General features: G+C 48.5%; 1 protein-coding gene across 5 annotated transcripts; it reads right to left on the reverse strand.

Annotated features, from left to right (window-relative positions):
• Positions 1-15,027: 15,027 nt before the first annotated feature.
• On the reverse strand, positions 15,028-55,548 carry SLC25A37 (solute carrier family 25 member 37). Of its 5 annotated transcripts, XM_047856077.1 has the most exons (6): positions 55,155-55,260; positions 48,121-48,241; positions 29,325-29,450; positions 20,384-20,612; positions 18,289-18,345; positions 15,028-16,209 (listed from the first exon to the last, which is right to left on the reverse strand). In XM_047856077.1, the coding sequence occupies exons 4-6, from the start codon at positions 20,604-20,606 to the stop codon at positions 15,689-15,691; spliced, it is 801 nt and encodes a 266-aa protein (XP_047712033.1). In that variant the 5' UTR covers positions 20,607-20,612; positions 29,325-29,450; positions 48,121-48,241; positions 55,155-55,260; the 3' UTR covers positions 15,028-15,688. The 5 variants fall into 5 exon arrangements, with proteins under 5 accessions (XP_047712033.1, XP_047712032.1, XP_047712031.1 ...); XM_047856076.1 differs by lacking the exon at positions 29,325-29,450; XM_047856075.1 differs by lacking the exons at positions 29,325-29,450; positions 48,121-48,241 and having other exon boundaries at positions 55,155-55,548.
• Positions 55,549-71,377: the final 15,829 nt, after the last annotated feature.

Raw genomic sequence — 71,377 nt, forward strand, 5'->3', positions numbered from 1 at the left:
GGAAGCAATTTTTAAATATTTTATAATTTATAATATTTATTTTTTGTGATGCTTTATAAATTAAATATGTACATTTTGTGACATTATTTTAACTTATTTTTCTTTTGTAAAATTGATTGTTTGTGATGGTCTTTAGCCACATATAAGTGACCGATTGTGACAGCATTGCAAAGTTCAGAATTTCTCTAAACTAAGAATTATTCAATAGAAAAAATCAATATAAAATAATCATGCCTTGTGGCAAATATCATTTGGACGACTTTTTTAAGTTTAGAAATGTGTCAATTACAGGGGCACCTGAGTGGCTCAGTCAGTTAAGCGTCCGACTTCGCCTCAGGTCATGAGCTCCTAGTTTGTGAGTTTGAGCCTCATGTTGGGCTCAGTGCTAACAGCTCAGAGCCTGGAGCCCGCTTCGGATTCTGTGTCTCCCTCTCTCTCTGCCCCTTTCCCACTCACACTGTGTCTCTGTTTCTCTGTCTGTCTGTCTCTCTCTCTCAAAAATAAAGAAACATTTAAAAAATTGAAAAAGAAATGCACCAATTACAAAACAGAGACTGTCAGAGTAGATCAAAAACAAGACTCAATTGTATGTTGTCTACAAGCAACCCACTTTACATATACACATATAGATTAAAAGCAAACAGATGGAGAAAGATATACTGTGCAAAATTAATCAAAAGAATAAAGAAATGGCTATGTTAATTTCAGGCAGACAGGACTTCAGAGCAAGGAAAGTTATCAGTCATAAAGAGGGGCATTACAAAATGATTAAGGGATCAGTTTTCCAAGAAGAGAAAACAATCCTTAATGTATGTGTACCTAACAACAGAGCATCAAAGTACATAAGGCAAAAACTGAAAACGAGAGGAGAGATACCGCGGCTTCAATACCCCTCTACCAGAAATAGATCTAGCAAGCAGAAAATCAGTACGGACATAGTTGAACTCAACAACACCATCAACTGGATATAATGTACATCTATAGACTAGTTCAGTCAACAACAGAATGCAAATTCTTCTCAAGCTCACATAGAACATTTACCTAAAGTAGAACACATCCTGGGCCATAAAGCACATTTTCACAGAACTGTAAGAACAGAAATCACACAATGTCTGCTCTCAGACCATAGTGGAATTACCTTAGAAATCAATGACAGAAAGGTAGCTGGAAAATACTTGGAGGTTAGACAACACATTTCTAAATAGCACATGGGCCAAAGAAGAAATCCAAGAGAAATTTTAAAATATTTTGAACTAAATGAAAATTAATTAAAACAATTTATCAAAATTTGTGAGATGGAGTTACAAGAGATCTTATTATACAACATCTGATAAAAGTCTCCATTCAGATAGAGCTGAAAGAAAGTTAGAAGAAACTTCTCTTCCTCATGGCTCTGGGAGGCCCTGCCTGCCAGATCTTAGCTATAGCAGGAGTTGGCACCCTTCACAAGCTGGCTGATTCTCACAAAGGGCATCATGAGCAGGATGATGCTGGGGCTTTTCCAAGGGGCTCTGCAGACCAGAGAGCAGGAGCACAACAGATAGAAACAGGACACACCACACCATGGACCTCTCTGATGCAGGACAGAAACTCCACAAAGGCAATGTGCTTCCAAAAGACTTCTACAATGACCACCACACCCCAATCAGGCACTACTCACTACCTATGATGCAAAAGTTCTCATCACAACCACTGAGCCTCTGATAACACTAAATCATTACTGAGTGCTTAATAAGTATTCCAAACTTGAAACTCCTAATTTCCCATTGCATCACATTTTCCTCCCTTTTCCCCAGCTTTATCGAGGTATGTTCAGCAAATAAAAATTGTATATATTTAAGGTGAAAAAAAGTGATGGGATGCAGCAAAAGCAGTGTCTAGGGGGAAATTTATAGCACTGGATGCATCTATTAGAAATGAAGAAACTTCTGGGGCACCTGGGTGGTTCAGTCAGTTAAGCGTCCGACTTCAGCTCAGGTCACGATCTCGTGGTCCGTGAGTTCAAGCCCCGCGTCGGGCTCTGGGTTGATGGCTCGGAGCCTGGAGTCTGCTTCCGATTCTGTGTCTCCCTCTCTCTCTGACCCTCCCCCGTCATGGTCTGTCTCTCTCTGTCTCAAAAATAAATAAACGTTAAAAAATAAAATAAAATAAAGCCATCAATTCCACTCTTTGTCATCACTTTAAAAAAAAAAAAAAGAAATGAAGAAACTTCTAAAACCAATCATCTAAGTTTCTACCTTAGGAAACTAAAAAAATAAGAGCAAATTAAATCCAAAGTAAGCAGAAGAAAAGAAATAATAAAAATTAAAGCATAATTCAATGAAATAAACTAATCAATAAATAAGAATAGATGAAACTAAAAGCTAGTTCTTTGGAAATTAAGTCTCTAACCAGGTCAACTAAGAAAAAGAGAGAGGACATAGATGACTAATATCGTAAAAAAAAGAGGAAACATCACTACAGATCCCATGGACATTAAAAGAATAATAAAGCATTACTATGAAAAACTGCATCTCCATAAATTTGATAACCTAGATAAAATGGGCCATTTCCTTGAAAGACACAATCTACCAAAACCCACACAAGAAGAAATAGACTATTGGAATAGACCAAATCTACAAAGAAATTAAATCAATAATTAATAACTTTCCAAAACAGAAAATGCCAGATCCAGGTGGGTTTGCTAGTGAATTTAACCAAACATTTAAGGAATAAATTAAACCAGTTCTCTACCATCTCTCCTAGAAGATAGAAGCAGAGGGAATTCTTCCTAATTCATTCTGTGAGGCCAGTAGTACCCTAATACTAAAACCAGACAAAGATATCACAAGAAAAGGAAACTACAGATTAATGTCTCTCATGAACATAGATGCAAAAATCCTCAACAAAAGTTTAGAAAATAAAATCCAACAATGTATAAAAATAATTATAAACCATGACCAAGCTGGTTCAACATGTGAAAATCAATTAATGTAATATGTCACATTACCAGGCTAAAAAAGAAAAATCCCACTGATCATATCAATAGATGCAGAAAAAGCATTTGACAAAATCCAACATTCATTTGTAATAAAAACTCTCAGTTAACAAGGAATAGAGGGGAACTTCCTCCACTTAATGAAGAATATCTACAAAAAACCTCCAGCTAATCTCATAATTAATGGTGAGAAACCTGAAGCTTTCCCAATAAGATCAGGATCAAGGCAAAGATGTCTCCTACCACCACTCCTTTATAATATTGTGCTGGAAGTCCTAGCTAATGCAATAAGAGAAGAAAAAGAAATAAAAGCTACACTGATTGGGAAGGAAGGAATAAAAGTGTCTATGTTCACAGATGATGTTACTGCTTGTGCAAAAAATCTGAAAGAATTGATTTTTTAAAACTCCTGGAACTAATAAGTGAGAGAAAGGTTGCAGGGATACATGGTTAATATACAAAAGTCCATCACCTCCCTATATACCAGCAATGAAAAAAAAGGAATCTGAAATTCAAAACACAATATCATTTACATTAGCAACCCCCAAAATGAAATACTTAGGCCTAAATCTAACAAAATATGTACAAGACCTATCTGAGTTAAACTACAAAACTCTGATGAAGGAAATCAGAGAATTGAATAAGTGGAAGGATATTCTATGTTCATGGATAGGAGGATTCAATACTGTTAAGATGTCAGCTTTTCCCAATGTGATCTATAGATTCAATGCAGTTTCAATCGAAATCCCAAGAAGTTATTTTGTGATATCAACATACTAATTCTGAAGTTCATAGAGACAGGCAAAACCCCAGAATAGCCAATTCAGTATTGAAGGAGAAGAAAGAACAAAGCCAAATGATTGACATGACAAGATTTACTGTAAAGCTACAGTAATCAAGACAGTGTAGTATTGACAAAAGAATACACAAGTAGGTCAATGAAATGGAATAGGGAGCCCAGAAACAAAACCACTTAAATATAGTCACCTGATCTTTGGCAAAAGCACAAAGGCAGTACAATGGGGAAAAAAAAGACAGTCTGTTCAACAATGGTACTAGAACAACTGGACATCCATATGCCCCAAAAGTTATCTAGACACAGACTATACACCCCACCCTTCACAAAAATTAACTCAAAATGGACCATAGGCCTAAATATAAAATGCAAAACTTGGAAAACTCCTCCAAGGTTACATAGGAGAAAACCTAGATGACACTGGGTTTGATGATGACTTTTCAGATGTGACACCAAAGGCACAATCCATGAAAGAAATAGTCAATAAACTGGACTTTATTAAAATTAAAAACTTCTGGAGCACCTGTGTGGCGCAGTCGGTTAAGCATCTGACTTCAACCAGGTCACGATCTCGTGGTCCGGGAGTTGGAGCCCCGCGTCGGGCTCTGGGCTGATGGCTCAGAGCCTGGAGCCTGTTTCCGACTCTGTGTCTCCCTCTCTCTCTGCCCCTCCCCCGTTCATGCTCTGTCTCTCTCTGTCCCAAAAATAAATAAATGTTGAAAAAAAAAGAAAATTAAAAATTTTGCTCTGAGAAGGATGCTTTCAAGAGAATGAAAAGACTAGTCATTGACTGGGAGAAAATATTTCAAAAGACATACCTGACAAATGACTGTTATTCAAAATATAGAAAGAGCCCACACAATTCAACAATGAGAAAATAAACAGCCCAGTTAAGAAATAGCCCTCAGACCTTAACAGCTCACCAAAAAAAAAAAAAAAAAGATATACAGATAGCAAACAAGTGTATGAAGAGACGCTCCAGATCATGCCATCAGAGAAGTGCAAATTAAGACGAGGTACAAATACACACCCATTAAAATGGCCAAGATCCAGAACACTGACAACCCGTGAAGTTATTTCTACACAGAAAACTGCACACAACGTTTATAACGGCTTTATTTGGAAGCAGCCAAGATGTCTTTCAGTTGGTGAATGGATACATAAACTGTGGTACGTCCAGACAATGGAGTATTATTCAGCATTACAAAGAATGAGACATCAAGCCATGCAAATAAATGGAGGAAACTTACATGTATATGAACTAAGTGAAAGAAGCCTCTCTGAAAAGACTACACACTTGACTCCAAGTTATAGGACATTGTAAAAAACGGCAAACTATGGGAACAGTAAATAGATCAGTAGTTGCCAGGGGTTAGGGGAAGGGAGGGGTAAACAGGCAGATCACACCAGATTTTAGACCAACAAAACTACCCCACATGATACTATAACAATGGACACACGTCATTATGTCTGTCCAAACCCATGCGCAACCGCCAAACACAAACCCTGATGTAAATAAACTAAAGTCTTTGGGAGATATTGATGTGTCAGTGTAGGTTCATCAATTGTAACAAATGCACCACTCTGGTGGGATGTTAATAATGAGGGAGGCTGTGCATGGGCAGGGGCAGGTGGTAGATGAAACTCTGTCCTTTCCTCACAATTTTACTGTGAACCTAAAACTATTCTAAAAAATTAAGTATATAGATACATAAAATTTTAAGCTTAAACGTATAGTCTCTGCAATAAAAAAGAAGCCACAGAAAACCCACATGGTGCCTTCCTAGTCATACACTAGGTGAAAACAAGGGTATTACTACTATTACATTCCCCAAGCTGCAGGCGCTTGATACATTATGACCTATTTTGTTTCAAGCATTGTGCTGAGAGTTCAACACACAGCAACTGGTCCTCAGAATTTAGGTAGACATATAGGCAATTAAATTATTTAATTCCAGTTGTCCAGAGATGTAGCCATTGAGAGCATATGAAAGGGGCGCCTGGGTGGCGCAGTCAGTTAAGCGTCCGACTTCAGCCAGGTCACGATCTCGCGGTCCGAGTTCGAGCCCCGCGTCGGGCTCTGGGCTGATGGCTCAGAGCCTGGAGCCTGTTTCCGATTCTGTGTCTCCCTCTCTCTGCCCCTCCCCCGTTCATGCTCTGTCTCTCTCTGTCCCAAAAATAAATAAACGTTGAAAAAAAATTAAAAAAAAAAAAAAGAAAGCATATGAAAGAGAAGGATGCGAAGTACACTTACATCCATCCTTTTCCGACACCAAGTTCCTGGATTTCTGTATTTTATTTGTACAGGAAATGAGAAGCAAATGGTGGTAAAGAAAAATGATAATGAATGATTCTTTGTGGCAGGTGGGCTAAAAGGTCGGTGAAGATCCTCTTTCCAATCTCATATAAAAAGCATGTAATCATACTTTAATTACAGACTTAGAGACTGCTTAGAGCCTATATGATATGAATATAAGCTGTTGCAGCTTAAGGAACTATTACAGGACATCTGGCCCAACCCTTTCATTTTGCAGATGAGGAAACTGTAGACCGGAGAGATTAAATGATTTGCCCAAAGCCCCTCAAGATTGCCCAACCAGTCAGCGACCTGCAGGACTGGTGTCCAGGCCTTTACACATGCTGACCCATCTACTGTGTGCGCAATGGTTAAAATGCACCAGACCAAATAAATTACTTCATTATAGCAACAAATAAAATTAACCGCGTATTAGCATTCACTGCAAGATAATTGTATGCTTTTCACATATGTTTTTTCTAACTTGCTGATCTTAAAAACAAAAGAGTTCTAGAGGCCAAGGTGGAAACTCAAGACAGCTTCATAAACACAAAGGTTTTGATCTAAGTCATACCAGCAAAAAGTAATCTCTTCAAAATAGGAAGCTGGATCAGATGAAGCATGACGGTGAGACTCTAAGAACATTTGCATATGAGTGCTCTTGGCAACCCTCCCTCATTGGAACACCACCATGAGGCTTAGAACCTCAGCCTCCATTCTGTGTGAAGGAAGTTTTTCTACCATGCAAATAATGGGCTCAGGGTCTGGTATAGTCTTTCCATCTAGAACATTCTTTTTTCCTGGCTGCTCCTCTCAGTATGATTGCTGTTTCAGTACCATGAACCATGAACCCCTTAATGTATAATTTAACCAGATTAAGAGATGAGGTCATACACATACAACCGCCTGGAGATTGTGAATTGACCATAAAGTTTCACTATTATGGACGTAAACTAAACCATGAATAGGATCATTGGAAATGCTAGAACATAAGCAAGTACCAAAGGAAGCTGTTGGCACTTGGGTCTTACCAGCTTTTAGGCTGGTGATGTTTTTTCAGTCTTGGGCCCAAGGCAATTGAACAAAAAGGACATTGCCTTCAATCCTTGGGTATTTTTGTTGCCTGGGACTCTCATGATTGGAAGCACGTACCATAAAGCGGTACTCCTTAAAACCTCGTGAAGCCCAGTGCTACACAAAATTAGGGCATTATGGGTTTTTCAGTAAAGTTTGCACATTATTTTATTACAAATATTACACAGTTACAATTAGGGAAAGGGAGAGAATTTGCCGAAATATTTCACTCACGTGGTTACATTAAGCTCAGAATATGAATCTTGGGATAATATTTGTCGCCTGCCAACCTAAGCTAAAGGCATCCACCAAGAAAATATTCTCACTATTCAGCAGAAAGCCAGAATCCACTTCCACAAATCCATAGACAGATGAGAGCATATGTTCACAGTATTACTCTTCATTTCTTCTTCTTAAGCTACCTCTTCCCTTAAAGGCAGCCACCACAAGGGCCAGTATGACAATAATGAGGAACCCAGATATCCACGGTGCCTCCCTCTGTGGCTCTGGGCCTCATGAAGCTTCAGCTACGTTCTGCTTCATTCAGGAAGAGCTTTCAGCTGTGAGTCCTTCACAACAACAGAAATTCATGAGGACTCGAAAGCAATGACAGGCTTCAATGGCCATGGGTCAAGGACAAAAAACACTGCCAGTATCATCTGGATTTATATTTTTTCTTCGCATAGAGGAGTTTCAGTAAACAGTGAACACAGGCTGGGCTGTCCCTCCTACCATGGCACGTGTGTTCTCTTAGCCCATGGTTCCCCCCAGGTTCCCCACCAACAATGGAAAACACAAGGTCATGACTGCCATGGGTAAATAAGAACATAAGCAAAGAGCTTCCTTACGAAGCTTTGTCAACAGAAACCTGGAATTCTCAAGTGTCACCTCATATCCACATGTTCACCAAAGAAAGCACACATGTTCCCCCAAATAATACTACTTTTAGGAGGCAAGGCTAGAAAAGTAAGCTTGGAATTATTCTCAAATTGTATACACATACTGGGGGTCCGAATTTTAAGTGTCTGGCTGGAGACCCTTCATGAATTTTCCTTCCTTCCCACTAAACTACTAGGATAGCCCGAATGTTCTGCAAATCATTTAACTTCTTGATAGATAGATATCCAGTTTGTTTCCAGCTTTTGACTTTCATGAATAATCCTGGGAAGTGCAGAAGAGAAGTCCTTCTCTGCTTATCATCTTGGGAGGCTACTGGAATTTTTTTTTTTTTTTTTTACATTTACTCATTTTTGAGAGATGGAGACAAAGCATGAGTTGGGGAGGGGCAGAGAGAGAGGGAGACACAGAATACGATGCAGCCTCCAGGCTCTGAGCTGTCAGTACAAACTGACTCGAGGCTCGAACTCATGATATGAGATCATGACTGGAGCTGAAGTCGGATGCTCAGCTGACTGAGCCACCCAGGTGCCTCATGGCTACTGGAATATTATGTCAGATACATTAGGAACGGCAGTGGGAGGGAAAGCAGCTGAACTGCAAAGCTGGGGTTTAGAAGGGAACCAGAAAAGGCAAAAGTAAGGAGGGGAAAACAAACCAAGGACAAAGAGGACAAGAGCAAGGAGAAAAATCTGGGAATTTTTAAAAATGGCTTCAGCTATTTTTACATTACAAAGAAGCAGGTAGAACCGATGACCCCTCCCCCTTCGTGGAAGCCTCACCTCTTGGCAACCTTCATCATGTTCTGACCACTCCAGTGTCTCCCAGTTCCTATTTCTCTCATGATTACATTTATTTTTTTTAATGTTTTATTTTTGAGAAAAAGAGTGCAAGCCGGGGAGGGGCAGAGACGGGGGAGGGACAGAGGATCTAAAGTGGGCTCTGTGCTGACAGCAGTGAGCATGATGTGGGGCTCAAACTCCCAAACCGTGAGATCATGACCTGAACCAAAGTCGGACGCTCAACCAATGGAGCCACCCAGGTGCCCCTATTTCTCTCATCATTAAATATGAGCATTCCACAAGGTTCTTGTCGGCTCTCATCTGTGTGCATGGCTTCTTCAGCCATCATACCCCTTCAGGTAATGGTCAAATCCTTAGCCCGGGTTCCAGTTTTTCTCCTGAGCACTGTAATTAATTCTGGGTAGGTATCTCCACCTCCGATGTCCCACAGGCCTTCCAAACGCAACAGGACTTCAGAAGCTTGCTAAATACAATTAACAATGATGGTTGCTCTTATGCAGAATGGGGGAAATGTTAGTTTGGGGGGCTATGGAGACAAGAGTGAATGAACAGCAGTCTCAGTTCTCATGGGGCACCCATTCCGGACAGACGGTAACAAAAGTGCAAAGTGCAAAGTGAGGTAGGCCCCAGCGCTCTAGGCCAGGTGCTGATGAGAAAGAGAAAGATCACATTTGATACAAGAGTCAGGATGGACCGCAATGGGGTAGTAAGTGCCATCTTCAGGGCACCTTAAAGATAGGACTTGGACGGGCAGAGAAGGGAAGTGGGGAAGAAGCAGGAGAGGGAGGAGGACATTCCAATGAGAAGAAAGTTCTGGAAACACTGACCTGTTCAGGATCTCAAACATCCATCCTGCTATCCTAGCCCGTTTCTCTTTATTCCTTTACACAGGAAGCTAAATCGGACACTGGCATATGTTGGGGAGCCTATTCTTAAGTTCAACAGAACCAGAGATGGTAGTAAAGGTGGGTGGCCGGGAGGAAGGCAGGGAAACAGAAGCCAAGAGAGGGAAGCTAAAGAAGCAGCTGTTAGCCAAGAGCTCGGAGCCATGGGCTCGCGCATGCCTAAGGAGAACCAGGGCTAGGAGAGCCGGATGGATGTCGAGACAAGGCACCAGCTCGGCCACCACCTGATATTTCTCCCAGCCAGTTCTCCCTCTCGACACCACCCCTGCTCTCAGACAGCAAGTCCTCGTTCTCATCTTGCCCTACAGTCATGCACCTCCCAAGCCCCGCTGATTCCACACTTACCCTCTCATCAGCTGCGCACACTCTGTCCCAGTCGCCCTTGCCTCTTCCCTTCACTATCCCTCTTCTGGGCAATTTCACGGTGGCACCAAAGCGACCGTCTCCTGGCCTCCCCAGTATTCCTTCTCCACTCCATCCTCTCTACTTCCTCCAGATGACTCTTCCTAGAGCCGAGCTCACGGTGTCCTCTGCTCCAAGACCCTTCGTGGCTCCCCGTTACCTACTGACGAAAGGTCAAAGCTGACGGCAGCCAAAGCACCTATTTGCAATTTACCACTAGGGCACCCTGCACAATGCTCAGATGGCTGCAAACTCAGCTGTTTTCCCTACTTGTCCTCATGATTCTTTTTTTTTTTTTTTAATTTTTTTTTTTAAACGTTTATTTTTTTTGGGGGGGGGGGGGACAAAGAGAGACAGAGCATGAACGGGGGAGGGGCAGAGAGAGAGGGAGACACAGAATCGGAAACAGGCTCTGAGCCATCAGCCCAGAGCCCGACGCGGGGCTCGAACTCACGGACCGTGAGATCGTGACCTGGCTGAAGTCGGACGCTTAACCGACTGCGCCACCCAGGCGCCCCTGTCCTCATGATTCTTAAGCCACTCACCGCATTCTGCAATCGACTGAAGACAACTCATTTCCCTGCGAGCAGTACTAGCACTCCCTGCTCCCAGAGTTTGTGTCTCTCTCTTGTACAACTCTGGGCTTGCGACATTCTTCTCTGTTTGTTCATTAAGGTCCCTCTTGTGGGTAGTACTGGCGTCTCTCCCGGAAGGGGCGGCTGACCAACTGGAGGCCACGGGAACTCAGACGGAAAGGAGACATAGGCCCAGCAGGAAAGGGAACCTCCTTCCCTTCATGGCTTTTCTTGGGCTGGAGTGTGAGGAGCGTGGAGGTGCTGGAGAGGACTCCTGAGTGGTGAAGACGGCCTCTGCCACAGGAGGAACTGAGGGGGCCAGCACTAGAAGGCACGCAGGCTGAGCATGACAAGTTTATCTCCTTCCCTTCTCTCGGCACACATTTACTAAAACACCTGCCACGTGCCAAGAGCTGCGTGCCAGCTGTGGTGGGCTGGGAAGAAAAAGCCCTGATTCATAGCATTTGCCTATTTCTGTGGCTAAACATTCCTACCATTGCCGATTTCAAGCTAGCAATGTGCCAGTACCGAAGGCAAAGCTGGGAAGAAATGCACTGTACGTCACTGGTGGGGACACAGCCGTGAGTAAGAGGCTCAAGTAAGCCGCGGTCGTGGAGTCTGGTCTAACGGCATCTCGTTTCTGTTTTACTTCCACGTCTTCCCTTCTATTCTATGAGCTCAGGCTGGAGAGGGCGGAAGCCACATCTCACGCTTGGCTATTTTCCCCACAGCACCAGGCACGGTGCCCTGCTCGAGGGACACACTGCAGACTGGCGGCAGATGGATGTCATGGGGGCAGGGATAGGATTGTCTGCCGAATGGATCTGCACGAGCTGCAAACGCATACCGGCCATACCTGCCCCCCATCCCAGCGAGTACAATCACCCACCAGCCACGGGTGAACTTCGAGTTGGCCTTCGGTAAGATTACACAGCTGCAAGTTTATCTCACGCCTTCTGCGCCCTGTGGCCCCTCTTCCCAGCTCCCGCACCCTTGGCCATGGCTGGTTCTCAGGCCTGCCCTCAGTTGGGACTCTCCTCCCTCACCAAGGCTTTCGGTGGTGAGGCTGCGAGTAGGTTCCTTGACCTTGACACCGTGTGAACAGTCAAGACGCGTCCCTGGCTTTGCAAAGGGGTCTGAGACCTCTCTCCACCCTCTCCTACCTCCAGAAAGGGTTTAGTTCTCCGGCTTAACCTATGATGTGTAGGAACTACGTGTGGATTCTGGTCACTTTTGGGTCTTCCAGGAAGACGGGAGGTGGGGAGGTGCATGTATCAGGTACCTGGGCTGAGAGAGAGAGACAAAGAGAGACACACACATACCAGGTACAAGGGCAGAGAGAGAAACAGGCACATGCCAGGTACCAAGGCGGTGCATACCATGTTCTTGCAGCCTGTCACCCTCACACTCCCACACCAGGAAAGAAAACTGCCACCCTCTCCAGCATGGAGAGCAAAGCCGGAGGCAGCTCTTCGCCCTGGCCCCGACATCATAATGTGACCGTCCCTGGGCCAGCCAACATGGTAATCTGTTTCCATTTCTCTTCTATTGCGATGTTTATTTATTTTTGAGAAAGAGACCCAAGATCCAAAGCAGGCTCCAGGGTCTGAGCTGTCAGCACAAGAGCCTGACGTGGGGCTCGAACCCACAAGCAGCGAGATCATGACCTGAGCTGAAGTTGGACGTTTAACCGACTGAGCCACCCAGCGCCCCCGATCTGCCTCCATTTCTAAGCGAGCGGAAATGGCACTTTCTCTCACAGCCACGGGTCCGGTTTTTAATAAGCGGGGCTGGACGAGGCACCAGCCCCATGGATTAGGCTCCTTCTCTCCGTCCATTCTCCTCTTTTTTCAATATTCCCACCACAGAGCCCACAACTCTTCAAAGATCAAGACTTTTATTTTCTCTAGCTCCAGTGTCACCACCGTAGCAGAAAGCCCGAAATATCCCCACGCATGAACGTACATTTGTCCCTGCTCCGAGGAGCTGGCAACACGTGCCAGCAGAAATTCTATTTCCTTCAGACATTTAGGAAACGACACCTGCTCACTCTCACACATGGTGCATCTCACAGGTCAGAAGCAGCAGTACCTTCGCCCGCAACAGACACGACCATCCTTAAGTGAAGCTAAATAAAACCTTCCTAGCATAACAATGGGTTGGAGATGCAGCGTTAGGGGGACGTTGGAGGACAGGGCTTGGAGTAAGGCATCATCGTTAAAAAAAAAAAAAAAAAAAAAAAAAACAGAAACAGAAGACACACAGAAGGATGTAGGCCAGTCAGTCGCTAGATTCAATCCAAAGGTAAGAAGACGTAGTCCTGGATTGAAGCTTTATAGCATCTGAAAAGAATCAACTTTTTAATTCTAAGATAATGCTCTGGTCTACAAATGATTGCATCGCAAGTCACGGTCTGGGCTTTAGCGTTCACACCCGTGTGCATGCACAGTTATCGAGCACTGTACTCAAGTGGCATTGCCTGAGTACAATGTCCAAGCACATGCCATGATCACGCGAAGGTGGTCGTCACTGGGGTGCAGCGAGAACATTTTCCTATTTACTTCTCAATGTCAAAGTCACAGTCTGCACGGGGCAACAATACAAACTCTGGAGCCCAGGGCAAGGAGGAAAGTCAGTTCCCGCAAAACGCAGCCCACTTATATTTGTTTAGTGCTTCACAACCTTCAAAACTCAGAAACATGGCTTATCCGGCCTCACAAAGACAGAGTGGGGAAGGCACCATTTCCTAGCCAATCCACGTGTACGGTGAGAGGACAGCCACAGGCCGACTTTCCAGCTCAGCCCCCAGAGCGCTCAAACTCCCTTCCTGCCTCTCCTTGCATCCCAAGGAGATCTCCTAGTGAGGGGAACAGTTTCTTTTCTGAATAACATCGAAAACAAAATCCTGCAAGAGATTAAAGAATATTTTGCAGCCTATCTTACGTGGACAAAAAGTGGTTGGATAATTTAGAATTCTCTCTAGTTTTCTTCCTTTTGCAGAACTTAACAGTAATGCACAGCATGTTCACAGAGGATGTGAACACTTCCCACAGCACCGTGGTCTCCGTGGGCTTTTTGCACCCACAGTGGGGCACAGGCTTGCTGCAGCTGGTTTCCAACTGGTGTGTGTGGGGGGGGGGGGGGCGGCTAACTCCAAAGTGGACAGGTCAGCAGTGGAGCCCTCCCAGGCCGGGAACACGGTCCTGTTCATGGGGCACAAGTGGGAGCTCCCTGACAGGGCACTCCCCTATCCCTGACCTCAAAATTACCCCTGGAGGCAGTGTGCAGCGTCTCCAGAGGAAAACTGTCCCTGACTTCTTGGCAGGAATAAGAGCCTCCAAAGGGGCCTGGGTCTGAGCCTCAGGGAGCGAGATGCACTACATCGACCGTGGACCGTGCGGAAGGTGAGGGGCAACAGCGTGAAGGCTGAAAATACACGTGCCTCCTGCTCCTTTTTAAAGGGCTCTACAAGGCAATTGCCTCTTCCCTTGGAGAGGGCTGGCAAAGGGCAGTGGGTGCAGGAAACAAAGTTGCACTTTCTTAGTGATAATCTGGCTCAGATGCACCATTTCAGAAAACAAGGCAGTGAGGCCTCGAGTTCTCAGCTGATGCAGACTAAGTGAGGCTGAAGATAGTTCTAGAGAGGCATCTTGACATGTGCATTAGAGTCCGGGCCTCACTTCAGCAGCTGGGTTCAGCCCGAGCGCCTGGCCTCTGTCACTGTGAGGTGAGAGGCTCTGTGACAGGTGAACTAAGGGTGGCAGAGGGATGAACAAATACCATAGACATACTTGCAATGTTTTTAAAAATCCCTAAAATGGCACCAGGAAGCAGATTTAGCCAACACACACACAGACAAGAGTATCTGAAGTGCCAGTTAAAGGCTGAAGCAGAAAGAAGTCCCAGGAATATGGGGTAGGATTTATCCCAGCTGCCCGCCCAACAAGTAAAACGTTGGCATTTCAAGAGCTACCGAGTGCTGGACCAGAGAGAGGCGTTCCCGTCACTCACCACAAGGAAGGGAATGGTCTCAGTAGGCGTAAGACTAGTCATCCTAACCCTACTGGGGACCACGGTCCTCCAGTGTGACCGTGCCACATTATATATGTGCCACCATTATATACGCATGCGTGCGTGCGTGCATACAGCAAGACAAAGTGCCCCAGGGCCAGATCTTTGGTCCAGGAATTTTTAGCACAAAGGTGACTGACTGAACAAAAGGAGAAAAAAACAAAAAGTAGCTGGAAGTAATAGCTCATGATTTCATTTTCCACGTACCTTTTTCCCCCATGAAAAGAGAAATTCAAAATATAAACTTTATTATTTTACATTCAAGTGAAACTTCCATCTGGGGGGCTCCGCACAATTTTAGGCCGCATTCAGCAATTTACCACTTCGGTGCCTTTTTAACTTAACCCGATGGAAGCCTTCAGCCCTCTATTTTTTTAAAAAACAGCTTCATAGTCCCAGCTGTAACACCTATCTGTACACACGCACAGGCACACACACAAATCCAAAAACGTCTACGTAGAAAAATAAAGGATAAACATTATCCATCTATTTTATACTGTGTGCTGGAACTTTTATATACAGAACTCTCTCTTTTTTTTCTTTAATGTTTTCAGTCACTGCACATTTTCTCCCCTCTCGTGCGAACTGCGAGCCTAGGGCAGGAGACTGCTACAGTGAGGCAGAAAAGCTACATTCTTGCCAGAGGAAGGGAGACAAAAAGCCATTTCTTGCTTCCCTTCCAGTCTTTCCCCACCTACCACCTCGGATGTCCCTGCGGACGGCCTTCCGGTAAGCGGCTGTCCCCTCCCTCTAAGGCAACAGGGGAGCGGAGGGCCCATCCTGCAAACACCCCGCCAAAATCACCTCGGTGCGAGGACAAGGGAACGGAGGCAGGCAGGGAAAGCCTTTTAAAAATAAAAGATTCTGGAACCACTGCCCACAGCCCATTCCTTTAGTATGGAGTTCGATTCTCCAGCTTGTGCTTGGTGAGGAAGTACTTGAAGAACTCATAGACGGACCAGGAAATGGCAGTGGAGGGCATCTGGTAGATGACGCGGGCCTGCATGCCCTTGAAGTAGCCGGGCAGGCCATTGAGCTGGTACACCATCCGGAAGGCGTTGGCCATGCCCGACAGCCGGCCGCTGATGTTGGCCAGGTTGAGGGCCATGTTCTCCTGCGTGTTGAGGAGGGTCTTGCACACGTCCAGGGGGGTGGTGGCGGCTGCGGCGAGGGCCCCGGCCAGCCCGCCTGAGATGATGTGGGACTGCGGGTTGTAGCCCCGATGAGGGTTGACTTGCTCCTGCAGGAACTCGTAGGTGATGAAGTGGATGGACTGGAAGGGAATGTTCATGGTCAGCTGAGTGGTGTAGCTCCGGTAGAAGGCCCCCAAGCCCTCGGTCCTCCACACCGTCCAGACGCAGCTGAGGGCCGACCGGTGTGGCGAGTTGTACATCTGCATGCGCTGCTTCACAACTGTGGTCGGGGCCGCGGGCAGGCAATGGGTTGGGATCGGCCCCACCCCAGGTCGCAGTGAAATGGGAAGCCAGGCCATAAAGAGAAACAAGCAAGTTTAGACACACTGGTAACAGGTCACGGAGAGCTAGCACACACGCAGCCCCCAGCCTGAGGACCCAGAGCCAGCTCCGGGCACTCCCCGTTTCCAAAGGTGGCCCCAGGCCCCAGCGCCTGGTTTCTCCCCCCTGAATCCTGTTCAGGGTGGTCCCCAAACGAGGCAGCCACTTCAGACTAGATTCACTGATCTGATCCCCCCAGAGCCCGCGGGCCTCCAGCATCACACCCACCACAAAACCGAATCCTGCCCCCCGGTCTCTCCGCCCTCCTCCCTCCCGGCTGCTCCCGCGTCCTGTCCTTTATTCTCTGTATGTGGTCCGGACTCAGCGTTTCTAGCTTCTGTGTGTCACAGCGCTCTTGGAAGACACACTGGAATTATGTCAGCCCAAATTCAATGACAAAGTCCAATGAAGACCCGGGCAGCTGCTGGTTCAAAGGATGAAGCCAATGAGGGCCAGCTGTGGTCCCTCAGGCCTAAGGGTCTGAATAGCCCCCCACGCACCACCAAATGAACACATACAGTGTGCTGGCTTTACTTTGAAAGAAATGAAGTCCTTAAACCATTATGTCAAAGAGGAGAGAGGGTGCTGAACCTCACTTGTTCCTCCTTTAAAAGTAGAAACAAAATTCTTGCCGGGATGACATGGTCTAGTTAACCGGTCACTCACCAGGTCCCTGTCCACACTGCTTTAAACACATAAAAACAGAAGCCCACCTCCCAGTCTGACCCATCAAGTCCCTGAAGGTCAGAACAAGGAGTCCCTGTCTGCCCGGGCATGGGAGGCAGCAGAGAGCAAATAAGAAATTTCAACCTTAAGAGACAAAAACAGACAAACTCGGAACACAAGACGTGAAAGGCTGACATTTTACCTCTGATTTTTCCCTTCTGGCGAGGGACCATTTTCAGATGGGGGGAAAGGTGGAGAGACTCATACATGTCACACAGAGAACAGCCCAGCTGAGAAGTGGCCCAATACCAGGTCCCAAATCTCCTCGCTGTGTGGACCCGAGTCGGCTAAGGGCTCAAGTCCCCACAGCTGACAACTGTTTCATAGTTTTATAATGCTCCCAAAATTCAAAATAAAAAAAAAAAAAGATAATGTGGGAGGAGTTGGCTAAGACGAGATGGCCAAAGGTTAATTCACAAGTAGAGTGATGTGCACGTGGTCGTTCCTAACACTCTTCTCTCTACACTTGTGTTACGTTTCAAAGTGTCCCTAATAATTCCAAATCTCTTTTAAAAAAGTAAATTGAACCAAAGCCCGCATGATGGCCTTTGACGGGTTCCCCTTAAATTTGCCTAGGGTTAATAAAGGTTAACAAGGGCCAGAGGGCGTGTGTGTGTGTGTGCGTGTGTGCGCCCGCATGCACCTGTGCGCACGTGCACACATACCCGTACACACAGGTTTTAGAGGAGTGCAAAAGGATCGCCCAGGGAGCTCGTTAAGACAGATTCTCTGGGGCGCCTGGGTGGCTCAGTCGGTTGAGGGCTTGACTTCAGCTCAGGTCATGATCTCACGGTTTGTGGGTTTGGGCCCCATGTCGGGCTCCGTGCTGACAGCTCAGAGCAGCAGCCTGGAGCCTGCTTCAGATTCTGTGTCTCCCCCTCTCTCTCCTCCTCCCCACCTCATGCTCTGTCGCTCTCTCTCAAACAAAAATTTTTAACTTAAGAAATTGAAAAAACAGACTCTGTCTATACCCCGAGAGGTTCGGATTTAGCAGGTCTGAGATGGGACTAGAATTGGCATTCCTAACATGGTCCACGGATCACAGTCCCAGTAGCTCTGTGTAAGAGGAACACCATAAGCTCAAATGCTTGCCTCTTTTCAAGGCCTTTGCTAACATGGTAAAGAATTCTCCTACTTATTCTGACTGGAGGCTGGAAGTCCCCTTGCCCGACCTTCTGTCCCCGCCACCACCTTTTTTTCCTGCCCCTTTGCACATCCCCTTCTGCCATTCCCTGGGACCATGAAGCATTACCTTCTGCTGGATTCATTACCGCATCGTGGAGCAGGGTGGCCATACTCCCAGCTATCCCTGCAAAACAAACTCCAGAAAATTACCCTCAGGGACCGGGTGTTCTGAGGAAGTTCCTGGAACCTAAAATCAGATGGAACCCTGCACCGCTTTCTAAGAAGCAAAATCTACAACCAGCTCCACCCAGGTGAGCACAGACTCTTAAAGACATAAAGTGACGATCGAACTGTTGGGGGAAATGGGGAGAAGGTAACACAGGCACAGGTACCCACATTTTCATCTTGCAGATCTGTAGTCAATGCTCGGAAAGGCTAGACCCGCCGATGTTGGATGGTACCCGGAAACCACACTTCGTGGCTTTCTCCAGCAGAAAACTGTCCAGCTTTTAATGCTCCCCTGTCCCTCACCTTTGTCTACAGACTAACTCCCTCTGCCCTTGAGCCAGAGCAATCAAACGGAATGGTATTATGTACACAGCTAAGAGGGGAGAAGAAGTCAGAAAAGACATTTTAAAAAAAAATCCTTAATCAAATCCGGGTACTTTCAAGAAAACAGGCAGGGGAAGCAGGCATCAGGAAGATCTGCATGCGGCAGATTTCCAGGGTTAGTTGGCAAAGCTAGGACTTGTCTCAGGGACGACAGACCCCATCCGAGGCTCCCATCTGGCCTGGCTTCAAGAACCAGGCACTTCCCAAGTCTGATTGGGGCCTGGAACTTTGCTTTTGGCTCTGGGTTTCCTCCCCAGGCAAGTGCCACTGCCCAGCCAATTAAGACGAGCACCCAAAGGTGGGAGGAATGAGAAATAGCGGGATAACGCTTCAGAAATGCATACACAGCCCCCTTCCCCCTCCGCCCACACTTACGATCACCACCAGAAAGGTCAAAATGCAACCACGGCATACGTCGCAGCGAAGCCGTAACAGCACTGGGCAGAACTGTGTTGCATCAAACCACCGCCACGGGGCTCAGTGACCAAGGGACTAAACATTACACAAGGCAGTTGCAGCAGAAGTCGAACCCCAAGGCCACGGACTCAGGGACGGCATCAGAGCGTGGCCCGCAGCGCCTGTCTTAATAAATGCAACCAGGGGCCCATTTTTAAAAAGCGAAACGAATGTCTGCAAACCAGCCGGGGGGTGGGGGGTTGTTATTACCAGGGTTTGCTGATGGGGCACTCTCAGTACAACAAAACGAGAAGGGGAAAGGTTGGCCGCTGGTCACTCTACCTGTCCACTGTCGAAACACGAATTTTGTTAAAGTACACCTTAGGCTGCTCTCCGCAGTCCCCTTCCCCACCCAAACGAAACCCGACAAAAGCCAAACCCACAGGAGAGGTGAAAAGAGCCGCTGAGCTGGGCCCGGGAAAACACGGCTGTGTAGGAGCCCCGTGCCAACTCGAGCCCCCGCCCGCCTCTTGCCCTCAAAACAACAAAAGAAAACTCCTCCTCCACAGAGATGCCACTGAGACCAACGGAAGAGAATGGGGGTGAAATTCCCAAATCCCCAGAAGCTTAAGGTGGGAAAGGTCGCCTGTGCTGCCGCAAATCCTTTGTCAGCCATAAAACTTCTTGACCTTTTAAAGCTTAGTTAGATCTTGACGTTGTAGAGACCTGTTGAACCAGTTTTTTAAATAGTCTCAAAGAAGCTGTCCAGATAACTTTTTTTTTTTTTTTTTTTTGGAATCCAGTATTGAAAAGTTTTGTTTCTAGTCAGGGTTTTTTTTTTTTCCTAGATCTGATCATTAAGTGCTTTTGCGTGTTTAAAAAAAAAACAAAAACACCAAAACAAAACAAACAAAAAAAAACAAAACAAAATGGAAAAACCCACACAACAATGAAAACTGAAACACCTCTGTCACCGACTGTCCCCAGGCTTTAGAAAGCGAAGGAGGGGAACAGAAAAAGCGTGTGCGTGTGTGTGTGTGTGTGTGTGCATGTGTCTGGGTGTGTGCGCACACACGACTCTAGAGTTCTTTATTCATAAGCAAGCATGGCGGAGATGAGGCGTCAGGCTGCTGGGTCACAGGGAGGAGAGCCCTGGGGAAGGGTCTGTTGAAGGAGAGAGCTCTCTAACTTCCAGACAAACGCTTTCAAAATACCGTTGGCTAGGTGGCTGTTTCCTTGGTGGTGGAAAACGGCATTTAAAGTCCTTTTCATGTTTTCGTAGCAGGCAAAATACAAGGCGTGGGCCGGCCCCGCACCCATCACCATCACGTTGAGGCCTCGCAGGGGCCTCCAGAAGCCTTCAGTCCGAATGATTTTCTTGAGGGCTCCGTAGACGCTGGTGTACTGTGCTTTGGGATCTGGATTCAAACTCTGCATTCGTGTCTAGGGGAGGGCGAGAAAACAAAACGGTGGAAGTTAACAAGGACGGTGAAGAGGAAAAAGAAGACCCGGGGCGGGGAGAAGGAGAGGAAATGGCCCATTTTCGGAGTTCCATAGGATTTCTCGGCGAAGAACACATTTATTCCCTCCTTCCGCCTTCACGTACACACGTGGATTTCGTTATGCCCAGCAAAGGGGGGAAATGGTTGCGGGGGTGGGCAGGATTGGGAAGAGGCAGATGGCAAGCTGTGTGACCCCTGAGGAATCCCTTAACCTCTCTGGACCTCGGGACCCCCAATTAAAAAAAAAAACAAAAACAAAAAACAGGATTCTGGCTAACGTCAAATGAAATCATGTATATGAAACCCTTAACTCAGAGACCTAGTCAAATGGAAGTATTATTATCCTGTGGTTCCCACTCTGGTCCTAAAGCCTGTGTCCTCACTTATCTGGGACCTCCATGGTCTGAATGCTCCTGCTGTTCAGCCCCAAAGAGGAATCTCCCAGGGGCCCTCTGGGCTTCATCCCACATCTCCTCTAAATGCACTTCACATTTTGTCTTCTGAAGTTAGCACGTAAATATAAATGGTCTTGTTCATAATTTCTTCCTGTATATAGCCTTGCCTCCGTGAGGCAGAAGCTCGGCTTTCCCCCATCTTTGTTATCCCTTCAGATTTCCTGGGCACTTGCGTAGGTGTGACAATTAATCTACACGTCCATGTAGCAAGACCACAGTACCCACGCTGGCTCCAACTATAGCAAACAGTACTCTAGATGTCGCTATGGAGGCATTTCTTAGGTGTGATTAACATTGAAACCATTAAATCAGACTGAGCAAAACAGATTACCCTCTGTAATATGGTGGGCCTCATCTAATCAGTTGAAAGCCCGAAGAAGAAAAAACAACCTGTTGTCCCCCAAGGAAGAAAGAATTCTGCCTCCAGAAAGTCTCTGGACTGGAGCTCTTCCCTGAATCTCCAGCTGGCCTGCCTTGCAGATTTCGATTCCCCAAGCCTCCATAATCACAACGAGCCAATTCTTTCCACATACACACACACTCTCCCCACCATCGCTCTTATGGCTTGGTCTCTCTGGAGAACCCAGTATCTCCCAGGTGAAAGACCCACCCTGCCTCAGTCCTGCAAAAGCAACAAACAGCACGCCTTCCTCCACTCCCCTCAACACACACACAGCCTAGAGGAAAGGGTCTCCAGTCATTAGCATGGATATCCTTCTACCACACCAAGCAAAATCGTACCCAAACCTAACACGTAAAACTGAAGAATTTCTCTAACTGAGAATGGGGTGAAGGGCCCTGGGCCCATGTCTCAACTCCGAGGCAGAGACAGCCCTACCTCCCCACCCAGCAACTCACGGGCTCAGAGGAACAGCGTGAAAACCAATGATCTAAATTAACGCTCATATGTAGTATTTAAGAAACAAACGAAGGAACAAAGAAAAGAAAACCAGAGAAACAAAAAAGCAGACCCTTAACTATAAAGAACAAGCTGGTGTGTTCGCCAGAGGGCAGGTGGGCGGAGGGATGGGCGAAGTAAGTGATGGGGATTAAGTGGTGCACTCATCGTGCTGGGCATTGAGTAATGTGTGGAAGGGGTGACTCACTATACGGTACACCTGAAACTAACATAACACTGTGTGTTAATTACGCTTGGATTTTAAAACATAAATCAATAAAATTTTTATTTTAAAACTTAAAAATAGAAAAAATTTTCAAATTCATAGTAATTTTCAGATTTCACCAGCTTGGTAAAAACCACAAAGAAAATGGGCACATCGTGGGCAACTTTTCATTTTGCCAAGAAAGGACATCAAACAGTAATGATGTGAGTGGCAATCACCACTGCCCTCTATTAGGATCATTCTCTACGAGAAAAGCCATTTTTAATGCTTAAAGAAAGCAGAAACAAAAACAAAGACTACCTCTGGTCATAAAACCGTTCTTTAAATTCAATTTAGCGTTATCAAAAATGCACCACTTTAGCCCAGGGAACATACCCCCTGGCCCAGCCAGAGCCGCTGCTGGACACTGGGGCCCACACTCCAGGGGAGTGCCGGGTGGGAATGGACGGGGTCAGTGTCCCTGTGCCTTTCTGTTTGTTTCCTATTCTGACATGTTCCCAAAAGTATCTGAAGAGGCTTAATGATGGAGGATACATTATAAGCAAACAAGAGCAGGGGAAGAGACACACACTTGTCAACCAAGAGGGCACCTGACTCGCAGGGGTGAATACTCCACCTGGCTCGGAATATGCAAAGCGTTTACTCCGGAGGGGGCAGCACTGCTTCTCCAAGGACAACACGGGTTATCTTTTAAATTCTAAAAGACACTTGAAATCGCTCACATTCTAGAGCCTCTCCAAGCTTTAGTTTCCTCTTCTGACAGAATGGTTAAGAAAATTAGAGATCTAGGACCATCATTACTGTAATAGCAAAGGAGGCACCAAGAGGCTACGTAATACGATTCTAGTATATAACCTGCAGACATCTAAGTTCCATGGAGGGGGGTGCTGCAACACCTATTCTGGTGTCTAACTCACACTGGGGGCCCAACAAATACTTGTTGAACAAATGGATGAACAAACAAATGTGTGCAAGTGAGGGTACCAACTGGGGCAACGGGATATGTCGCTTATTTCACGTCCCCCTAAAACATGAGTAGCTTTCCTGGAGTTACCTTTTCCTCCTATCGTCCATTCCCTATTCCCTGTTTTTTTTTTCCTTTTTTAATTTTAGATGGGGGGGAGCAGCACAAGTTGGGGAGAGGGGCAGAGGGAGGACAGAGAGAAAGAGAAAGAGAGAATGAATCCCAAGCAAGCGCCACACTCAGCGTGGAGCCCAACACATGGCTCGATCCCATGAACCCTGAAATCTTGAACGGAGTCAAAATCGAGAGTCAGACACTCAACCGACTGAGCCACCCAGGTGCTCCCATCCTTTCCCTATTGATAACAAGCCCTCATTTTGCTGCATTTCTCAAGCCCAGGTGTGATCTGTTGAGCCACAGGCAGACCAGAAGCAGCCAGTCCCAAGGGGCCTGTCAATAAAGGGTGGCTCCTGTCACTCCCATACCCAGAGGAGAGGTCCTTGGGGATCCAGAAGTCCATTCTCCCCCTTCCCCCACCACCACTCCTAATTTCTGGCCTTGGGCAGCAAGGCTAGCCTATGGTGAAGCTCCTTGGGTCCTAGTGGGTAGCCCCTTATAAGCGGGGGTGGCAGTGTGAGAAACACACAGGACCCAGAGGGAGGAGCTGAGAGGCTGGATTCTGGGCTTGACACGGGCTCCAATGGGGCCAAGTGGCCTTGGCTATGGCATCTCATCTTCTGGTCCTCAGGGTCCTCAACTGGAAAATGCAGGACAGGGTCGGAATAGTGACTGATTACCAGAATCACCAGGAAATGTTTTAAAATGTCTTTCCGGGCACCACTCCAATACACTGATTCAAAACTTTTTTTTTTTTTAACTCCCCAGATGATTCTGATCATCACTCAGTTTGGAGAACCACTAAATAAAGGGCCCGCTCAACCCCAGCACTTTCTAGAAACATTCTGTGTCCAGCCTCAGCGGAAAGGCAGGCACTTGGGTTAAGTGAGGAGGGGGTGGCTGGGGAGGCAGTGTGTACAGAGGGGAGCAGAGGCAGGAAGCTTCAGGGCCAGCCAATGTGACGTTGTTGGTCTGAACTCCAGCTCTGGGACCTCAAGCGGGTTCCTTAATGTTGGGGCATGGAATAATCCCCCGGGGAGCTGTTGGCAGCCGGGGTGAGGTAACTGTGGGAAAGACCCAGCCCAGGTTGGCAGGCAACCGTGACCGTCCCTTCTCCCATCCACCCTTTCCATACACGATGATGTCGGGAAGGTTCCTCCCTTACAAAGCCACTCACAGAGGCCAGCCCTCGTAGACTTACAAGGGAAATTCGAGGTTGATTTCTCCCCTCTCCCTTTTTAAGGGGGCGAGGCAGCTGAGGAAGCAGTACTGAACCAAAATGCACCACCCCCTGTGGAAAAGAAAAGGGCAACTGGGTATGTCTGCTCAAGCAGTAGACTTCTCTGTCCCTGGGGCCCAGGGATCTCCTCAAAAAGGCCACGTTTAATGACACATACTTGGGACAGAGACAAGTGGCCCCTGAGCATGGAGGAGGATCCGGTCAAGGCCTCTCTGGGCCCACCGTGGCCAAGTTCCGGGCCAGAGCCACTTCAGTCCTATGGCACCTTCATTTCTTCAACGTGCCCACAGGGAGAGCCCACCCTCAACGGGCACCAGGATGCAGAGAGGAAAAACTGACGGGGAAGTCAATAACAAAGAATGCAAGGGGCGCCTGGGGGTGGCTCAGTCGGTTAAGCGTCTGACTTCGGCTCAGGTCACGATCTCACGGTTCGCAGGTTTGAGCCCCGCGTCGAGCTCTGTGCTGACAGCTCGGAGCCTGGAGCCTGCTTCGGATTCTGTGTCTCCCTCTCTCTCTCCCCTTCTCCCGCTCGTGTGCACCCCACCCCTCTTGAAAATAAAGAAACTTAAAAAAAAATAACTAGGAACGTGGGAGATGAGGGGAGAATGACCCATACTGACCGTCCGGGTGCCACGAGGGAGCTCAGGGAAGAGGGAGGAGTGGCCAGCGTGCACCAGTATGGTCTCCGGAGCCCCCTCACAAGGGAGGCTGACGGAAGCCAAGGTGGCCAGGCAGTGGCCAGAGTGGGGGCGACCACCAGTGTAGCCTCTCTTTCTTCTTCAGTGACTCTACTTGTAAAATGTACAAGTGAGAGCCAGGCACTGTTTTAGCTTCCTGGGGACCAGAGGAGAAGTTGGGGGTGAGTGGAGACAACCCAAGCGCCCCTCGATGGATGGATGGATAAACAAGTGGTCCACACAGACAACGGAACAGTACTCAGCCTTAAAAGGGAAGGACATTCCTGACACTGGCTCCATTAATGCTGAGGGAAATAAGCCTGTCTCTCTCTCTCTCTCTCTCTCTCTCTCTCACACACACACACACACACACACAATACTGTATGATTCCACATAACAGGAGGTACATGGACTTGTCAAAACCATAGAAACAGAAAGTAGAATGGTGGTTGCCAGGGGCGGGGGAGGGGGAGGGGAAGGGGGTTGTTCAACGGGCACAGCGTTTCACTTTTGCAAGATGTACACACTTGTGCGAACGTACTTTAATGCCAGTGAACTGTATAGCTCAGAAATGGTCAGGATGGTACTTTCACTGTCTGTCACATGTGTTTCACCACAATGTTTTCTTAAGTCAGGGTGTGAGGGTGGAGAGAAGGAAAATGAATGCTGTAGGATCCACAGAGAAAGGGCAGAGATTAAAAAAACGCAACCAAAACAAAGCAAGAAGACGGAGACGGAGAATTTCACCAACTGCCTTTCCTGCCCCGGGTTTCAGTTCCTGCTCAGGCCTGGCTGCGAGGCTCTCCCTTTCTTTATAATAAATCCCCATCCTGCGCATTTTAATTCTCCACACCCTTGGAAGTTCAGAATGCATATGAGCAGATTAAAGGCTCTGGGAAGTCCTTCAGGAAAGTGGCCAGTGGATTCTGTTCCACAAGGCACTTCTTAAACGTTTGTCTTGGGCAACAGAAACCTTATCTCGCAGAATAACCAGTTCCATCTTGGGGAACACACATTGAGAAAACAGCTGTAGCTGGCGGGGGCCCTGGAAGCAGGAAGCACAGAGATCTGATCCGGGGGTCGGCAGGACCCCCGGGGGCCCAGGCCCAGAGTGGCCGGCAGGAGTAGGCTGGAAGACGGGCCTGAGAGGGGAGCAGCAAGGAAAAAGAGCCCGATGAGCCTCTGGGCCTGTTACTCCAGCACCCCAGCCAGAAATCAGGAGACCTGGGTCTCTGGCCTGGTTCTGCCACTCACTGTGTGACCTGAGCAAGTCTCCCGGAGTTCTAGAAGGGCAATTCTAGATCAGACTCCATACCAATGACACAAAGTCTGTATTTGCATTAAACCAGCTCCATACGCTTCCGGAAAGGCCAGAATGGAGCGAGGGGTCAAGCCCCTTGCCCCAACTACCCCCCTAATAAGACAAATCAGGACGAGCCCGCCTTGTTGGCCTGTTCTCTTCTTGAGAGGAGGCAGGTGGAGAGAGAGCGGAAAATGTGTGCTCTGCCCCAGGTGAGCTCACAGGATCATATGACAGAAGCTGCAGGGGCCCTGGGCAGAGGGCACATGGAGCTCAGCACCTGCCTTTTCAGACAGGAAACTGGCACCCAGCAAGAAAAGCAAAGGGGGCAAGCTGGGCCTGGCAGGGAGACCTCTGCCCTCCCTGGGTCTCCTGCAGAGGATGGCCCAACCCGAGGACCTGTAGCATCACTCGGCCACTGTCCTCCCACCTGCCCCAGATTCCAAGTCCTCCTTCCCACCTGCCCCGGATTCCGAGTCCTCCTTTCTCGGTATTTCTCAACAATAAGGAACAAGTGGGGGGCCCCTGGGGGGCTCAGGCGGTAGAGCATGTGACTCTTGATCTCAGGGTCCTGGGTTCAAGACCCACACTGGGCACAGAGCTTACTTTAACAAGAAGGAAGGAAGGAAGGAAGGAAGGAAGGAAGGAAGGAAAGAAAGAAAGAAAGAAAGAAAGAAAGAAAGAAAGAAAGAAAGAGGAAGAAAGAAAGAAAGAAAGAAAGAAAGAAAGAAAGAATATTAAAAAACGCCCGCATCGAAAAACATGCACTTTCAGGATCAGTAGAAGATAATGTGAAATCTACCCATTCATCCATTCAAAAGCATCTGCCAAGCTCCTACTCTGAGGCAGGTGCAGAGACACCGCAGCAATGGGCATGTGAAGGGCTCCCAAGTTCATGGTGTGAACATCACAGCACAACGGGTGGGCACAATGCCCAGACCAGGGCTGCGCCCCAAAAGGCTACGCAGGGGTCTCTGTTCCAGACTTTTCCCAGAGAAAGGAAATTCAGTTCAGGCACCCACTGAATGCCAGGAAAATGCCAAATAGTAATAGCGTCTGCCACCCGGTGTCTGTTGCAGAATCAGCAATCAAACCCGTAAATTTAACTTTATCCCATGCGCCAACTGTTCCCAAGTTGCATGGACAGTCACTAAGTAGAAGCACAGGGAAATGCCTAGTCCAGACTGCAGGTCCCAACTGCAGCCCCCTCCCTATCTTCCGAGCCGCACAGCCAGCCTGCCACAGGTGCACGGCCTCACCCTCCGGCCCAAGGCCCAAATCTCTCCCACTGTCACCCCCTGCCCATCTATGGCACTGTGTACCCCCTGCACTGGGGCCCACTGATGCCACTCCAGCTTCCCGTCCACAACCACACAGGGCAGAGAGTGTCAGGCCAGGAGCCTCTTCCCATACAGGCACACAGATCCCCGCGGGCAGCCGGGAGAGAGAGGCCTTTCTGGCACAGTGCTTTGTCGGGAAAGAACTGCCTTCCGGAATGAAGCCACGGACCTCATCAAGGGCCTAGAGAGTCCTATCCTCACCTGCCAGAATCCTTAGGAGGCACGCACAACAGAGAAGAAACCCAAACCACATCAAGGAGAATCATGCACACACAGTAAAACCTTCAGCACTCGAGTTCAAGACTGCCGATGTTCCGACTCAGAATCTGGGTCCCAACTCGGAATGTCGTCCTTCCATGTTTGACACAGAAGGTGGATGATTGTGCCCTGGCCCTTTGAAAAACACTGTCGAAATCGTAACAAAAATGAGACATGACGATGGCCCTCAGTACCATTCCCACGCACACACTAACCAGGAACAGAGCACTGCGGGAAATGCTTCACAGAGAACCACGCTGTTTGTGACAAGCAGAGGCACATCGACGTTTATTCTCCAGTTCAAGATTCCAAATCATGTCTTTTTAAATCTCCCAAACTGGCAAAGGTGTCCACATGAAGAGAATATACCTTGTCTCTCTCTTTTGTTAATCAAAAGGAAAGCTTGATCCTCTTAAAAAGTTTTTTAACGTTTTTCATTTTTGAGAGAGAGAAAGAGACAGGGCATGAGCAGGGGAGGGGCAGACAGAGAGAGGGAGACACAGCATCTGAACCAGGTTCCAGGTTCTGAGCCGTCAGCACACAGCCCCACGCGGGGCTCGAACCCACGGACCACGGGATCATGACCTGAGCCGAAGCCGGATGCCCAACCGACTGAGCCACCCAGGCGTCCGTCCCCTTGATCTTCTTCAAGTTTAGGAACCAGCAGGAGAAAAATGACTCCTTCAAAGAAGTCCTTGCCTCCCTCTCCCTTCCCCCCAGATAAAAGGGGGGAAGGAGAAAGAAGCATGTGGTGGTGTGGTGATGGGGAGTTCCAGGCACATACATTCTGAAAGCCCCTGGTGAGAACCAGCATTTTAGAGCAAGAAAAAGGGCTAGTTCATTGTGCCATCGGTCAGAAGAGCGGTACCAAGACGAGGCGGAGAGATGAGTGTGGGTAGGAACACGCGTCTGCATCCATTTCCCTGCCCCCCCATGGGAAGGTCCAGACTCCCCTCAGCTCCAGGCCACCCAGATGCTCAGGGGAGGTGGGGAGGGAGCAGGCAGGCTCTCTCTCTCTCTCTCTCTCTCTCTCTCTCTCTCTCACACACACACACACACACACACACACACACACACACACGAGACAACAAACCAGCGAGGCGGCTGCTCTGCCTTTTGGCTTACGCCCCACAGGAGGCCCGTTTTCAGAACAGCCACACGCCAACGTTCCTGGTTACCTGCTGCCTCTAAAGTGTGGAGCCTGGCCTGCGGAGCGTTTGAGACATCTCTCATTCATACTCGCCAGACGAAATCCTGAAACCTTCAGGGCCCATGAGGGGTGTGCTTCGGGGTCACTGCTGTTTCTAGGGATAAAATGACTCAGTATTCAGTAGAAAATACAAATTCTACCAAGACCACCAAAACCAAGTTCCTTGGCTTTCCAGGGAAGGAGCCACAGCACTTCTCCTGAGAACAGGCCACAGTGTGAGGAGTCAGACCCCAGAGCACATCCAACTCAGAAAGGGTAGCCCAAGAGGGGCCATGGGACCTGTACCTAGAGAGAAGAACGGTACCTCAACTGCTAAAAAAAAAAATGGAGCTGTCTTTACGATCCCTTCTATCACGATTTGACTTTTTGACTTCGTGCATGTGCTACTTTGAAAAATAAAAGGCAAACAGGGCAGGGAGAGGAAGTGAACAATTCTGCCAAGGGGGACGCGACTGTGCGAGTGGCTCTGGGAAACGGGAAGGTATGGCCCAAGGCTATGTTCAAGGGTAAATGCAGAGGTAAGGTGCAGGTGGAGAGGTCGCTCTGGACTCAGGAGGGTGGCTGGGTGCTAGACAATCAATAAACGTTTGCTGAGAGAAAGGCAGGTTGGGGCTGGACGATGGGAACGGCTTGCTCAGGAGCTTGGAATTTACTTTACAGTCAAGTGTTTTCCACGGTTAAGTATTGCGCGTGACGGCAGCTATGGAGAGGCACGCAGTAAGCAGTACAGATGGGGTCTCTCGCAGCCAGAGCAGGGATCAGGCCCAGGCAACAGAAGCCCTCCCTACCAGGTCTCATCACAGGCTGGCCTCTCTCCGCTCTCTCCAAAGCCACGGCCACAGGCAAGGCCACCACAAGGCCACCTCACACCCACTGGCAGCGGCGCACCACATTCCCACATCCCTTCGTCCTAGGAGCTAACCCTGGTCACTCCTGCCCTTCTCTAGAAAACTCTCCAGCAGATGGAGGCAGGGATGAGAGAATCCATGCCTGGCTCAGACCCAATATACCCAGGAAATACTCAAAACATCCAGTTTGCGGCCAGCCCAAAGGATTAAATTATTTCTGCCCTACACATGGGAAAATTCCCAAGATTCCAGGTAACAAGGCTCGGAGTTCATGGACGGGATTGGTGACCCTAGCAAGACGAGCAGGGGCCCAGGGTCCGGCGTTCTAGTCCTACGCCTGATATTAAGGACTATGGTGGCCTTCAACAAGTCAGCTGGCTTCTCTGAGCCCCCAAGCCTCTATTCACAAGATAATTATAGTAATGAAAATCATACCAGCAACTATCTCCATTTTACAAACAAGGAAACTGAGGCACAGAGGGGATAAGCAACTTGCTCCAAGGTCACAGAGTACACACAGGAATGGAAGCCAGGCAGATTGGCTCCAAAGCCATGCTCTGAACCAGGAGGCCACACGACCTCTCCCTGGGGGGTGGACAGTAGGGATCACAGGTGATCTCTAACTACCTTCCTGTCTCTGATGTGCTCTGTTTCTCCTGTCATGCTAAGTCATAAATGTATACTAGTCCTTATGTGTCCGACCTCTTTGAAGAGGGAATAGTACCCTGACTATGTCAAAGTCACCTAAATCTTCACTGCTTAAGACCGCGATGCTCCTGAGGGATCTGTGTCCAGCCTGCCAGCTTACAGACAGTCACAAGCCCAATCACATGGAGCTCACATAGCTTCCCTGTTTCCCATCGCTGGCCATCAGCCTGGCCGCTGATTCCAAGGGGAACAGGGTAATAGGGGCTTGTTTGATACGAACCTGTTGTCACTCAAAAAGAGCTTGAACCATTTGCCCGCCCAGGTTGTGGCCAGGAGGGGCATCTGGATGGATGAAAGCCTGGCGCTCTCTCAGTATTCAAAGGCTAAGACTGAATACTCCAAAGTTCAGGCCGCTTTCAGGGAAGAATTTAATTCACTGCTATTCCCTGGCCTCCCCGGGGCCTCCCTGACTCAGCAGCCTTGTGTATGTCATTGGCTTATAAACACCCCACCTACAAGTAAGAACAAGATGTCAGAGGCAGAACTGAAGGAACGCCTCATTCTCAAAAGTGTTTTATTTTCCTCGTATAGAGGTAAACTCGCTGAAGCACCCTAACGCCACATCAAAGAACAAATTGAATGCAAGAATCCACATGGAAGTACCCTAGAAGAACACAAAGCCACCCCATGGCACCAGGACGACCTGGGTACAGACGAACAGGATGCAGCCACTGATTCTCCACAGGACCATTCTGGTCCCTGCTCGCTCCTTCAGCCCTGGCCGCTCTGCCATTGTGGCCTTGCGTGGTGGGGCTCCCTGTGGGCTTTTGTTTGATTTCAGAGTTCTGCCACCCACCTATCCCCCAGCCTCCACTTAGTTTTCCCTAATTAGGAAACAGTTATGGGATTTGCCCAAGCTCCCAGAGCTGGTCACCACTGTGCCAGGACTGGCCAACACTCCCAGACCCAGCCCTGCAACCACACTTTGCTGAAGATTCCAACTGTGGAAATCTCAAAAATACCTTGTTCACCCACCCGCCGGCCTGATGCTCGGATAGTCTCTTGGGGTGCGGAGTTCATCCATTCAATCAACAATGACATTTTGGGCTTCTACTCTAGGCCTGACTGACTCTGTGATTAGTGCCCGAAGACACAAAGATGTCCCCTGTCCCCGACCACCTCACAATCGAAGTCCTATTCTATTTTTCAGCTGTATGCTCTTCGAGGAAGTTACTCAACTTCTCTGAACTTCGGTTCCCTCATCTGTGAAAACCCCGACGTCACGTGCTTCCTGCAATGGATACATGAGAAAACTTTTCAGCGCACAGATCACCTAGCACAGTGCAGGAGGTGCTCCACAAATGTTTATCATCTTAGTCATTATTTTTATAAGGGCTCCAGCGCATTCCTTAACCACCACCTATGTTAATACAAATGGCTTTGAAATCTTAATAAGAACCACCACCAAAAACTGACCTAATCTTGCCAAGAAGGTGTGAGGCTTTTCCTTCCTCCTGCTTGCTGACAAATGGCTGTTTGGCACGAAGGATTTCATTGCAGGTCTGAACTGAACATCAGATGACAGAGTAGGATAGGCTATAAACCACTCACACAACAGACCCCAGGGTCCCAGAAGGAAGCTGCCAGCCACAGGGCACAGGCGTTGAGGACACCAGGCCACAGTGCCTACGACCACACAAGGTACGGACAGGAGTGAAACCTAACCCCCAGCCCCTCTGATCAGAAAGAGGCTGGGTGGGGGTGCCTGGGTGGCTCAGTCAGTTAAGCATCTGACTCCTCATTTCCGCTCAGGTCATGATCTCACGGGCTTATGAGTTCGAGCCCCACATCAGGCTCTGTACTGGCAACATGCAGCCTGCTTGGAATTCTCTCCCTCCCTCCCTCTCTCTCTCTCTCTCTCTCTCTCTTTCAAAATAAATAAAATGAATAAGCTGAAGGAAAGAAAGAAAGAAAGAAAGAAAGAAAGAAAGAAAAGAAAGAAAGAAAGAAAGAAAGAAAGAAAGAAAGAAAGAGGCTGGAAAAAGCAAGGGGCCTACCCATTCCCACTGGCGTCCAGGCCCACAAGGCCAGCACCGCAGACTCGAGGGCCCCGCCTGGGTCTAAACCCCATTCTGCTGCTTCCTCCTCGTACCTTTGCACCTTTGGCAAATTATTTCATTTCTCTGAGCCTGTTTCCTTATCTGTGAATGGGAGATCATAATAGCACCTATGTCTAACGTCTCTGTGAGGATTAAAGGAAGTAACGAATGTATGAAAAGCCCTTTGCCTGGGGTCTGGCATACAGCTGCTACTGCTCTCATTCATGTCTGGGTTTTTGGATGGTTTTTTTATTTGGGTTTTGTTTTGTTTTGTTTTGTTTTGTTTTTGGAGAAACAGCGAATTCCTAGGAAGATCTAACTTCTATTCTAATTCCTTCTTAAAATTCTCATTCCCTTGGAGCAGGGTGCCCTCAAGATCAGCCCTGTTCGGGAGCAACCCCCCACCCCCCACAGTGACTGCACACTGAGACTAGATTACCTGAGTCATCATCTGGACAGCCCGAGCAGCTTACAGTTCTGCTGCCCTCTTAACTGAAGAGAAACTGAGGCCCGGAAAAGCCAGGGGACTTGCCCACAGCACGCACAAGGGATTCTGTCCCTCCCACCCCACTTCCACATTCACCTTTCTTGGCTCTCGGTTTCTAGACTGGACCCGGCTGCTTACATTAATCCTGATTATGTAACAAAGGGAACCTGGGCAGCCTGAAAGCGAGAGGGGAAATCACCAGTGTCAGTTTACAGAGGCGCCAAGGGTCCAAGATGGCAGTGCCTTGGGAGGCTCGCTCACCTGGCCTGGTTACTCAGAAGCAAGGGCGGTTCTGGAGACCTTTAACCAGTGTGAAAGTCTGGGCTGGGCTGAGCAGGAGCCTTAAGTCCCAAGGTTCCCTGACACTGCTGGCTGCAGCCCATTTCCTGGAGGTCACCACTGTGGAAAGGGCCCTCCTGTGCTCAAGGACTTGCTCTTCTCTGAACTGCAGGGAAACAGCCAGATGGGGCCAAGAGGAACCAGAGAACCCTCTGTGGGCTCTGCCCCCTCTCCTGTGGTCCACCGCCACCCTGCAGGACTTGGGCCCCCACCGTGGGTGTGGGCAGGTGCTCAGGTCCCCCGGATTCCGGAGGATACATCCACGTGGTGCTACAGGGCCCAGATGTCTCCACCGAGGATGTCTCACTTTCCTAAACAGGGGCAATCCTCCCAAACCGTGCATTTAAATGTGAGCATGAAGGGACAGAGACCTGTTCCAAGAGTCAGAAGACCTAGGCTCCTGCCCAGCCCTGCCCTCAAATCCCTGAGGAACTGGGAGCAATCTAGCTAATGGGGTATCAGAACAGGTTTCCACCAGAAGATAAACACCAGAAAGGGTGAGAAATTTCCTCTGTTTCGTTCACGGATCTATTACAATTGCAAATTATCTGTCAAACAGATAAACGGGAGTTAATAGTGATGTCTCTAAGGATGTCCTTTTTGGCTCACATGGTCTAAATCTACGAAACTGGAAAAGAATCCTTTGAAAAACAAACGTGTGCGGGTGTGTTTTACTTGCAGGGAGATAAATCTATATATCTACCTTACTGGCCATCAGGCCTACTTGCAGCATTAAAACATTTACCTGTATTTGAAAGAAAGAAAGGAAGGAAGGAAGGAAGAAAGAAAAGAAAGAAAGGAAAAGAATGAAAGAAAGAAAGAAAGAAAGAAAGAAAGAAAGAAAGAAAAAAGAAAGAGAAAAAGGAAAGAAAGAAAAAGAAAGAAAGAAAGAAGGAAAGAAAAAGAAAGAAAGAAAGAAGGAAAGAAAAAAGAGAAAAAGGAAAGAAAGAAAGAAAGAAAGAAAGAAAGAAAGAAAGAAAGAAAGAAAAAGAAAGAAAAATGCAAGAGAAAGGAAGAGAAAGAAAGAAAGAAGAAAGAGAAAAAGGAAAGAAAGAAAGAAAAAGAAGGAAAAAGAAAGAAAAAGAAAGAAAAAGGAAAGAGAAAGAAAGAAAGAAGGAAAAAAGAAAGAAAAAGGAAAGAAAGAAATAAAGAAAAAGAAAGAAAAAGGAAAGAGAAAGAAAGAAAGAATGAAAGAAAAAAGAGAAAAAGGAAAGAAAGAAAAAGAAAGAAAGAAAGAAAGAAAGAAAGAAGAGAAAAAGGAAAGAGAAAGAAAAAGAAAAAGGAAAGAGAAAGAAAGAAAGAAAGAAAGAAAGAAAGAAAGAAAGAAAGAAGAAAGGGAGGGAGGAAAGGGAAGGAAAAGAAACCAAAAAATGAAATGAAACGCAAGAGAAATTGCAAGCCTTATGTACTGTGGGTAGGAATGTAAAATGGTGCAGCCCCTATGGAAACAGTACAGTGGTTTCCAAAAAAAAAAAAAAAAATTAAAAATAGAATTACCATATGATCCAGCAATCCCACTTCTGGTTTATAACAAAAAAAAATTTTAAAGCAGGGTCCCAAAGACATATTTGCACACCCGTGTGCATAGCAACATTATTCGTAACAGCCAACAGGTAGAAGCCACCCAAACGTCCATCTGTGGGTGAACGGCTGAACAAAATGTGGTATCTTGTACAACACTATCATTCAGCCTTACAAAGGAAGGAACTTCTCACACATGCTACAACATGGATGAACCTTAAGGACACTATGAGACAAGTCAGTCACAAAAAGACAAATACTGTATGATTTCACTTACACGAGGCACCTAGAATAGCCAAATCCAGAGACAGAAAGTGGGATGGGGGCTGCGAAGGGCTGCAGTGGGGTGGGGAATGGGGAGTGGCTGTTTCAAGGGGACAGTTTTACTCTGAGAAGATGAAAACGGTTCTGGAGATTGGTTGCACAACAGTGTGAACGGATTCGACATTACTGAACGACACACTTAAGGGCATTAGGATGGTATTAGACACCTGAAACTAGCATAACACTGTATGGTAACGTCACTGGAATTAAAATTTAAAACTTCATGAAAATGAAAAGAAAGAAAAAACTGTTAAGATGTAAATTTCAGGGGTGCCTGGGTGGCTCGGTCAGTTGAGCGTCCGACTTCGGCTCAGGTCATGATCTCACGGTCCATGAGTTCGAGCCCCGTGTCGGGCTCTGTGCTGACCGCTCAGAGCCTGGAGCCTGTTTCCGATTCTGTATCTCCTTCTCTCTCTGACCCTCCCCCATTCATGCTCTGTCTCTCTCTGTCTCAAAAATAAATAAACGTTAAAAAAAAAAGATGTAAATTTCACGTTATATGTATTTAACACAACCTTTTTAAAATCCTCGATCTAATCAATAGCTCATTCCACATGCTGTTCACAGTCTGAGATCCTGTCACAATCACGTAATCCTCTAACACCTTTAACCTTCCTCTAACCCCTGAAATAGCGTTTTTTGGTTTGTTTGCTTGCTTGCATGTTTTTGCTAAAGGCAACCAGGGGTCTCAAAGGCACAGCGTGATCCCCTAGACACAGTAATACTTCCGGCTCCAGAGCCCGCTTTGGAAGGAAGCACCCGGAAGGTGAGCCCGGGGACTCCTGGACAGAAGGCAGAAATGGTTAAGATGTAGAATCTGAATCTCCATCCCTTCCCATAGGTGGCCCCCAGCCTCAAGGATGCAGTGGTTCCCTGTTACACTGGCCCATGCCCACCCCAAAAGATAGTATCCCAGGAATCAGTACCCCAACTGCTCAGGCCAAAAACCAGCCAAGTGTTTGTATGTTACGGACCGGGTGACGACACCGATGGCAGGCCATCAGAGCCGGGGAGTGCAGGGGACCCCCTGAGCGCCGTGGGTGATGGCTCTCCTGGAATCCACTCCCGCAGGCCCAGGGAGCCGGGCACCTTGAAGCCCTGCATACAGTTCTCACGTCAAGTGTGGTCCTGTCAGCTTCTGCAACAGCAGCTTCCACACCCTTCACAGAGGCCACACCTTCTAAAGCATGCCCCACTATTAGCCTATTAAGCCACAGGAAGAAAAGACTTTTCCAAGCAGCCCTGTCGCCAGCCTTCTCTTGCTCATTTCTCTACTTATAATTACATCAGGTGATGTGTCTGCCTGCCTGTCTTCCATTAACAGCCTCATGGCATTTGTGATCTCAGGGCCCTGGCAGTGTGCTTTATGCAACAGACAATCAATACGCGATTGTCGAGAACTCAGAGGTGCACAAAATTTTACCCGCAGGCACATACAAAGTAGGCACTTGAAACCCCACCGACAGCTGTCTCCGGGCTGTGTCCTGCTATCCACGTGCTGTGTCCTGCAGCACGATGCACATCATCATCTTCTGGGGCCTGCCACATAGAGGGGCAGCCCCATCAGAGCCGAGCTCCAGAGCGTATCCTCAGCATACGCTGGAGGTCTCAGCAGGGCTTCAGGGGAAACTTCCCAGATGTTACTGAAAGCCAGATTTCACACAAATGCTAAGATCAAATTATCTCCATAATGCTGGTTGATTTACAGGTGGGTCGGGTCAGGTCACAGCCGGAGACGATGTTCTCCTGTGCTCTTCATACACCTTGCACACCAGCCAATAACAGAGAAAGAAAACCAAATGCCAGAAACACCAGGCTTGAAGTTCTAAGCGTCTCAGGGGAAAGACACTGAAGGAAACATCCTGAAGATTCACATTCCAGCCTCTGGAACCCACTCACATGCACAAATGTCTGCATGTACAAACTGTTTCATAAGCTTTTGGGGGAGTCATATTTAAGTTTTACTGGATGCCGAAGGGAAGGGCAGGAACCTACAATCATGGGTGAGCTTTCATGCCGACTAAACCCTCATCCTGGAAAAGAGAACTTGGGTGTACGATTTAAACTGAAGCCATCTTAGGGCGCCTGGGTGGCTCAGTCGGTTAAGCGTCCGACTTCGGCTCAGGTCATGATCTCACGGTTCGTGGGTTCGAGCCCCGTGTCAGGCTCTGTGCTTAGAGCACGGAGCCTGGAGCCTCTTTCGGGTGTCTCCCTTTCTCTCTACCCTTCCCCCACTCGCAATCTGTCTCTCTCTCTCTCTCAAAAATAAACAAACATTAAAAAAAATGAAAAAAATATAAGCCAAAGCCATCTGATGAGAAGGGTTTCCAGAAGTGAGAGCACAAGACTGGCACGGGGGACGCGAGTGAATGGCCTGAAAGTGGTAAAACAGCAGGGTTTTTCTCCCCACTCCATAAATGTCGTCAGTGTGCCGACAGGGGTCCTGGGGCTGAGTGGTGCAGGGCAACAGGTCCTTGCCTGCAACGAGTCTGTCGTCTAGCAGGCACAGGCAGAGTAAACCAAAAGTCGCACAAATAAAAAATGGCAAAGCCTAAGGACGCTGAAGGAAAGCAAAAGGACACCAAAGGCACGAGACCTAATTTATACGTGGGGAGGGGTCCTGGAAGTGACTTGGAAGCCAAGAACTGAGGCTGGGTGAGTCAGGCCAAGTGGAGCTCAGGACAGAGGGGCTACGTGAGGCACAGGTAGTGCAGATGGGGGGAGGCCAGAGGCCCTGAGAAGGCTGTGTCACTGGCAGCCTGCTGAGTTCCAGGGGATGAGCCCAGAAAGGCACAGAAGGACACAGAGCCCACGGGTGTCCTGAAAACATCATTTTATCCTTCAGTCTGTTCGGTCCTGACCTCCTGCCATGGATTTGCAAACAGAAGAGGAGGAAGAAAGGAGGTGAAGAACACAGGAGAACGTTTCTCATTGTGAAATCCAAATAGGAGTGCCAACCATGAGGAGCAGAGGTGCTCCTGTCACCAGGAGGGGACACGCCTGAGAGCCTCCCTAGTGAGGAACCCCCACCCCAACCTGTCATTTACCACAACGCTCCCCACAAACGGTCGGGTCATCTGGGCTAACTCATCCATGCTTCTGGCAATGCTGTGTGACCTTGGCCATGCCAGCTGACCCCTCAATGACTCAGCTTCCTGGTAGTGAACTTGTAAAAGGTCCCCAGCAGGAAGGAGTCAGAGTCATAAACAGGGCCTTCCAGAAGCATCTGCTAAATGTCTCCCCTTGATTCCAGGGTGGGGCTGTGACCATTCAGCATTTCTGGAATTGCCCGAATGAATGGTTTGCAGCCTTTAAGCATTGTACGTGGAGGTTTAAGTAAATCAAGCAGACTATAATTTCTAGGCAGGCACTCTGGGATGCAGGGACCCCAAATGGTATATTGGCAGCTGGCTCTGGTCCCTGCTCCTCAGCCCCACTAGCATTCCAGGGCAGGGGTCTTCCGGTGTCCTCCTACAAACAGAAGTGCTTGTCCCTCTATACATTCCAAGTCAAAAGGGGGTGCCCAAAAGTAATACTGCCCCATGGAAATAAAAAGTGGAGGGACACCTGGGTGGCTCAGTCGGTGAAGCGTCCGACTTCGGCTCAGGTCATCATCTCACAGTTCGTGGTTTTGAGCCCTGCGTCAGGCTCTGTGCCGACAGCTCAGAGCCTAGAGCCTGCTTCAGATTCTGGGTCTCCCTCTCTCAGCCCCTTTCCCGCTCACACTCTGTCTCTTTTTCTCAAAAATAAATAAACATTAAAAAAAAAGAGTGGAAAAAATTTAGAATCTTGCCATTTTACAGATGAAGAAACTGAGACTCGGACAAGTGACATGTTTTTCTCAAGGTCACTCAGCTGGTGGGCCCCTGGTTATCTTAAGCTAATTACAATTCACCCTAAAATACAAATGTTTCATGTGCCTGTGTTCACAAAGAAAAGGCTTTTTTGCCTTGCCTTTTTCTCAGTTCATTCCCTGCCCTCCAAGCTCAAGTCCTGAGTTGACAAAGTTCTCCCTGTCCCTTAAACTGGCTGCTCACAGATCAGAAATCTGTTTTCAATTTAAAGCAGTTCCTGGTAAAAGTCCAGCTTTGCAGTGACTTTTGGTTCTTAGGGTCTAGAAGAGAATTTCAGAAACTTTCTTGTGACTGGATTATCAGAAAATACAAAAGATCCCTGAAAGAGACACCCACGGGAGGTCTGAAACGAGACTTTCCAACTCAGGGTCAGGGGCAGCACCACCAGCGGGCTCAGCAGCCTGTGGAAGGACAGTAATGGAAGGTGCTACCACCTGAGGCCATCCTGGCTACATCGCCATCACCACAAACTGCACGCACTTCAGCCCCTCCTCCACCTCCTTCGGAAACTTGGAAGATTCTTCTAGAAGCACTGAAGGAACTAGGAGTCTTCCAACGTGTCAATATACTCCTTGTTGTTATTACACCGTTTTTACAGTGAAAAGTCACTTTTGAGGCTGATATTCTTCAAGCTCTAAGTGCCAACCATAAATATTCAGTAATTTGCAAAGCAAGTTCACGTATGCTTCACCCTTCCTGGCCTGCGTGAATACGTGTACGTTAATTCAGTTTATTATCTGAGAAGCCAGGAAAAAGTTTATTATCAAAGATTCCAGGGGGAAAAAATTAACACAATTACATTAAGAGAGAGCTCTCTAGTCTCACGTACTTTTTAGGATTTTAACCATTTCACTGATGGCTCCTGTCCCGACCGGGCACTTTCTATGGTATAACTTGAACCAGATCAAATCTTGGCTTCTATCCTGACCATTTCTTCTGGATAACAGCTCAGCATTGTCTAACGACACTGAAAAGGCCCACACACGTCCTCCTTCAAAACACTCAGCAAATAGATTTGGTAACAAAGACCTCCTGTGCCAGGGGAATCCGCAGACACAGAAACAGAGGGCTGGCCTCGGGGTCAGCCGATTCTTGTCCATGTCACCGGACTGGCCTTTTACAGAAACAGGACTCAGTTTCCAGAAGCTGCGAGTTCCAGGAGCTTCTGTCTAAACCTGGCCTCATACAGACACCAGGGAAACATTCCTCAAGTTTCAGGCTCTTTATCAAAACTGCCAGAGACTGATGGATGAGCTGAGGGACTGTACTCTGCATTTTATAGGAAGCACCACCACCACCGGAGCCAGAGGGCTAAAAAGGAAAGAGAGGACAGGGTAGAGTGTTCAGCTACATAGTTGCCTTTAAAAAGTGCTAAGGAGGAGCGCCTGGGTGTCTCAGTCGGTTGAGTGTCCGACTTCAGCCCAGGTCATGATCTCGCGGTCCGTGGGTTCGAGCCCCGCATCGGGCTCTGTGCTGACAGCTCGGAGCCCGGAGCCTGTTTCAGATTCTGTGTCTCCCTCTCTCTCTGACCCTCCCCTGTTCGTGCTCTGTCTCTCTCTGTCTCAAAAATAAATAAACATTAAAAAACATTATTAAAAAGTGCTAAGGAATGACATGAGAAACTGAGTTTCAAGAAAAGGTCCAGGTGCTATGGGGCTCCAGATCAATCTCACTGTTTGTTGAGTCTTTCTCTCATAACCCTACAAACTGTGACCTGTGCCAGTAAAGGTCATTCAGGCAAACCCTAAACCTCCACGAGTCATGTGACTGTATTTAATTTTTAGCCACTTCTCTGGCTGCTGCTGCTGCTGGCATTTGCCACTAATGCTACCCATTAATTATGAACCAATTATGAGCAGAAATGCCTTTGACATGACAGCTTTCCTCCCTTCCTCCTGGTTTCCGCCCTCCTCGGGGCTTTAGCGCTGCGGTAAAAGTTCCTACTCAGGGAGGAAAAGCCACCAGGCAGTCGCTGAGTGGGCCAAACGGAATTAAAATCCCAGAACACGGGGGAGGAAAAGAAGAAATTTCAGAAAACAGGGGGAGAAAATTTCAGAGCGGGGGGGGGGGGGCAGGTCCCCTGTGGAGGCCCCAGTGTGGTGACCTCAAACCACAAAAACTGTCTCTGCAGATTCTGCAGTCAGGAGGCTCAGGACAGAATCCCAAAATCAGAGTGTCAGAGGGGTGCGAGTGTCCTGCTTATGGCCAGGCACCTCGGGGACAGGAAGTGACAGCCTAGGGGAGAGAATCACATGGTTTTGTTCGAGTATCTCTGTCTCCTTTGGTCTAGATATGGATACTGAGCCATTGCCCCAAGGGGCCCTTTCCTGACCCTTCTGGATGAGGTTCCGGGCCCCTGAGGACAGGCTCAACACCTCCTACAGGAACGATTCATCCATACGTCTGTCCTCCGGGCCACATAGGGACTTCCGTGGGCAGAGACCGCAGAGGTGTCTCGAGCCTTCTGGCTCCCTCATGCCCAGCACCCGTGCTCACTCTCCACGTGCCCCCCTCCTTAATTAATGTGGACCGAGTGAAGTCCAGGGGCCGAAGTTACATTTTTGCAAATGCCTTTCAGCTCTTCCACGTTTCTACGAACCGAGCTGACGCAAGCCCACATTTAGCAAATAAGCCGTGGAGACAGTGACTAAGGAAAGAGACCGACTCAGTTCTTCAGTTAAAGACACGCCCTGGGTTTGCCACACACGTACACACGCACCGACGTCTTTCCTTTGGGAAGGCTTCCCTGCTCTGGTCAGACTCCTTAGATCTGCTCGTCAGCTCCTTTCGTCCAGGCTCGTGACGGCCCTGGGACATCCCCGGGACATGCCCCGCTCCAGGGGAGTGGAGCAGTGCAAGCCAGAGGCAAGGCCTGGCGCGTCCCCCTCCCGAGCAGGCCTGGCTGGCAAGCTTCCCACGGGCTGCCGGCGTCTACGGCCAGGCCCCGGGCAAGCGAGGCGCCAGCACTGCCCTCAAAGCGGGCAGCACGAGGAGACGAGGACCGGAGGACCTCGAGACAAAGGCGTCTGTGTCCTACCTCCTTCCCCTCTTACTTTCCTGTGACCACAGTCGTGAACAAACAAGGAAAACCGAGACACGAGGGACCGAGATGGGAAAATCCCCAGCCCCATCTGCCTGGCACGCAAGGGGCGGACTCACTTAAAAAAAAGGACAAGCGAGCACGTAAAATGCGAACCCCCCCCCCCGAGATGAACGGGGCCCGACGTCCCCTGCACGTGGCCTGGTCACTCACTAGCCTCAATCTCAGGAGCCACACGCAGCTCCTCTCCGTGCCAGCCCGACGGGAGTCAGTGTTGGGTGTGTTGTTTTGAGCATGCTCGGAGTACTACCCGGCGAAAGAGGTGGGAGCAGGCTCCCGCCTGCTGGTCTTTCCTCAACAGATGGGAGACACTGTGTAAGGAGAGAGGTGAAGTGCCTGCGGCCACGCAGCTGCGGCGAATCCTACAGCGGCTGGAAGAAGAGCCCGTATTTTCCATTGCAGGGAGCAAACCTTACCCCTTTAACAGGATCCCAGTCTGATAATAAATACCATGACCTGGCACCTGCAGACAGCTTTATACCTTTTCAGCAGCAGAAAGGCTCGTTCACTGCAAGCCTGGCCATCCTTTCTTCCTGGATGCACTAAGTAGACCTACCAGGAAGGTAAGTCAGGCATCGCTACTCTTCCCCGTGTAAGATAAGAAAACTGCTGCCCTAGATCATGGAACTCTGATGTAGAGCTCATCCCAACAGGCCATCTTTATACCATGATTTGCAAGACGATTCTCAGGCCAGTCCAAATTCAAATCACTATACTGAGCCCAACTTTTCAACTCCCTGCTGAAAAGAGAAGGTGCCTCTGCAATTCACTCCAGAGAGTGAAGCCACGACTTACCTACAGCAATAACCATTTGTCATCATCCCCTTGCCCTCTGTACTGGAGTAGCTGACCAAAGAACTCCTACGTATGTGTTGGAGCCCTGCATTCCACACCATACTTTCCCTGCTGGCTCTCCCTTAATTCCAATCCCTCCCTCCCAATAACGTGGCTGGGGCCGCATCTTCTGCTCCTCTCAGAACCCAGCCCAGGGGCTCTGCTGCCATTAACATGTGAGTCTACGCCCCACCTCACTTGTTGCTGTCACCTGCTCCCTTCCACATTCTCCCCCCTTAGCTCTGGTGTAGCAGAAAATGCTATTTTTCTGAAGCTGAGTTTTCTCATCTGTGAAACGTGAAACAGTACATGCCTTTTCCCACCTTCAAAGGAGAGCTAAGAGAATCAAAAGACAGAATGCAGATCGAAACAATACAAAAATACTGCAATATACAAGTGCAGAAACGACATACAGGCATAGGCAGGCCTTCAAGTAATAACGCTTTTAGAAACGATATAGCAGCTAAAACGAACTGAGTGCTTACCAGGTACCCGACGCTATTCTTAACACTCTAGGTGTGTCATAATTCAATATCATAATTCTCATAGCAACACTGAGGTGGGTCCTGTTATTATCCCTGTTATTACAGATGAGAAAAATTAGGCACAAAGAGGTTTGTCTGGGCACCGTCCCCAGGCAGTCTGGCCCCAGACCCTGCGCTGTTAACCTGAGCTGCTCTCAATCATTAAGTGTATTGCCTCTGATACGATCTGTCATTATCTGGGCAGGTCAGGGTTTAGAAAAGCTGCTCACAAATGGGATCCCACCTGATCCCAGCCCCGTCAAATAGGGAAACAGCAATGTTAGTCTAAGACTATTATTAGGGGAGTCTGGGTGGCTCAGTCAGTTGGTTGACCCTCCAATTCTTGATTTTGGCTCAGGTCATGATCTTACAGTTCCTGAGATTGAGCCCTGTGTCCAGCTCTGCACTGAGAGCTTGGAACCTACTTGGGATTCCCTCTCTCTCTCCCTCTCTCTCTCTCTCTCTCTCTCTCTCTCTCTCTCTCTCTCTCTCAATGCCCCTCCCCCACTTGCACATGCACGCTCTCTCAAAATAACTAAACATTTAAAATAAAAAATAGGGGCACCTGGGTGGCTCAGTTGGTTAAGCATCCAACTTCAGCTGAGGTCATGATCTCATGGTCCGTGAGTTTGAGACCCGTGTCGGACTCCGGGCTGATAGCTCAGAGCCTGGAGCCTGCTTTGGATTCTGTGTCTCCCTCTCTCTCCGCCCCTTCCCCGCTCACACTCTGTCTCTCTCTCAAAAATAAATAAACATTAAAAAAAACTGGGGGGAGGGGCACCTGGGTGGCTCAGTCAGTTAAGCATCCAATGTTGGCTCAGGTCATGATCTCATGGTTCATGGGTTCAAGCCCCACGTTGGACTCTGTGCTGACAGCTCAGAGCCTGGAGCCTGCTTCAGATTCTGTGCCTCCCTCTCTCTCTGCCCTTCCACTGTTCACATTATGTGTGTGTCTCTCTCTCTCTCTCTCAAAAATAAGTATTTAAAAATTTTTTAAAATTTCTTAGATAAATAAAATGAAATGAAACATAAAAAGAAAAGACTAGTATTAGTCTATTAGACAAGGAGGCACTAGCCTAGAGAAGTAACTTGGCCAACGTTTCAAAGCTGGCCAATGGCAGGACCAGGACTTAACTTCCTAGGGCCTACCCTGCCCCAATCGGGTGCCCTTTCTAGGGGCCTCAAGGCCAGCACAATCCTGAACGCACACACACCCCTGCCCAAAGGAGCATCTCAAATGTAGCCCTTATAGCCAGACCAGGGAACAAAAAAGCAGTCACTATGAGATATCAGGGCAGGGCTTTTGTCAGCCAGACCTCGGGTGCCACTGCTCTGTGTCTCTCGCCCGATGCGTCCCATGGATCCAGAAGCCCCAGAGAAAGTCCCCTCAAGTGACACAAAGCTGCAGCCCCTCAACTTGACCCAACAAGGGCCAGACATTTCTAAAGCTGTTATGCAATTCTTGCTTCAACCAAGCTGCTGCTGGGATCTCTATTTCAACACGTTTTGTTTTCTCTTCAGAGAGAAAGCATGAATGTGAAACCATAACACCTCTTAGTGACCAGACAACGGCCCTTCCCGACCGTCTGGGATTACTGGTAGGGTGGAGGATGTTTTCAGAGTTATCTTCTGGGAGCCAATTTCAGCTTCCAGAATGACTAATGACCTCAGGAGCAAGGAAGAGGACTGGGGGGGCGCGGGGCGGGGGGCGGGTGGTACAACTGAGGGCCACTGTCTCCTCCAGGGGAAGGAGACAATTCAAGATTGCTCAGCAAAGAAGCCCAAAACAATGCTTCCCGGCAGGCTCCAGACCTGCAAGATGGCAGCCTGAGTCCAGAGTCCAGACACCCCAGACCTTGTGCCTATTTGAAAGCAAATACCAAGTTGGGCCATTCTTCTTTTCAGAGAGAGCCAGTCCTGCCACCTTAGCTCAAGATCTAATTATAGGGAGCAATGCCCTGGGAACAGGGGCCGGGACTTATTTTTGTTGCCTGATGTCTAGCACCGAGCCTGGCAGGGAAGGAGCTCAGTAAGTGGGGAATGAAGTGGGTGGCCAGATGAATTAACAGCCTCCCTGGGGGAAACACTGAGACTTTCGAGTTCTACTGCAAAAAAAAAAAAAAAAAAAAAAAAAAAAAAAAAAAAAAAAAAAGACAAAAGGGCTGAGAAAGTCTTTCTGTGGGTAAGATCCACATGGATTCAAAAACCACACACACACACACACACACAAATAAAAGTAAAACTAGCATTTTTTAATAGCATATTTCAAAGCACTTTCGTCCCCACGTCTCTGTAAAACAACCGTGCCTGCATCCATTCAACCGGTATTCACAGAATAGAATACCTTTATCTGTCTTGCTCTGGCCAGCACGTCAGAGCAGGAGAGGCTCTGGGTATCTGCACACCACCCAAGGTTCAGGCTTTATTCTGAAAGCAACTAGGACAGCTGGGGGAGTGGGCGGAGAGAGACACCATGTGACATGAGAGGCAGCCGATGGGGCCGGGCCTCAGCCCCCCTTGTGGGCTCTGCGGCACTTGAAGAACAGGCTGGATTTTCCATTCCAATCAGCTAACCTTACCTTTTAACAGGATCCCAGTTTGATAATGTCATGCCCTGGCACCTGCAGAGAGCTTTATACTTTTTAAATTGTATTCACTGTTTAAGCGCGGTTCACTGCAAATCTGGCTGCATTTTCTTCTTAGAGGCAGTAACTGGACCTGAAAGGTGGGCAGGACAGGCACTGTGACTCTTCCCTGCTTAAGAAAACTGCAGCCTGCCTAGAAGCTGGAGGCCTCAGAGGTGAGGATGACCAGGAGTGACTGACAGTAATTCATTCAACAAATCCTTAACTGAGCACCTACTATGTGCCGGGTGTGGTTTCTGGCAATGGGAACAAACGAGAGAACAAAAGAGCTAAAAGATTCCCGCCCACCAGGAGCTTACATTCCAATAAGGGGAGACGAACCATAAATAACATATAAATAAATGTACAAAGAATACAAACAATAAATAAAAGTAAAGGGCACTGTGTGTTAGAAGGTAACACACGCGGTGGAGAAAAACAGCGGAGCCCGGCAACGGGGAAGTGGGGGCGGGGAGAGGGAGGGCGTACTCAGTCGTGACTCGGGTGGTCAGGGAAGCCATCACTGCAAAGGAGACAGTGAGTCCCCTGAACCAAGGTGGCCCCAGCGGGAGGGAGAAGAACAAATGAAAGAGCTATCACAGATGCAGAAACGGAAGGGTCCTGGAAACATACAGGGGGAGGGGGGAGAGTGGGCAGAGGCGAGAGGAAAGCTGACCACAGTCGCCACGTTCCTGAGGGAGGGGGCCCAGGCGGGAGCGTGGCCATCATGGACACCGAGACAGCCAAGTGTGCGACATGGCTGTGAGGCAACAGGACAGCCGGCTCCGGGGAAGACGGGACCGGAGACACCAGTCCGCCAACTACGAGTTATCAGGACCCAGGCAGAAACGAAGACACGTGTCCTGAGGGAAGAAAAGAGGGCGGTGGGCTGGCTTCCAAGGAAGACCAGGCGGCTGCCCCACATCAGAGGGGCCAGGAAAACGACGCCTGGATTTATTAGCAAGGAGATCACCAGCAGCTTCCATGAGGGTGCAGCAGAGCGGTGGGCACAGAGCCAAAGGCCTGGCCGGTGGGGGAGGGGGGGATGGGGTGGACAGGTGAGGAAGGAGAGGCCGAGTGCCCGCGTTCCTCTCACAACGCTTGTTATTTTATGGAGAAAAACCCTCGCGGCACATGGGGTCAAGGTGAGATGTCTGGGGTCTGTCTACTTGTTATTTAAGACGGGACAAGTCTGGGCTGTACCGATGCTTTTATGAGGGAATCGCTGGTCGGGGGGAGGGCGAAAGATACCGAAACTGAGTTACTCAGGAGACGACCGAAACGACTCCCATCGTGACCATTCATAGAGCACTGGTGCAGCAGACACTGCAGCAAGAGCTTTATCTGCACTGCCTCGTTTAAGTCTGTCCCAGCCTTCTGTCCGGGTAGGCCTCGGCATTAACCTCCCCACTCTGCCGACAAGGAGACTGAGCTGAGACAGGCCCCTAATGTGCCCCAGGTGCAGAGCCAGGACTGAAACGCAGGTGTATGTGGGAGGTCCCCACACACTCCCTTGCCCTAGGCCCGCTGGTTCATCGTTGACAGAGGAAGGGCCCTCTTACCTTAACGACAGTAGGAAGGTGGGGAACAGCACACTGGTTGGAAGGACAGTGACAGGAAGGTGAGCTTGACTGGGGTCCTGGTTTCTCTATGAACTAGAGCAAGCAAGATGCCGCGCAGAGGCTGAAAAAGCAGAGGGATGGGAGTTTGAGAAGCAAGAGCGTGGTCTGGAACGGCTGTTGAGACTGACCAGAACCCACAGCAGGACAGGCTGAGGGCCCCGGAGGCGTGGGCATACACGGCACCAAAGGAGGCAATATGGGGCTTTTCTCCGGAAGGGCTCGGCTGCCCCGTGGGTCGATGGGTCATCCAAGACTGGGGTGTGGGCAGGCAGGTGCGGGAAGAACCGAAGGCAGGAAACGAGAGGCCCCGGGCGTGGATGCATGCAGTGGGTCATAGGCCCCGGTCTGGATGAAGGCGACAGGGACAGGCTGAGAGGGAAGAGAAGAGGCTGAGACCTAGCCCAGTGTGGCCTGGCTAAGACATCTGGACTCAAGACCTCCAGGTGGAAAAGGTGGGGGTTAGGACGAGGCCCCATGGAGGTAGACGCCATCAGCCTGAGGGGCATAAAGAACGCAGGGATTTGGATGTTAGTCGGGCAGAGGCCAGGAGGGGACATTCTCGGGTGATGACAGCATTCATTCGTGGTGGGAGCAGTCTGTGGGCCAGATGCCAAAGCCCCGGGGGTGGGGGGGAAGGGGCTGCAAAACCACGTTGGTGCCGATGACCCCCGGGGAGCACTCACTGCACCACAGGTACTGTCCTCGGTGCTTTATTTTTTTTTTTATTTTTTTTTTTCAACGTTTATTTATTTTTGGGACAGAGAGAGACAGAGCATGAACGGGGGAGGGGCAGAGAGAGAGAGGGAGACACAGAATCAGAAACAGGCTCCAGGCTCCGAGCCATCAGCCCAGAGCCCGACGCGGGGCTCAAACTCACGGACCGCGAGATCGTGACCTGGCTGAAGTCGGACGCTTAACCGACTGCGCCACCCAGGCGCCCCCTGTCCTCGGTGCTTTAGGGACTTAACCCTCACAGTCACTCACAGGCAGCAGTACCGCCTGCCTCCTTTTCACAAACAGGGAACACAGCACAGACAGGAGAAGGGACTTGCCCAAGGCCACACTAAGGGGAGCCAGGGCCCAGTCCACACAGTCTGGCTCAAGGGTCCCTGCTCCTCACAAGTCCGCCTCCTGCCCCTCAGCGTAAGTCAGGCTGGAGGCGGAGGCGAGCAGGCGACAGGAGAGAAGAGGGAGGAGAGGCTGATAAGAGGCTGGTGGATAACGGTGCCTGGGTTTGAGCTGATGGGAATCCTACAGGAAGGAGCGGCCTCAGGAGAAGGCTGAATTTCTCTCAGCTCAGGCAGGCAGAAGGAGCACAGGGTGAGGCTATGAGGGAGCTTGTTACAAGGAACTTCCGTAGGGTCTGACCGATAACGAGGGAAGAAGAAAGCAATGGACAGCTGGGTCAGGAGAGAGAAAGCAGCAAGAAAGTTAGTGTCTGCCTTTTACAAAGAAATGACACCTCAGAGAAGCTAAGTGTCCTGCCCCAACCAGTAAGTCAAAGACTGGGCTCTGAATCTCCCCAGGATAGTTCTCTGAGGGTGAGACATCCGGCTCAGAAAGAGATGGAGGGAAGGCTTATATAGTTAAAGACAAAGGGATGAGATACTTCTGCCTTATGAGAAATGTCAGCCGTGAACACCCCAGGTGGAGGTGGGGAGGAGAAGGGCCGGCTTAGGGCTCACGGTGCTTCCTGAAGTGCCCGGCAAAAAACAGCATGACTGTAGGGATGTGTCTGCAGCCAGCACCCATGAGGCCAGAGGGCTCACTGAGGTTTAAAAAAAGAAAAAGAAAACTCTCTGAGAAGGAAATGTTGGGTACTAGGAGAGATATGAAGAGAGCCAGAACGTTCTGGGGTTTACGAGAGACTGCCAAAGGCTTCATTCAACACACAGAAGCCAGTTCATCCAGTGGGTTGGGGAAGGGCAGCCCAACTGGAGTTGGAAGGGGGGGTCAAAAACCCATTAAAAAAAAAAAAAAAAAAGGGAAAGTGGGACTACAGTTGGTCATTGCTCCAAAGAGCAGATGGGACAAAAGTCCTCATGAATGAGATGGCCAAAGGTGGTGAAAACAGGCCCAAATGAAAACCAGGAAAAGGCAGGGGAAGAACACTCTGCAGAGCAACGCCCTCTCTTCCCCTGTGACATGTGCACACCCCTGAGTGCTTTAAAGGACCCAGTCGGTGAAATCCCCCATGAAGCCCCCACTGCCCCTCTCTAGAGGTGAAGGCGCCTTCTCTGCCCACTAGAATCCCAGGGGCGCCCCCTCGAGCCCTCTGCCCCAGCCCACCCCTCCCCCACTTCCGGGCAGACGGGGCTGGGTCAGATCCACCCCCTCCTCCAGCGGCAGGCCTGCAAGGTGCAGATCCCGGCTGTGGGCAGCAGCACGGGTGCTCACGAGGCAGAGAACAGGACCCGAGTTCAAGGGCACTCCTTTCTTGACTCCCTGGCCCTCCCAAATGCACCTTTTAGAAAGGCACCTCCCACTTAAGGACAGAAAAGAACAGAGGGGAGGGACGCGAAGGAGACAAGACAGGAGAAGAGAGACAGAAAAATCATTGTAATTTTCTCGCAAGAACTAGAGCAATTTGGGATTTCACGCCCTTTTGAAGCTGAATGGCATCTACTGAACTGCACTGGGTTTTGAAAGCTCTGACGTGGGTGGGAGGGGACTCTGCCTGAGCACCCTTCCGACCAGTCAGCCTGCACGGCTAGGCCCCGGTGGAGCAAACTCCGGGGTGAGGAATGCCGAGCCCTCCTGGCACCTGCCTGGCTCACTCCTGCTCAGAGCTCAACAAGGCCAGCGACGGAACCACCCCCCCCTCCCCAAGGCCAACCGAGCTTTCCAACGGGCTCAGTACCCACGGGCTCCTAGAGAGAAGCCTGAGCCTCACACCCTCGCCATCAGCGCCACAGGCCCGGCTGGGCAGGAGGCCTTCTCCCAGCAGAGTGAAGGGCAGCATTTCCCTGACTAGCAAAGCAAACGAAGGTCTGAGAAAGGGTCAGCGGAAGTTCCCTCGCTTCAAATCTTTCCTGTTTCCTTTTGCCCCTGCTTTCACCACCACGGGACTCAGCATGGTCTAGAGCGGTGTGCCTAATCTGGATGGAATTTCCTCCTCCACCCACCTGGCATTCTCCCCACGGTCTCGAGCGTTCCCGACCAGGGCTTTTCACCGCCACCCCCACGTGCTGGTCTAGGTGACCATGCCCCTTGCCACTGTGGAGCGCCGGCTAGAGAATCGTGGGGAACCTGCTGCAAAAGTCCCAGTTGGAAAGGAATGAGTCATCGCTACCAGTTGGCAAAAGCCCTGCAGAACCCTCGTGTTCCCTACCTTGGTACGATGCAGGGGCTCAGAACGGATGGGAGGGCAGGGTGGCTGGACCCTTCATGGGTTAGTAAGCACTCACACTCCACCCCTGGGGACTGAGAGAAGAAGGCACAGGAAGAAGCAGTGAAAGTTTGCGGAAGGTCTTCCAAATAATGCTTTAATAATCACAGGCTGTCGCGACTGGAGCTCAAGAGGCATTAGTGCCCATCAGGTTCAGTGTTCTTCATACTTTCTGGGGCCATAAACCCCAGTCGGAAGAGCGTTTTGCATAGCCAGCCAGGGAATACACACACACACACACACACACACACACACACACACACACACACACCAATTTCACTAAGCAACACTCTCCTTACTGCATGGCACACGCACTTAAATTCTGAACTCTCACCAATCTGTCTTTCTTAAAATGTTGATGCCATTAATGAGTCACAACGCACAGTTTGAAAAACACAGGTCATTAAAATGACACGGGGTGGGGGGAGGGGATGGGACTTCATGGGAAGGCATAGTGAACATAATACTTTAAGGCATTAGTAAGGCTGGCCTTCTGCCCCTGTGACCACAAAAGCAAGGAGGACAGGCTCAGTGGTGAAAGCTGCCAGCACCAGGTTCCATGATCCCCACCATCTAGGACAGAAAAACTAGAAAAAGCAGGCCCACTCGATACTCTCACTTAATGTCACATGATCAAAGTTCAAACTGTGTGCCTTATAAAATTAAAGAAAACGTTTTCTTCCAACCTACAGTTCACACTGACTTGGCTTCAACCGTGATAATTATTGGGAATGTCAAGTATCATAAAGGAGGACGATGGGTGTTCTGTGTACATACAAAGGGGGACAGGTTAAGAATGGGGAGACATACTGAACTGGTCCACTGCCCCCACTTTCCAATGACAAAACTAAGGCACAGAACAGTGCCTAAGTCATGAAGCAAGTTAGGGGCAGGGCTGCAAACCCGACCTAGGGCTTCTGACTCCATTACTCACAGTCTCCATCACCCAAAACATGTAAGCACACAGTCGAGGTCTCCCCAAATGGAGCATTTTTCCATGACTGAAGCATGGACGCATCCCTGATAGGTCATGCTGGGCACGGACAATTCTGCTGATCTTGGCAGACCTTGGCACTCTGCTGCAGCCCCCCCTGGGCTCATGCGATGACTCATGCCACTTAACTTTCTCTGTGCCTTTTTTTTTTAATATTTTTTTTCAATGTTTTTTATTTATTTTTGGGACAGAGACAGAGCATGAACGGGGGAGGCGCAGAGAGAGAGGGAGACACAGAATCGGAAACAGGCTCCAGGCTCCGAGCCATCAGCCCAGAGCCTGACGCGGGGCTCGAACTCACGGACCATGAGATCATGACCTGGCTGAAGTCGGACGCTTAACCGACTGTGCCACCCAGGCGCCTGTGCCTTTTTTCTCAGCTGAAATATGAAAAGAATAATCCTTGCTACCCGCTTCCGGGAAAGTGGTGGTGAAAAGCGAGGTGCTCTAAAAGCAAACCTGCATGCTTCAAAACAGAAGAACTCCTTAATGATTAGCTAACCCAGGCCTTCAGTTTACAGTCAAGCCCCGTAAGGCGAGTGACTTATCTACGACAGCCAGACCAGCTCCAGCTACCACATGCACCCTGTTACCTCTATCCACAGGTGAAAACTGCTAAGTAAAGTAACACTAAGTACACAGTGACATCTGTAGCCAAACAGACAACGTCTACAGGGCAGGAGGAGGGGCAGGGAAAAAACTAAACAGAACACACAACTTAAACATGTAAGACAAATGCCTCTTTAGGGTGTTGAAAGGGGAGTTGAAAAGGCATGACTAATTATTTCTAATCCTAAAGATAAGCTACAGTGATGCGCTAAAGCAAACTCCGCAAAATCTCTGAAACGGTAGAGTTCCTCGATAGAACGTTCATCTCTGAGATGCTGTGGGTCTGGTGCCTGCTCCAATAACACCTCCCTGCCCCTAACTTTTTAGATACTCTGTCCAAAGGCACTGGAGACAACAGCTTCAAATATGGGAAATTTTATTACATGTGAGGGATTCCTTGCTATACAAATGCCACCTGGTATCTGTCCAGGGTCTTCCCTGGAGAAGCTCTGAAAGCCTAAGAGGCAAGATCTCCCCGCTGCCCTCCATAACCCTGGCAGCAAGGACCATGCCCTTCATTCCCTGCTGGGATGCTGGACGAGCCAAAGGTGTGATGGCTCAGGCTCAGCGGCACAGTTTAAGGCTTGGACTTCACCTTTCCTCAAAGGCTCACGCTTTCTCTCACTGCATTGGTGTCTATCTGTCCACTGATGGCTAGCTCTAGGAGAGCTGTCCAGTGCAGGGAAAACCCTCTGAGTCAGACATTCTGGTCCTCACACCTCCAGTGTCGGGCCAGCATCAGCAAGAAGATAACAGCTGCAGTGAGGGAGCGCTGTGAGCCCTGCCTTTCAAGATAAGTGCCACCAAAGCACACTGGGGCTGGAGTCCGAGGAGGCAGGTGGAGTATCAGCCTGGCAGGTTAGTCAGTTCGCTATCTCTTTGCCTCAGTTTTTTCATCTGCCAATCCCTGGGTTGCTGGATGAATTAGTGGAGTTATGCTTACAAAAGTGCAAGGTGTCAATACCCGTATTACCTTCCTGCCACTCGGTGTCCTGGATAGGCGGACAGAAGGCAGCTCTCGGTCTAACAGGAAAACTCCTGGCTAACGCTGCCTCCTTGCAGAAATGCATGTAAAACTACCTGGGGAAGTGACGGGTAAACCGAGTGCCTATTACACAACCCACAGTAAGAGTGGTAGAGCTCACGCTCTCCTTGCCTGCCCGCCTCCCTGCAACAAAAAGAGAAGGCAAATGTCAACGCAGGGCTCGCTGCCTCTAGGCTGCTCAGCTGCCCGAACTCCTGGGGAAGAGGTGCAGAAACCCCGTGAGAAGGGGATCACCTAAGGGCGTCGCTGAACCGGTATCTCCAAGAGAGCTGCTAAGGACCAAGAGAACCCCTACCACTCCTACGCCTCCCCAGAAACCCGGGGAGCAGGAGCAGGAGCAGAAGCACACTCGGGCCAGAGGGCGCGCGGCCGAGCCGGAGCCACGTTTCTCCGCGCCAGCGTGGTTAGCGCTTCCCGGCGGCGAGCTCCCTCGGAAACTGCGCACGTGTGGGCAGTCTTGGCCGCCCTGCACGGACCAGAGGACACCTCTCGCCGCGGCTCGGACAGGGGGCGCGCCGGCGGGAGCCACGAAGAGCTGAGACCCCCCGAGCCCTACGGTCGCGTGGGCAGACGTGGTAAGACTGTGCAGAGCTGCAGCGATCGCTTCCTCGCGCACTCCGCCGCCGCCGCCGAGAGCAGGGGCGCTCGCCAGTTCCCCCCGCCGCAGCGCCGCGAGCAGCCCGCGGCGGAGGCAGCGGTGCGGGGCGCCGGCGGGAGCACCCCCGTGGGCAGAGGGGCGCCCCCCGGGGCCCCGGCGCGTGGCGGAAGGAGTGGCGCGCTCGCCGCGAGAGCCGGGGCGCCGGGCCCACGCCCGCCACAGCCCGGAGGAGAGGTGTTTTCGGGGCGCTCCTCCAGGCTGCTCTTGCGCGGGATGCAAACGCACGCGCGCACGCTCCTCTCTCTGCGCCCTCCGTGCCTACAGTCTTCTCGCGCCTCACCTTCACTGAGTCTACCGGGTACATGACCGAGTGCTCCAGGATCCCGGCCATCGCTCCGGCTGTCATGTGGGTGGATAAGGAGGCGCTGGTCGGCAGGTTCTCATAGTCCTCCGACCCGCCGTCCTTGCAGCCGCCGCCGCCGCCATCTCGGCTGTCCCCCTCCATCCTGCGCCCCACAGCCTGGCTCCCTACGCCGCCGCGACGCAGCTCCATCCGCCAGCTCCGCGGGGCGCGGGAGGCTGCAGGAGGTGGGCAGGGAGGGGGAGGGGGCGAAAAACTTCACTTCTTAAAGTGGGAACCACCTCCCCGGTTTTGCGGCGCCTGACGCCATGGCGGGCTGGGGTGGAGCAAAGGGGCCCCAGACACCAATCGCTGGAAAAGAAGAGGCCAGCCGCGGCCCCGCCATTGGTGTGCGGGATAGTGGGGACCCGCCTTCCTGTGTGACGTCACTGTCCAGTGCAAATTTCCAAGCAACCGGACGGGGGCGAGAGAAGACATGGGGGTGTCCCGGGAAGTTGTACTACCTCCAGGGTGCTGCTGCTGCTGCTGCTGCCCTTGGGGCGGGCGGGGCGGAGGGGGGCGGGTGGTCACTGGGCAGCGTCAGCCAGACCGCAAGAGGGACGTGCCCAGGGCTGAAGGGAGATCAGGAACAACTGGTAATCTTCCCCCAGAGCCCGGAGTTTTGCAAACAGTGTTACTCAGCACGCGTTGGCATTCCTAAGGCCTGGAGTGGGGGCAGTTCCTGTGGATGCCATCTATGGAGCAGTTATGATGGCTGGATGGGGGAGGGGGGCACCCGGGGCGGGTGTGTGTGTGTGTGTGTGGAGTGAAGTTCTAGAAATGAGGACGCACTGCGCGGTGTCACTGGAGCACCACCTCCTTTTGTGCAACACGAGGGCATATACCGTGGAGGTGACAGAGTTTAGACTCAAGGGCCTGTGCTAAGCTGCTTTGTTGGGGAGAGCGCCCATTTCATCAAAAATTTTTCTCTCACTGAAACACGTAATATAGGGGTAAATTTGTTCTTTTATTCTCACGAAGAGGCTAACGCCACCTTGCCCTGGACTGATCAAGGCATGGGTAGTCATCAGAACGCCTTTCAGCACGTTTTCCTCAAGACTGACAGGCCTGGAAGGTCTTTAGAGGCTGATCTCTGGGTGGGGTGCAGAGTGGCCCCGAGTAATATCTTGCAGCATCGCGTCTACCTGCCTTTGAGGACTCTGCTCTCCTGGTTCTTAAACTCATCCGAAACGGACTCCTTCAAGTGTAACCAGGCTGCTTTATTTCAACCTAAACAATGTTGTCTTGCTCTGTCTGGGGGAAGGGGAGGAATCAGAGAGTAGGAGAATGACCTGTCTTTGGAAGCCTCCATGAAAGCATGGCATCTGCATATCTAAATGTGCTCATTCTGGGGCTTAAGACCTGGCACTTGTAAAGCACCAGACACCTTATCCCGGGAAGCCTTCTGGTCAGGAAAGCTGTGCCTTGAGAGATAGGAAAGGGTGGGGGAGATCCTGAAGATCTGCACCGACTCTGCCCTCACCCTGGTTCCAAGATTCAGGTCACAGCAACCCAGCCCCCCCCCCCCAGGGGTTTTAGGTACAGTGATGTGAGCATTGTCAATTAAGACTTCAAGGCCAAGGGCACCAGTTTCCCATTTTGGGTAGCAGCCAGTAGTAGCCCCCAAGATGAGTGCTAAGGATGTCATAGGTAGAAGAAGCAAGCTCTTTGTTTAGTGATCGCCAGAGAAAAAATTGTTTTTACTGTAGGTGATTTTTAAGAAACGTTCATCAAAAGCTGTTGATACTCATTTAAAAATGATACTTTTGGGGACGCCTGGGTGGCTCAGTCGGTTGAATAACCAACTCTTGATTTCCGCTCAGGTCATGATCCCTGGGTCCGGGGATCGAGCCCCATGTCGGGCTCTGCGCTGTGGAGCCTGGTTAAGATTCTTTCTCTCTGCTCCTCTCCCCTGCTCATGTTCTCTCACGCTCTCTCTCTGAAATAAAATTAATTAATTTTTTAAAAGAATTTTAAATGATACTTTTTAACCAATACATATTTTTGACCCATTGTCCCTTCTGGCAATGTGCCACAAAAGTTTTAATATGCGTAAGCTCTCCTTCAGAATATTATTTATAGTACTAAATAATTGGAAACAACTGAAATGTTCCACTAGAGAGGAATGGATGAGTAAACTATAATTTGTATCTTAGTGGACTATTATGGGACCATTAAAAATTGTGGTTACATTACACCATAAGATGAGAAGTGATTATGATACAATGTTGAGTGAAGAAACAAAACAAAATTATATAAAGATGACATTTACAAAGATGTAAATATGCACATGGACTGAGTGAAGTGGTCATTGTGATAGTGATGTAGGATTGTAGGTATTTTTACTGTATTTTTCAGGCCTAAATAATACTTTTTATTATCTCTATAACTTAAAAAGTGGAAAGAATGAAACTAGAGCACTCTTTTTTAGGAGACAGTCTCCTAATGGATGAGAAGCCTTCTGAACTTGGCAATGGTGATGCTGGTGGAGAGAAGCCACCCTCTGGATGATTAAGAGGAATCTTGGCAAATGTGGACATGCCCATAGTTTCCAGAGACACCAGACCTTTTTTTCTTTGAACTTTTTTTTAATTTTATTTTTAATTTTATTTTATTTTATTAAATTTTTTCAAATGTTTTATTTATTTTTGAGAGAGAGAGAGAGAGAAAGAGAGAGAGAGAGAGAGAGAGACGGAGCATGAGTGGGGGAGGAGCAGAGAGAGAGGGAGACACAGAATCCGAAACAGGGTCCAGGCTCTGAGCTGTCAGCACGGAGCCTGATGCGGGGCTCAAACTCACAGACCGCGAGATCAGGACCTGAGCCAAAGCTGGACGCTCAACCGACTGAGCCACCCAGGTGCCCCTATTTTTTATTGTTTAAAATTTACATCCAAATTAGTTAGCCTATAGTGAAACAATGATTTCAGGAGTAGATTCCTTAATGCCCCTAACCCATTTAGCCCATCCCCCCTCCCACAACCCCTCCAGTAACCCTCGGTTTGTTCTCCATATTTATGAGTCTCTTCTGTTTTGTCCCGCTCCCTGTTTTTTTATATTATTTTTGTTTCCCTGCCCTTATGTGCATCAGTTTTGCAGAGACACCAGACTTTTTAAAATGTCATTAAATAAATGTTAAGCTAGAGCCGTTTAGAGAATCTGGAAAATTTACTATAAGTGTTCAATACTTTTTCTCATCATGTAAGGAAGATATGGTGGTTTGGCACTTAGCATCCATCTTAAACTCCTTCTTGTACTGCAGTGGCCAGAAATTTTTAAACCACATTTATCAGACCCTTGCAGCTAAGAGGCCAGATGTGAGTTTGATTCTGCTAATTAGATGAACTGGAGAGATCTGGGAGGCAGTAAGGAGACAGAAGTCACCTTCCTGCTTCTTTGATGCTTTCTGATGCCTTGCGAGGTCATAAACGCTCCGGCCAGGAGCAGCTGGGGTGGGCAATGGCTTTCCTCTTGCAACAGCACGCCAGTGTCTGGTCACCGGATCCATGGATGTCGGAAGCAATTGTGGCAATGGGAGTGGCAGCAGGAATGATCCCTGAACCATAGCTCCCGTAAATGGCCTTCCTCACTTACCAACACATGGTGGAGATTCCCCTGGGAAGTCAGTTAGGCAATGTGGATCTGAGAGTTCTCCCTGGAGGCCCAGCCTTGGTTTCAGCTCTAACAATATTATATATACTAGCAAAAGGGTCTGATAATGAAGGAGCCATTCCTGGACGTCAGAATACAGCCACCAGCCCCGGTCCTAGACCGCCGAGAAGGCCTGTTTAGAGGGAGTTGACATCCCAGATGCCATCACCCAGTGCTTTGGCCACCACTGTCAACAAAGAGGGAGCATAGGGACCTGGGAGCAGAGCAGTGATCCTGTCCTGTAGGGTGGGCCTGTTGACTCAAAATGACATGCCGACTCCACTGGATTCTTACATAAAGTTCCTGAGTCTTGAAGTTCTAAGGATGTCATCATACTGCCCTGACCTAACTGGGATCCAAGCTCCATTTAGAAAGGGGAAGCCACAGAGGCTGTAGGGTGAAGAGCACGTCATGGATCTGTGTGGCTCTTGCCCTTGGTCGACATGCTTCACGTCTACTTAACACGTGGCGAATGAAACACAGACAAAAATAAAGGGGCACCTGGGGGCTCAGTAGGTTAAGCGTCTGACTCTTGGTTTCAGCTCAGATCACGACCTCACTTTCATGGTTTGAGCCCCGCGTCAGGCTCTGTGCTGACAGCCCAGATCCTGCTTGAGATTCCCTCTCTCCCTCTCTCTCTTTGTCCCTCCCCCACTCACGCTGTCTATGTCTCTCTCAAAATAAGTAAATAAAAACTTAAAAAGAATGCCTGTAAAAAATAAAATCCCATGGCCAAGTATATATAATTTGGGAATACTGAGGGGAAAGAAATGGAAAGGAGTTAACAGTACAGAGGTAAGAGGTCCAGTCTGTCTCCAGAATCTGTCTTTTTTTTTTTTCCACAATAATTGCTCCAGCCCTGGCATCCACCTGCCCACCTATGGAACACACAGACATATTAATGATCCTATCCCGATTTCAGCCAATGCTGTAGCTCCCACCGGGGACACACTTGTCAGGGACGAGGCTCCATGCCTTGGAGTGACCGCAGCTGGAGTGATGCGTCCTAGAACACCATGTGGAGCTGGTGTGGTACCAGGATGGGGGGCTGTGCATTTTGTCTTTGTTTTTCTTGATGTACACCCTTCCTCCTATCCGTTCACTTCAAGTCAAGTTTATATGTTGGAAGGGCTGCAAGGGCCTCTAAATGGAGGGATCCCTCCCTCTTATACGTATATGGCCCTGTATTCCCAGAATCTCTTGCCTTCCCAAGCTCAGCACCGTGTTTCCTAAAAGCTCTATCTGTGATTCGTCCTTTGGGATGAATCTCCCCATAAGATGGAAGAAGAAATGAAGGCAAAAAGCTAGCCTTCCTCTACAGCCCCATGTCCAATAAGGAAGGAGTGAGAGAGAGCCATCAGGCCCAGAGAACACAGAGCTGCTTCACTTTACCAGGCTTTTCTCTTCAAAGGATGGCGATGGGCGAGGGTCAGAGCTAGGGGTTGAATCGGCAGGTTGGGAGAGGAGTGTTGACACCTGCTCTACCTCTCGAGAGCCTGCCCTTTGTTCACACTTCTGCAGATTCTACTGCTGGAGTCCACCGGTGATCATCCATGTGATGTGGCTGGACCCCACCGCTGTGGGACAGTCCCCTGACTCCTGTTCTGTGGATGCCTGGGCCATCCTCTTTAGCAGCTGTCCCACGCACTTGCACTGAGGAGACCCAACCATGCCAGCTGCCCCCTCCCCACATTGCAGGCCACACCGTCTATGCACTGCCCCCATGCCTGCTCTACTCAAGAGCCCATGCCCTAGTGAATGGCTCGGGGCCCCAGAACCGGACAGGGGTTGTGGCGGAGGAGTGCTGAGGCCCCATTGGAAGCAAAGCACTGGCTCAATTCTGGGCGAGAAGTACCACGTCTGTGTGTCCACGTGGGTGGATGCTGGACCATCCATTAGCCGCCCACTGTGATAGCTTCCATCTGTTAGTTTTTCCCTCTCCTCACCTTTCTCCATAAATAGACTCAACTCTCCATGGCTTAAAAAAAAAAATCCCTCTCCCCTGCTTTACACCTTAAGCGATTGCCCTATCTCTCCCTCCATCCGGAAGTCCCTGAAAGAATAATCTCCCCTTGTCTTTCCATATTCACAATGCACTCACTCCTGAAGCCTCCACATGGTTTCTAACCCCTGCGGTTTTCCAACAGAGGAGCTCTCGAAAAGGTCACCAGTGACCGCAGTTCCAAATCAGCCTGGTCTGGTCCTGACCTCTTGACCTCTGCTTCCTCTAAAATTCCTCCCTCACTTCCTCTCTCTTCTTGCCCTTCCAGCAGTGCCCTCTGCCTCCTCTCTACCTTGCCTTTCTCTCCACACCCTCTCCTCAGACTTCCTTTCTCCTCTTCCCTGTGGTCCTTTCTTCTATTCCCCCCCTTCCCACTCCCAACCCTGGCTCTGTTTTAATCCTGACCATTCCTCTGCACTCAAGCCCCACATTTTCTTGTGTTTCCCAGACAGTGACATCTGAATATCCCACCTGAACCGAAAGCTCGGGAGGTGTATCAGTGTCCCAGGGCTGCCGTTACAAAGTACCTCAAACTGGGTGGCTTAAAATAACAGAACTGTACTCTCTTACGGTTCTGGAGGCTACAAATCCAAAATCAAGATGTTGGCAAAGCCGCGCTCCCTCCAAAGCCTCTAAGGGAGGATCCGTCCTTGTCTCTTCCTAGTGTCTGGTGGCTCCCGGCTATGCTTGACCTTCTTTGGCTTCTAGATGCATCACTTGGATCTCTGCCTCCATGTCACATAGCGTTCTCCCTGTCTACCATCCAGATTGTCCTCTTCTTATAAGGACACCTGTCATATTGCATTAGGGGCCCATACTGTGCCAGTATGACATCATCTTAGCTTGATTATATCTGACAAAGACCCCACTTCCTAATAAAGTCACATTCATAGGTTTTCAGCAGACATGAATTTAGGAGGGACACTATTCAACTCAGTACAGTGAGGTAGAGAGAGCTGCAAAGAGGGGCAAGTGACCTAGGTTCCAGTCCTAATGTCCTTTGCCCCATTTCCTTTACCTGTGAAAGGAGGGGTTGGGGTCACTGGTGTGCAGACAACTCTATCTCTCTGATCAAAAACTGAACTCATCATCTTTCCTTCTAGTTGGCCCCTCCTTCTGATGCCATTTTTATCTGTAATTTACCAAGCAACCAGCTGGCAAGCTTAGTCATCCCTGACTCCTCTCTTTTTCTTTCCTTGTTTTAATTGAAGTCTAACCGACATGCGATATCTTACTAGTTTCAGGTGTACGTTATAATGACTTGATATTTTTATACTTTACAAAATGATCCCTACCTTAAGTCTAGTTACCATCAGTCACCACACAAAATTATGACGATATCATTGAGTATATTCCTTCTGCCGTACATGACATCCCGGTGACTTGAATCTTTTATAACTGGAAGTTTGTACCTCTTAATCCCCTTCACCTATGTTGCCTGCTCCCCCACCCCTCCCCACTCTGGTAGTCAACAGTTTGTTTCCTGTGGCTAGGAGTCTGTTTCTGCTTGTTTTGTTTTGTTTTTATTTTTATTTTTTGATACAGTTTTAAAAATTTATTTATTTTGAGATAGAGAGCATGAGCAGGGGAAGGGCAGAGAGAGAGGGAGAGAGGATCTGAAGCAGGCTCCGCACTGTCAGCGCAGAACCCACGAACCACGAGATCATGACTAAGCTGAAATCCAGAGTCGAATGCTTAACCGGATGGGCTACCCAGGTGCCCCTGTTTTGTTTTTTAGCTTACACATATACGTGGCCTCTATTATGTTGATGTACCTTCCTTCTATACCCACTTTTTTGAGAGTTTTTAATTAGAAATGGGTGTTGAATTTTGCCAAATGCTTTTTTCTGCAATTATTGAGATGACCATATGATTTTTATCCTTTGTTTTGTTAATGTGGTGTGATTTGTGGATGTGGACCCAATCTTGCATCCCTGGAATAAATCCCTCTTAATCATGGTTTAGGGGGGCGCCTGGGTGGCGCAGTCGGTTAAGCATCCGACTTCAGCCAGGTCACGATCTCGCGGTCCGTGAGTTCGAGCCCCGCATCAGGCTCTGGGCTGACAGCTCAGAGCCTGGAGCCTGCTTCCGATTCTGTGTTTCCCTCTCTCTCTGCCCCTCCCCCGTTCATGCTCTCTCTCTCTCTCTCTGTCCCAAAATAAATAAATGTTGAAAAAAAAAATAATCATGGTTTATGATCCTTTCAATGTGTTGTTGAATTCAGCTTGCTAATATTTTGTTAAGGATTTTTGCATCTATGTTCATCAAGGATATTGGCCTGTGATTTTCTTTCTTGTGTGTTGTCTTTGTCTGGTTTTGGTATCAGGGTAATAACTTGCCTTGAAAAATGAGTTTGGAAGCATTCCCTTCTCTTTAATTTTTTGGAATAATTTGAGAAATATATGCACTAACTTCTTTCTTTTTTTATTTTTTTTAAGTTTACTTATTTATTTTGAGAGAGGGCGCACGGGTGGGGGAGGGACAGAGAGACATAGAGAGAGAATCCCAAGCAGGCCCCCCTCTGGCGGTGCAGAGCCCGATTTGGGGCTCGAACTCACAAACCGTGAGATCATGACCTGAGCTGAAACCAAGAGTCAGACGCTTAACTGACTGAGCCACCCAGGCATCCCTGTACTAACTTCTTTAAATGTTTGATAGGCCTCACCTGTGAAGCCATCCAGTTCTGGATTTTTGTTTTGGGGAAGTTTCTGATTCAATTTTATTACTTGTGATCAGTCTATTCAGATTTTCCATTTCTTTGTGATTCAATATTGGAGGTTGTATGTTTCTGGGAATTTATCCATTTTTTAAAAATTTTCAAATTTGTTAGCATATCATGGTTCATAGCAGTCTCTTATGATCCTTTGTATTTCTGTGGTGTCAGTTGTAACTTCTCTTTCATTTCTGCTTTTGTTAATTTGGGCCCTCTCTCTTTGTTTCCTGATGAGTCTGGCTAAAAGTTTATCAATTTTTTTATCTTTTCAAAGAACCAGCTTTTAGTTTCATTGCTCTTGCCTATTTTTTTTTTTTTAGTTTCTATTTCATTTATTTCCTCTTTTATCTTTATTATTTCCTTCCTTTTAACTTTGGGTTTTGTTTGTTCTTCTTCTTCTACTTCCTTTAGATTGTTTAATTGGAATTTTTCTTGTCTCTTGAGGTAGGCCTGTATCCTATGAATTTCCCTCTTAGAACTGCTTTTGCTGTACCCCACGGATTTTGCAAAGTTGTATTTTCATTTTCATTTGTTTCAAGGTATTTTCTGACTTCTTCTTTGATTTCTTCAATGACCCACTGGTTGTTTAGTAACACCCGTCTCTTTCTTTCCCTCTCAGATCCTATTAGCCATGTGCATATTTGGCCTCTTAAAGAGTATCACTTATAGCTATGGTGACAATATAGTTTATCGTCCAAATTAGGATGATTTTTGAGAGTGAAAAGGGGGCGCCATTAACAACTACACCAGGACAGAAAATATAAACTGAAACTGTCTTGGGAAAACTAGGACATATGATCACCCTGTGTATGGCCAGCCCCTGCTTTCCACCCCCAAACCTTGGTCAACCTGTGGCCCTGTCCCTCCTCTTCTAAGGGAAGACTCTCCATGTCTCCACCTGCTGGAACAGTACTTATTTCTCAGCTCAGACAGCTCTGCTTTCATAAAACCTTATCTGACCCGGAAGAAGTGAGCTGAACCCTGTCACTTTCATGCTTTCTTCATCGCTCTTGCTACCTCTCACTTTTAATGTTTATTTATTTTTGACAGAGAGAGAGAGAGACAGAGTATGAGCTGGGGAGGGGCAGAGAGAGAGGGAGACACAGAATCCGAAATAGGCTCCAGGCTCTGAGCTCTCAGCACAGAGCCCGACGCGGGGCTCAAACTCACAGACCGAGACATCATGACCTGAGCCAAAGTCGGATGCTCAACCGACTGAGCCACCCAGGTGCCCCTCGCTACCTCTCACTTTGCATCGTAGTTCTAGTAGCCATGTCTTAGCTTTCCCCCTACAGTCTAAGTTCTTGAGGATGTAAATTGAGTAGGCAGTCAATATTTGTTAAAGGAGTAAGGGTTTCTTTCAAAAACGTTCCATATTCTTACATAACATGAAAATATTGCAGATACTCATGGTCTCCAGGAAATTAAAGCACATCCTTCACTTCACATGAGCATAGCTCTGAACACAGTTTGTGAAGAAGAGAAAAAAAAAGTGGCATTTCCTTTTCTTCCAAAGGACATGTCACAAATGCTAAATTAGGTTGCTACTTTCCAGGAACATGAAGTTACAAAGCCCAGGAACTGGAAGAGATCAAGAATGGGATGTAGGCCGTAAATCTCATCTCACGGGTAACAAAAGAGATCCAAAAGGTAAAGCAGATTGTCCCAGGACACAAAAGTGGTTAATGGCAGAACTGGGATTCAAACCCGGGTGTTTCATCCAGTATTCTTTTACTCCACACCTTTGAAATAAACCCTGAGGCTGATAAGATTTACTGCTGCCATTAGTCATATCTCAGACGCCTGTTCTGTAGAAATCAATTGTCATCAGTCCTCCACTCTGGCCAGGTTTGTCTGACACAGCACATTAGCACATGGCCACGTTTGCCAAATTCCACACGTGAGTTTTATGCTGAGCTCTGTACCTCCTGAATAAGAGATCGTGATCCTCTGGACAGTATAGTTACCATTTTCAAACACCTCAAGTAGACTACTGAGCATAGAAGGGTCTTTAAGGGAATATAGGAGATACAGAAAGCATGTGCTTTGGAGACAGATCAGAATTAATTAAATCGATACCTGCTGCTTCCAAGAATTGTCCTGGAGCAAAGCAGCCCCTTTGCAAATTGGAGCACCAACATTGTGATTTTTCATTTGAGTTTCATATTTGTTTTCTCTGTCCATAGTATCCTGTTATGCACGGCATGTCTCTCCTGACCTCTAATCACACGTGCGCCCCAAGGGTGGACCTCAGTTTCAGCTGCTGTTGGAGAACACTTGCAGACCAATTGTGAACTTACAGGTGAAAGACACACAAAGGGGCACCTGGGTGGCTCAGCTGGCTGAGTGGTTGAGCATCTGACTCTTGGTTTCAGATCAGGTCACGATCTCGCGGTTCGTAGGTTCTAGCCGCAGGTCACGCTCTGTGCTGACAGTGGGGAGCCTGCTTGGGATTCTCTCTCTCTCCCTTTCCTCTCCACCCCTCTCCTGCTCATGCTCTAAATAAATAAATAAATAAATAAGAAAGACACACAAAAGTGCCCTAGTCACTAGTGAACAAAGCAGGGGCTGGGTTAGTACTCGAGTCTCTCAGATCAAGGAGAAGTGTTAACCAAGGATAACCAATGGATTTTCCATCTCCACAGTCCCCTTCAGAAATGGAGAGTAGAGGGAAAGGGCCCAGTGAGTGGCCTCGGAGAACAGCCAGTCTGAACCCCTCAGCGATCATCTTGGGAGGGGGAGTACCAATATCCGAGGCTCCCAACTTGGTCATGCTTAGAATAACCTGGAAGGTGTGTTTTCCCTAAATTAAAGCTCCGGACTATGGGAAAATCCCACCGCACATAAATGGTGAAGTGTTTCATTTCGCTTTGTTAGTTAGTAGTTAATTAATTAATTTGCTAATTAGTAGTAAAAATATGAAACTCTACTAATTAACTCACTTGATATGAGAAAGACATCCTTCTCAAGTTAGCCCAAATGTAATTCACAAAATCTGTCTGGGCCGCAGTAAGCCGTGTAACAGTTTTTCCCAAGAAATCTGCCTACCCAGGACAGGTTATCAAAAACCAGACTATTTGGTCAACATAATCAGAAAGAGTAATTTCAGTCTGGTTTTTAAAACTAACTAAACCGATACAACCAATTTGGAAAACTGTCTGACAGCATCTTTTTTTTTTTTAATTTTTTTTTCAACGTTTATTTTATTTTTGGGACAGAGAGAGACAGAGCATGAACGGGGAACGGGCAGAGAGAGAGGGAGACACAGAATCGGAAACAGGCTCCAGGCTCTGAGCCATCAGCCCAGAGCCTGACGCGGGGCTCGAACTCACAGACCGCGAGATCATGACCTGGCTGAAGTCGGAGGCTTAACCGACTGCGCCACCCAGGCGCCCCGTGCATCTTCTTTTTTTTTTTTTTTTTAATTTTTTTTTCAACGTTTATTTATTTTTGGGACAGAGAGAGACAGAGCATGAACGGGGGAGGGGCAGAGAGAGAGGGAGACACAGAATCGGAAACAGGCTCCAGGCTCTGAGCCATCAGCCCAGAGCCCGACGCGGGGCTCGAACTCACGGACCGCGAGATCGTGACCTGGCTGAAGTCGGACGCTTAACCGACTGCGCCACCCAGGCGCCCCCCGTGCATCTTCTAAAGCTGAACATACATATACATAACCTTTGACCCAGCAATTCTACTCCTAATATATACCCAGCAGAAATGTATACTTTGAGTACCAAAACGTACAAAATGTGCATGTACCAAAATGCTCATGGCAGCACAATTCGCCACACAGCCCCCAAATGGAAACAACTCAGATGTCCATCAACAGCAGAATGGACAAATCAGCTCTAGTGTGTTCACACAATGGAATGTTGGGCGGTGGTAAGAATGGATGATGTCTAACTCGAATGCCTCATTCTTAGAGAAAACAATCCAAACCAGCCCCCAATCACTTTGTAAAAAATTTATAGCACCCATTGCTCTGTCAGATTATCTTGTTTGTTTATTCTCTCTCTGCCTTCCCACTATCTCCCTTCTCTCTCTCTCTCTCTCTCTCTCTGTCTCTGTCTCTCTCTAACACACACACACACACACATACACACACACACACACACACACACACACACACACACACTGTAAGCTTCAAGAGAACAGACACTGGGTGTCACATCTTCACAGTTGCATTCCCAGTGCTTATGACTGGCACAGAGTCAGCTATGATATGAATGATGTGAATGAATAAAAAAAATGTCACTTCTTCCAGGAAGCCTTCCCTGACCCTGACGGCCCACACATACCTCTCTCCACTGAACTTTCCTGGGATTTGTTTGCCACACCACCCACATGACATTTATCCTTTACTACCTTGCACTGTGCTTTGCTTCAGTACACACCTTAGTCCCCTTCTAAAGTCCCTGGAGAGCAGAATTCTGGCTTATACTCTTTTATATACCAATAAACTAGCCCACAGGAGGCTCCAAACACCCTGCTCGTAACAGGAGAGCAATAAACATGTGCTCAATCTATTGAAGAGGAAGCAGGGCATAGTAGAAAAGGTGAACTTAGAAGTCAGAAGTCCCGACTAGCACTTATTACCTAGCTGTACGTCCTTGGAAAAATTACTTAGCATCTCTGAGTCTAGATTCTCAGTTATAAAATGGGCACAGGAATTCCTACATCATAGGATCAAAACAGAAGTTATATAAAGTAGTATGTGTGTGCGTGTGTGTGTGTGTGTATTCAAAAATGTCAGTTCCCCTTCAATGTTTGATAAAAGTTTGTCGTCTCTTACTGTAACTGTGGACATATTTCATACAATGCTTATGTTTACCAAAGATCTCCTGTCTGTTAGGCAGCAGCTGATTCTGCTTTTTAAGTATTTTCTTCCCCCACTAAAATGCAAGTGTATAAAATTTTCATCAGAGTGTTTTTTGATGAATGCAAGTGCATAATAAAATCGGGGCATGAACACAACTTGCTAAATTTAATAGGCTTCATTTCAACGTAATACTAAACTGGACCAATTCAAATTCTCACCATTGCTTTCCCACCCACAAAAGTGACTTCAAGAGCAAAGCAGTCTCCCAGAACTCATTAACTTGGTGCAAGGAAGGCATGTTTTACTGCAGCACATTTGAAAAGGTAGAAACCCTCCCATCATCTGCTCTGTGACAGCAGCATGCTCACTTAGCCCCTGTTGTGTCTCCATTCCCAGAGGTTGGTGGCCAAGTCATAGTAAACAATGGCAACTTGTGTCACTCCGGAGAACTTTCTGGCAGTTTTACGCATCTTATCTCATTTGATTCTTAGGGCTGTTATTAGGGGGTCAGATGGAGAAGTACGGGCCGTGTAAGATTATCGTGCGGTCGGGTTGATCTGCAGCTGTCCCCCAAGGATTGGTTAAATGGGGCCTGTATCAGCAAGAAGGGAGGTATGACACAGGACTCTGACCTTGACCGGGTTCAATTCAACTATTTTTTAAAGTCAGCTACTAGAAAAAGTCATGGAATACAACAGACTTATCAACCTCTTAGAAGACATAATACCGGGGGAATGGCTTCCCGGAATGCTAAAAGTCAAGGTTGTTTTTAAAATCTCTAAAAACAGGGGGCGCCTGGGTGGCGCAGTCGGTTAAGCGTCCGACTTCAGCCAGGTCACGATCTCGCGGTCCGTGAGTTCGAGCCCCGCGTCGGGCTCTGGGCTGATGGCTCAGAGCCTGGAGCCTGTTTCCGATTCTGTGTCTCCCTCTCTCTCTGCCCCTCCCCCGTTCATGCTCTGTCTCTCTCTGTCCCAAAAATAAATAAACGTTGAAAAAAAAAATGTTTTAAAATCTCTAAAAACGTAAAATGCTGCACTTCAATCCTAAACAGGATGGGTATGCTGAACAGGATAGAGCACCCCTGAACTGCTGAATCTTCACATGACTCTGTAGTTGTCTGTGAACTTGGCACAAGCTCCAGTTTCTAGGGCGTTTTCCCTGGCACGCTTCATTTGGATAGCCTCCACTTGTCCTTCCAGCCCCCCTTTAGATGTCACCTCCTCTGGGAAGCCATCCTGATCCCACACCTTCACCTCTAGTTGTTCAGGCTGAAACCCAGGAGTCATCCCAAAGTCCTCCCTGTCATTTATCTAGAAAACCCTGTCTACCAAGAATCATGCCAGCCTACCTCCCAATAGACAACATAGTTGTATTTATCAATTATTAATGCATAATGTGACTTTTGTTACTTATAGTTTTATTATTATGCTTTTGTCTGTCTCCCTCCAATATCACATATGCTTTTTAAGAGAAAAGCCTTTTTTTTTTTTGGTCCACTGATCATTCTCAAAGTCTAGGATAGTACCTAACACATGACAGGAACCTAATAAGTATTTATTTTTAATAAATGAATGAATGAATGAATGAATGAATGAAGGTGAGTTAGGTGCCCCACTTTTGTGCTCCTATATCACCCTGTAATTTTCTCATCATAAGGCTTGATATGCTGTGGGGCAACTGGGATTTATTTCCACTTAAAAAACATATCTTTTAATTATACGTTTGCCCATGAATAAATTCTAGTTGTCATGTAATGGTTTACTTGTCCGACCATTTCACTAGACTACAAACCACAAAAAGCCCATAGCTGGTCTGCCTGGCTGACTGCTGTGCCCCCAGCTCCGGGCACAGTGCCCTGTGCAGAGAAATAGTACATTTATAGAGTGTCAGGCACACTTCGAATGTTTTACATGCACTAATTCACTCAATGAGTACAACAACCCAATGAGGTGGGTTCGATTTTTACTATTTCACAGATAAGGAAACTGAGACTCCGAGAAATCAAGAAACATGAACGATGGCATCTATGAAGTCTGGCTCTGGAGCTCAAGCTCCAGATGACTGCCCTGAATTGCCTCACCTTTACAAGGCACCCAATAAAACCTATTCAATAAATGAATCAAGGAAATATGGCTGACCAAAAAAAAAAAAAAAAAAAAAAAAGGCAATGTGCTGCTTGGCTGTGTTAGTAAAGGGTCGAGATAAGAGAGGTTGTAGTCCTAGAATACAGTTCAGGTCAGGTGAGTTGAAGATAATTCCTGTTTGGAAGCAGATCAGTAAATTGAAGTGGGTCTAAAGACCCACACCACAATGGCAAAGCCATCTGAAAATTATGAAATAGCCAGAGACTGCTTAGCTTTTGAGAAGTTGGCAGTGAGGATTCAGGACCTCTTTTCAAATCCAGGGATGCCTGTGGCGCCTGGGTGGCTCATTCGGTTAGTAATCCAACTTCGGCTCAGGTCACGATCTCACAGTCCGTGAGTTCGAGCCCTGCATCGGGCTCTGTGCTGATAGCTCGGAGCCTGGAGCCTGTTTCGGATTCTGTGCCTCCCTGTCTGTCTGACCCTCCCCCTGTTCGTGCTCTGTCTCTCTCTGTCTCAAAAATAAACAAACGTTAAAAAAAAAAATCCAGGGATTCCTGTGGGCCACTCTCAGGCCGTGGGCCCCAAGGGCCAAGCTGGACGGGTGGGTGGAAGTCACAGAAAGGCAGGTTTTCGCTCGCTCTGTGGAGGAATTGGTAGGAAACATTCAAACCCTGAGGGCCCACCAGCAGGTGAATGGATAAACAAAATGTGGTCCACACATACAAAAGAATATTATTCAGCCTTGAAAAGGAAGGGAATTCTGACACAGGCCACAACACGGGTAAACCTTGAAGACATTACGGTAAGTGAAATAAGCCAGTCACAAAGGACAAAAGGATTCCCGTCATTCGAGATATCTCCGGTAGTCAAAAACCACACAGACTGGAAGAACAGTGG

This window comes from Prionailurus viverrinus, chromosome B1 (assembly GCF_022837055.1).
Source record: "Prionailurus viverrinus isolate Anna chromosome B1, UM_Priviv_1.0, whole genome shotgun sequence".
NCBI lineage: Eukaryota > Metazoa > Chordata > Mammalia > Carnivora > Felidae > Prionailurus > Prionailurus viverrinus.

Coding starts and splice junctions, on each gene's coding strand:
- SLC25A37 (XM_047856075.1), bottom strand. CDS start 55,367: ATGGAGCTGCGTCGCGGCGGCGTAGGGAGCCAGGCTGTGGGGCGCAGG. Junction 20,613..55,154: donor ACCCGGTAGACTCAGTGAAG/GTGAGGCGCGAG, acceptor GCCCTCCCCTAG/ACACGAATGCAGAGTTTGAA. Junction 16,210..18,288: donor GGTAATGAATCCAGCAGAAG/GTAATGCTTCAT, acceptor CCCCGACCACAG/TTGTGAAGCAGCGCATGCAG.